Source organism: Rhipicephalus microplus, chromosome 6 (assembly GCF_043290135.1).
Source record: "Rhipicephalus microplus isolate Deutch F79 chromosome 6, USDA_Rmic, whole genome shotgun sequence".
NCBI lineage: Eukaryota > Metazoa > Arthropoda > Arachnida > Ixodida > Ixodidae > Rhipicephalus > Rhipicephalus microplus.
Window position 1 is genome coordinate 47285315 of NC_134705.1, and position 72089 is coordinate 47357403.

Consider the following 72089-nt stretch of genomic DNA (forward strand, 5'->3'; position numbering starts at 1 on the left):
CTATTGCTTTATTTGTTGTCAATCATTAACTTCCAAAAACTGGTCAACCTTCATTGACTTGTTGCTAACATATGCTGCAACTGCCATCTGCTTAGGTGGGAACACCTCTATGCAACTTTATTATTTGCAAGCACACGTAAACTTTTTACACTCGCTAATTCACACGTAGTATGAAACACTTTTGCATGTATAGATTTTCTCAACAAAAAGGAATCTGCAAAATGGGGAAAGGGACGATGTAATGTGAACTTAGCACGGGTAAATTTTTGGCCTTGTTGTTGTAGCATTTTCATAAAGTTCAGCGTAGCACTTCAAATTCCAAGAATGGGACAGGCTTATGTATGTTCGGCCTGTCCCATCTTTGTCATTTCAGTGCCGCAATTAGCTCTATAAATATGTCATGTGCTCTTTAACCTCTGTTCGTTGCACACTGCATTCTTGTGTTCTTTGTGTAGCGTTCAGTTCAACTTGACTCTTGTTCAATTTGGCGTTGTGTACATAACAAACAGGTATTTTAGGGGGCTAGCCATGAATGACTGCATTCATTCCCAAAATTATGCTACTTGTAAAAAACATATAGTAAATTGTAATTATTCTCTGAACCCTGTGTTTCTTTGCAGAAGAAGGTGTGCCAAGAAACTAAATTAACAGCGTGTCCAGCCGGCAAACTCTCCATCAAACAACGCAAATAACTCACATTCACAGGCACGAAGAACATAAATGAAATCCTCCATTACTATAATTTGCAAGCAGGCTGCATGGCACAGCTGTGGTGCGGCGTGCTGTTGGGCGGAACAATACAGCAAACTGTTGTGCAGAACAATACAACAGACTGTTGTTGTGTGGAAGAACACAAACATTTTTGTATTAGTTGCAATGGCTTATGGAATACGTAAGAATGCTTTGTTCGAAGGAAATTGTCGTATTGTGATCACAGAATAATATCTGTTGCCTTAATAGAGTGACGGGTTCTGTGGTAACTGTGCTGAAGCATGACTTCCGCGAAGAGGCTACGTCCTAAGGAGATAGTTGTATTTTTGCTCACAGTGTTGCTCGGCACCGCTATACCACCAGCATTCACCGTGAAGAAGGGTCTTCATTTTTTTACAGTGTATACAACGAACCTCGATTTCGTAGTGTTCAACCCGTGGTGATTTAGCCCACAGCATGCAGGTCCAGGAAATGCCGTATATTATACTGTATTCGATTGTTGTAATGGCATGTAACATGCACAATGTGTACGATGTCGCAAATGACTTCTGACCGAGCTTGTCTCCGCGTGTTATTAGTAAAATTGACAATTATGACTGAATTAAAATTATTTTGTGGAAACTGAAAGCAAAAGTGGAAATGTCGAAACTGGAAGTGGTTACAGTTGGGCAGGGGTGAAGCTTGTAGAGGAAGGTATTACAGCTCCTCTGTGATACCTGCGGAGGGGTGAGGACGTCGGTGTTTATTTAGCGCGCACGCTTCGAATCTTCGGTGTTTGACAACGCACAAATTTCCCTCCGGTATTACAGTGTTTGTCAAAGTCAAGTGCCAGTGAGTGGTTGCGCAGCGCAAGAAGTCAGCTATTTTCAGTGCGCTTTAATATACTCTTGTTCACTATAATTTCGATTAAGAAACTCGCTAGGAGACGCTGCCTGCATTGGATTTATCTCTCGCAGGAAAGGAAACGTTCTCGTTCTCCGGGAGCTGGCAGTTTAGCGTTCATCACAGAAATAGCGTTCCCATGCACGGCCAACGGGCACTGTTCGCTCAGTGCTCGCGCTGGGGCGGTGACTTTCTTTCTTGCGCCAAAGAAATACACCGTCAAAACAGGAGACGATTCACGCCGTTAGGCCGAGAACGCAATGTGCTTCACTCCCAAAATTAAAGATAGGTGCGGGAAGAGAAAGCAAGGCCCTAAGTCCTCTGGCCAAGAAAGCAAGGATGTTCACAAGCAGCTGCAGATGAAGACACGGTTTACAAAACTTGAACTACACTCGGCAATGACGGCGGGAGCTACTACGAATTGCCCATCCGGAAATTCAGATGGCAAGCGGCCAACCTGGAGAAACACGAGGGGTGGTTCCTACTTCGCCTGGGGACCGGCAGGACCTGGCCGACAGTATGCCTGTATGTTTCACGGGTCGCTACTGATCACCTGAGTGCCGAAAATGTGGTGACGAAGAAATACTGGAGCCCATTATTGACTCCTGCTCTGCACTTGCTAATGGATGACGGGTGATTGCTAGCCGCTATCGCCGGCTCGGTGTCCCTGCGAAAACTGCAGACGACTTGCGTCTCTCCGCATGGTCGAAAACACAAGGCCTGTAAGCGGACCGAGAGTTTGCGGTTCCTGCAGACCTCGTCACCTTGTAGCTGAAAGCTTAGCCTTCGTGCTCCCATCAGCACTGACAAGATATTATCTTGATGTGCCTCTCACTCCTCTCTATCTTCTCTTTTTCTTCCTTTCAACTTTGTTTCCCCATTACCAACGCCGCTGAAATTGAATCACACACAACTTTATTACGCTTAAGCCAGCAGACATTAACGTTTTAAAAGGGGCTCGTGACTCCATTCAATGTGGTACATATACAACGAAAGCAGATGTGTTAAGTCGTCCTTCTATATAAATTGGTGGAACGGGTAACCTGGAAGCAAACGATGAAAAAATCTGTAAACAAGGGTGGTTCAAGCCGAACTTTTGATAAACAGACTTGTCGTTTCCCATTGTGTATCCGAACTTCTGCTCTATCTTTGCGGTAGAAAAGTCTGCTTGTCCAATCCTCGGCTTTTCGAAACCCCTGTTAACAGATTTCTGTAGTCCTCCTTCTAAGAACGTTTACCTTACTATTGTTAAGTGGTGGTTTTGGTCACCACGCTATAATGACAGGTGTTCGTCACCTCGCCCCATCCTCAATTCTCTTTTTTAGTTTTCTTTTCTCCGAATAACTTCTTTCTTTTGAATCAACCAGTGCGCGACGGCAGCCTGTCATTGGCCCTCCCATTGCCTTGTCTTCCTCCTTTGTTTGGACTGGGCGAGAGGATACGAGTCATGCACAGATATAGTTAAGAAAATCGGTTGCAGCTTTGAAGTAAAGAAGTATACTTGTCGAAATTTCGGTTCAAGCACTCTATGTTTTGACTTTCTTATAATTGATACCTGTTACATTGTCAAACTTCATCTATCCGCATTACAGAAGATCAACGCGAGAACAGTCGCATATAAGCCACGATTGAAAAGAACTGTTTATATGCTTTTGCTTGATACTAAGTTATAAATACATGACGCTGCAAATTTAATCTGGAAATAGGCCTAATTGTCTAAATTGACTATACAGTTAAGCCTTGTTCATTTATAATAACGAAAAAAGCAGAAATTTTCGAAGGACTAGATTATCTAGTTATCAAAATTATCCAGAAAAGGATAACGAAGTATCTATAACGCCAATGATAACCAATCGAACGATGTGGTATAAGCCCTTAGATACACATGTGCAAAATCCTATGACAATTTCCTTTCCCTTTTGCTATCCTATATAATCCTGAGTGTGAATAAACCTCTAGCTTTTTCTTGGGATGATGCAACCGTTTAGCGCTGGAGCGTCGTTGCTATGTTCCATCTACCAGTTGCGACGAGAATGGCCATCGACACGCGTGTGCTGCTGGGCGCCAGCAATAACACCGAGACGTAGACACCACCAGCTTCCAAGTTTTCCAGTGGAGACACGAAGTGGCAAGCGTATCTTGTTATCAATGACGCCTACTTAGAAGCGAATGAGGTGAACGACTACGCGACGAAAAAGGATTTGCCGTTGGCAGGGTCAGGATCGAAGACCGCTGTAATACTTTGCGGCGAAATCGCACAGCGCAAACAGAGCTCACTGGGCTATCGAGAAGTTGTTTGAACCTTGAATGAGCACTACAATTCGTGGTGTAACAAGATACCAGTAAGCTTCAACGTCTTTCAAAAAAAGCTCTTTCGAGATTCGCAGGCTAGCTCATAACAGCAACTTCAGCTCAATGTTGGAGCGAATGCTGGGGGATCACTTTGTTTGTAGGGTGCGTTCTAAAAGCTGCAGAAATAACTATTAGCCAAAAAGGACTTGACGCTGCCAGAAGCAGAAGCACTAGGTCCAGCAGCCGAAAGCGTGGAGTTGGGGTCGCAACAGATGACCTGTCAAGGTGACGTCGTCGGTGTGTGTGTAAGAAGCATAACAGGCAACGTACTTTATGCATCGTCATTTAACACTGTGAACTCTGGTACCCACAAGAGTAAGTTTCAGGCCTTCTTCATTCCCTTATTTATATTAACAACTTACCGAACGCTGTTTCCTCTAACGTTTATCTTTCCGCAGATGACTACATTTTCCTCCACGAAATGGCAGGTAACAACAATAAAAAGTCTTTACGAGACAATATTATCGCTCGCTCTCTAACCGGTGTGACATAAGGTTATTGGAATTTACAGCGTCTAAATGTAAAACAATGGTTGTAACTGATAACGATATTGTTAAAAAGATGAACTAAAAAGGAGAAAGGACAGAATCAGCTGACAGGCGCGTGAGTGCGCCAATTAGCCATTGTGACTCTTGCCTGTGGTTTTTCCTTTTAAATGCATTTTCTACAGAAGTCACCGACCCCGTCACACATTGGTGGAGGTGCAGGGCGTTCGATGTATCTCTCCGAAGATCATCGTATCTGGGACACGACGTTGTCGTAAGTGACTTTCACATATAATTCATCTCGACATGGCACCACGGGATTCTCACCTTTTATCTTTTGTATGGTCGCGACCACATATTGCCATTTGAAACCACCTTACGTCTCAAGCCATCTGCTTCCGAGTACGCTCGTGAAGCCATTAATTGGGCTCACATGGCTCGTGAAATTTCCCAGTCTCATCTCACCAGGTCACAGGATATACAAAAAGCCCGCTACGACCATCAGCATCGTAATATAACATTTGGCCGAGGTGACCGCATGCTCCTCTGGTCACCGTGTTGCCGTGTAGGTCTCTCCGAAACCCTTTTGTCCCGATACGCAGGACCCTACCTAGTCTTACGTCAAGCTAGTGGCGTCAACTGCAAGATTGCGCCATGGCACTCCAATACACCACCAGGTATGTCACTTGTTGACATTGTTCATGTTTCGCGCATGAAACCCTAGTTCTGTCTGACTTCTCCAGACTCGCGCCGAGACGTCCCTCAAACACCTGTGGGTCCTCTTACGAAGATAAAAAAAGAGAAAGGACAGAATCAGATGACAGGCACAAGGGTTTGCAAATCAGCCATTGTGACTCTTGCCTGTGCTTTTTCCTGTGTAAATGCATTTTGTACAAAAGTCACCGACCCTGTAACAATATTCTTTTGCCAAGCTATTATCTTAATAGCATTCTACACGTACCTTAGCGTCTTTGTAATGACCAGTATTTCCTGGATTTTATACATTCATAAGCAAATGAGCAATACTAGCCGCATGTTAGAATATATCCCGCCAGTTTTCTCTTTTTCGCCTTCCACGTTAAAATTCAACCTATATAAAACACTGATTACAAGGAAAATGGATTACACATCATTCATCTGGGACGCTGACTCCACAAGCCATATTCAATCGCTTGCACTAATTGAAGATACTGCATCTTGTTACAATTATAGCTATTGCAGCTGAACATCAAGCGTAACCATCATAAAAGTTTCCTTAATAATGCAACAGAGGAAAGCACTTGTCCTCTCTTCCTATCTGTTTTTCGTGCGCTTTAACTGATAGTTATTCCTTAATACTGCCTGCCCTCTCAAACTTAAAAAGGTGCTTTCACCTAGCTTTATTCCCCAATTTATATTTTTAATTATACAGTTTAATTAAGCAATAATCATGTCTATAAGGTTGGCATAACGCACTGCCAAGCCAGATCCTGTCACGAATAATTTATTACCAGGACACCTTAAGAATAGAACTACCTTCCCGGCACAATTTTTTCTATCAAGGACCAATCAAACCTTCGCTTGGAAATTTCACACATCATCACTCCCAGACCTAAGTGACGAATTATTATTTGTTACCAAGTCACTTTTTCTCTTTGCTTTTACTTCACTTTGGTATGTACTGTTATCAAATCCCTTCTGTGATACTTCGGTCTTGAGGGTAAAATAAAATGGAATGAAATGAAACCGCTAATAATTAGGAGTGAACAAAGTACCTGGTTGCAGGAAAGCAGCTGTTGTGGCAAATAGGGACATCAAGCCAAGGAATGCTCATTACGACGGTGCAGGTGCTACAAATGCGGGCAACAACGTCACTAGACCGAAGTCTGCCCCCGGACGGCCACCACAAACAGAGTGTTCAACGGAAAGTGATGAAAACGACTGTAATGCATTACTAATATGGTAGGGGAAAAGTAACGATTGCCCGCTTCTGTCTCTGCACAAACAGGTTACATAGAACTGAGTGTCACTGAATATAATAATTGACACAGGTTTACCTGTGTGAGTAGTGCGAAAGCGATATACAAAACCCATCGTTATGGGTTGCCACAACTTTGTAAAACTGCGTTATCTCTGTGATGCTGTCATGAGAAGTTACTAGTGTGGGTCGTTGTAAAGATTTGAGCTTCCTACAAGTCACCAACAGCTGACTGCAATTTTGTTCTGTTAGACTGAGAAGGCCCTAGCCATTGCGGTCATAAGCTATTCCAAATGCTCGAGACATAAGAAGACCACTTCTTCACATCGCGTTGCTCTTATTTGGCGGGAAGCTGGAGAGTCTGGCAGTGGCACCCGTGATGAAACAGTACCGTGACCTTTTCGCGGAGAGACTGGGAGTCATTAAGGGACCACCGGCATGGCTTCAAATAAAGGACAGAGCAACGAAAAAGTTCAGTAAGCCAAGCGAAATTTCATTTTCTTTGCGATACAGTGTCTGCCTAGGTAGATCGATTCGTGGCCGAAGGCATTATTTTGCCAGTTTTGTATCTAGAATGAACAACCCTCGTTGTTAAGGTGCTGAAACGCTATGGGAAACTTCGCATATCTGGTGATTTCAAAGTTACTAAAACCCAAGTATGTGAAATGGAGATATATCCTACCCGTAGGGAATGACATTTTCACTACGCTGCGTGGAGGGCAGAAATTAGGCATCTAGAATGTACATGATGCCTACAACAAAGTTCTTCTAGCGAGAATTCATGCAAGCTAGTAGTTTCAAACACTAACAAATGACTTTTTTATAATAGTCTACCGTTCTGAATTGCCTCGGCACCTGTGATTTCGCAAAGAATAATTGATCATGATCTGCAAGGTCTTCCAGTGGTTCAAACCCATTTAGAGGACGTCCTGAAAGCACGTGCGTATTGATGACCCAACTGCGAACCTTCAAGCAGTATTGCATAGTTCAGGCAATATATTGTCAAGCTCCGCTTGGATAAATGCCGAATAGGTGAGGCATCAGCTGCGTATCTAAAACACGGAACTGACGAGGCTGGATCGCACCTTTCAGAGAAGAATATCGAAGCAGTTAAGCTGGCTCCAACCCATCGCAATGTCATGAAGCTGCTGTCCTTTCTCGGCGTGCTACCTTTCTACAATAAATTCTTGCTCAATCTGTCCACGCCCTGGAGTTCCCTACACTTCCTTCTGGAAAAGAAAACTGAAATAATTATCGGGTGAGCGCACAAACAACTTATTCCAGAAATTAAAAGCTGCTTTGTAGTTCGACCACGTGCTAACTCTATTCGATTCGGCAAGAGAGCTCTTTCTTGAGTGCAGTGCATCATCCTATGGTGTGAGCGCGGCCTTATGCCACCGAATTGAAGGACACTATCAGCACGTTGGATTTCAAACTTGGACGCTTACTGCCGCCGAAGAGAATCGTTCACAGATTGAACGTGAGGCGTTCGCTCTGGTATGTGTTTTCACGTGCTTCCTAGGGTATCTTCTGGGCAGACAGTTCACACTCATAACCGACCACGAAGCATTGTTTGGTCAGACGCTGGCTATGGTGCTGCCCGCATGCAGCGTCGGTCCATCGTACTTGGGTCCTCCAATATCGGTCACAACATCGACCGCATAAACTCTTGTGCAATACCGATGCTTTAAGCCGTCTACCGCAATCATTAGGGGAGAAAGTGGAGCAGGATGAAAAAGCCCAAGTCGTTCTGATTGGTTCTGAGCCTGGAACAGCGGTATCAGCTGGCCCTGACATTAACGAAACCTCAGGCGCTCGCCATCTTGGATGAGGTACTTTTCCAGGTATGCAAATACACTAGAGAGCGTTGGTCAAAAAGCTTGATTCGGAAACTTTATAAACAAATCTACGACTCGTACAAAAAGTGGCATGAGCTGTTTGTCAGTGAAGAACTTCTTTACTGGGGCCAACAGCAGCGAAGAGGAATCTGCTAGGTCTTCTGCATGAGGCCCACCAAAGAGTGCCCACCATGAAGGCCAAGGCCAGATATTTATTTTACTGGCCGGGCGTGGAGCAAGACTTCGAGCGCATTGCAGGAACATGCCAAAATGGCGTGCAGGCGTTACTGATGCTTTGGGCAAAAAAAAACATTGAATTGGCCTGAGACTCGCCAATGGTTGTCGCATTTGCATGTGAGCTATGTGGGACCAAAGAAAGTTAAAGTGGTACTCATAGATGTCGACTCTTACACAAAGTAGATTGAGGTAGTTTCCATGTCGCAAGCCAACTACCGTGGCACACTCGATGCCCTCCGAACGATATTTAGCCGTTCGGGGGACGTCACTCACGACACCGTAGTTCGAGCAGTGTAAGCAGTGTAATGGCATTGCAAATATTCAAACACGTCCCTATCAGCCCCAGAGTAACCGACCGGTATAGCGAGCCGTATGCACCATCAAAGAAGGCGTGAAGAAGATAAATGGCACTTGCTGTCAGATGTAGTAGACGACAACAAAGAATGGGTAATGATGGGCTGCTGTCTCCTCAGCGAGCGCCAAGTACTGCGTGCAGCACCATCACCATCAGGTACAGTTTAGTGTTCGTTTGTCGCCATAAAAGTGTTCTGCTGTTTGTCTCGCAGCTCCGTCTTTCTAGCGGCGCTTCATCTATGGAAGAACGAATTTCCGTGAAACTTGCCATGTCACATCAGTGGCACGTGCCTTGTGTATTTATTGGAGCACAGCAGACCAAAAGGGCGCTTCTCCCCATCAAAGACTATAAGGACACCATCTGTTCAAAAGACTAAACATGTATCTTCCTTCCAGTCTGTCCCGCCGGCGCTGTAAGGAACCCAGGCTAGAAGTAGGTCTCAGGGAACCATGTGTGTGGGAGAAATTACAGCACTGGTGATAAATAGTCCCAAGGCAGAGGGAAGTCTACGCGTGACACTCCCTTCCTGAATTTAATGACTGCGGATGGGCTTGTCCTCCGCTACGTGGGTCAGGCTTGTAAGCAGAGCACAGCCCAAACCCTTGCAGCCGAAAACCTGTCGAGGCCTTCTACAACAGGTTCGCCAGGCGGGTACAACCAGAAACAACGGCGCCTGCTACTTCCCAGAATGCACTGCAAGCGCAACCACAACAACTACGTCACTCCACACGGGCAAAGAAACCGGTCGCGCGTTATCGCTACTAAGGGGGGAAGAAATGTGACAACCTATTGAGAGATGAAGCCGAAGCTCTTGAGTGCGCATTTGCGCAATTCTTCTCTTTTTTGCTGTCCTATACATTCATAAGCGCCGATTATTGCATTTTCGTTGTCATGACCAACCTTTTTGTTTACTGCTTAAGCGGCGTTGCCGTATCCTATCTAACAATGTCAGTACCCTTTGATTATATCTATGACTTTACAAATAATCTCCTATTGCTGATGAAGCCAGTGTAAAGGTCGCAAATTTTTCATTCAACGACGTTGTTCGAAATGAGACCATGGCTCCCTGTGAGCGTGTCCAGCACTCCTACCGTAATAAACAACATACCTGTAGGACCGCGGTAAGAATCGGTAGCGCGGCAATTTTTGTGTGCTTTTATTTGCTTTGCGGTGTAAGCGTGGGAGGGCATGCCAGCCACGGGCAGCCAGCGTTGCCTGAGTGACAAGCGGTCAAAGCGCGACCGACCGGTTTTGCCGCGAGCGCAGACACACGGCGCCAGCATATTACACTGCTTTGTTCAACGCCAGCGATGGTCGAGCGTTTCCAGTTACTACTAACTCAAGGAAAAGGAAACCAACCGGGGCAACGAAAGGGGTGAGATTATAAACGTCGGTGTGACGGCCCCCTAATTGCCTCTCGGAACGAGCAGTCGGCGCATCAACGGGCCTCTTCCGAGACCCCGCGCACCGTGGTGACTCCTCGCATCGGTTTGGCGTATGGCCCGGCCACGTACTGTTTGCGCGCCTGCAGAATCGGCGGCGCGCCTTGCGAAAACTCTGAAGTCACCGAAGACCTTTTCTGCAGGACCGGCTTTGGTCCAGTAACTCTCAGAAGCGGGCTCGCGACACGGGAAATGGTGACGGCCGCCCGTTCGACGCCTGGGTTGCCTATGGTTGAATCGGGCATGTCTTCGTCTGCGTCCCCGTTTATCTGGGCAAAGGAACTCGTAAGCAGAAATATGCGCGGTCAGCGAGCGGTTCCTCGTACGGCGCACAGAGGCAAGAGGATTATAGCCCCGTCGTCAAGAAATTGACGTGGTGGAGGGAAATCGCCCCACGGCCGCAATACCAAGTACGGCTAGCTCTGTCTAGATAATTGTGCGCCGCGAAGCTGGCCCTGGCCTCTATGCTTTTTCTAGTTTTGTTTTATTTACGTTTGGTTGTTGTGTTGTTTGGGGAGAGTGCATGAGTCGCACGTGCACGAAGGCGGGATCCTCGTGGCGTTTTTTTAATCTACCCATTGTACTGTCCAATCAAAGGACAAGCAAGTGATTATGTGCCGAGAGTGTGGTAAGGGCGGAGAGCCAGGAAGGAATAAGAAGAGGCCCCGTGGCTCCGCCGAGTGTTCTGAACCGAGCTTGCGGTGTTAGGCACCATCGGCTCCGCCGAACCCCGTAGGGTCGCCCTACAGAAGTCGGTTCATTTCCAAGTTGTTTTTCTTTTCTTTTTTTTTGTAACCTTGATGTCCATTGTTTTGTAAAATCTGCAAATACAAGTTTTTCTCAGCCACCTAGAACTTCTTCAGCGTTGCTTCTGCTTCATCGTCAAGCGACCAGCAGGCCAATAGCCGCTATTGGGATAGCGGCGTACGGTTCTTTTCCCACTTTGCTACACCACCTAGGGTGGTGCGCCTCGGGCGCCGAGTGGGGAGAAGTGGTTTCTTCTACAAGGAGAAGAGAAACTGATTTTACTGGCGCAGTCGAGCAGGATTGGCTTGCTGTGGACGGAGAGGAAAAAGGAAGAAGCTGGCTGAGAGGAAAGACGAAGTACAGATGAAGACGCCAATCGGCACCAGACCAACGGACAGACACTGCAGCAAGTAGCTGCGGCAGCTGGAAGCTGCAGATAGCCTGGTGTTCCCGGAAGACACCGAGGGAGTGACTGGGTCAAAGCGGTCCTCGAACGAGTTCTCAACACCCAAAAGGCGCGTCCACGACGAGGTGGGGCATCGACCAGAAGCCTGCAGCAGCAAGCCAGAGCGACGCCACGACAACGGGACCGAACTAACGTGAGTTCCCTTTCTCATTGCTGTATTGTTGTTGCGGGGCAAACAGGCTAGCATTACATTTAGCAGGATGGAGGGTGGCGATGGGGCGAGTGAGGATGGGAGTGGTGACGTCCCTCCCATCCTCACTCGGTAAGGGCGGAGCGCCAGGAAGGAATAAGAAGAGGCCCCGTGGCTCCGCCGAGTGTTCTGAACCGAGCTTGCGGTGTTAGGCACCATCGGCTCCGCCGAACCCCGTAGGGTCGCCCTACAGAAGTCGGTTCATTTCCAAGTTGTTTTTCTTTTCTTTTTTTTGTAACCTTGATGTCCATTGTTTTGTAAAATCTGCAAATACAAGTTTTTCTCAGCCACCTAGAACTTCTTCAGCGTTGCTTCTGCTTCATCGTCAAGCGACCAGCAGGCCAATAGCCGCTATTGGGATAGCGGCGTACGTTTCTTTTCCCACTTTGCTACACCACCTAGGGTGGTGCGCCTCGGGCGCCGAGTGGGGAGAAGTGGTTTCTTCTACAAGGAGAAGAGAAACTGATTTTACTGGCGCAGTCGAGCAGGATTGGCTTGCTGTGGACGGAGAGGAAAAAGGAAGAAGCTGGCTGAGAGGAAAGACGAAGTACAGATGAAGACGCCAATCGGCACCAGACCAACGGACAGACACTGCAGCAAGTAGCTGCGGCAGCTGGAAGCTGCAGATAGCCTGGTGTTCCCGGAAGACACCGAGGGAGTGACTGGGTCAAAGCGGTCCTCGAACGAGTTCTCAACACCCAAAAGGCGCGTCCACGACGAGGTGGGGCATCGACCAGAAGCCTGCAGCAGCAAGCCAGAGCGACGCCACGACAACGGGACCGAACTAACGTGAGTTCCCTTTCTCATTGCTGTATTGTTGTTGCGGGGCAAACAGGCTAGCATTACATTTAGCAGGATGGAGGGTGGCGATGGGGCGAGTGAGGATGGGAGTGGTGACGTCCCTTGGACGGCACGAGACCAAGCAGAGCATGATTTTAAGATGGCTCGGGAACGAAGCCGGCAAATGGAGTTGGAGTTAGAGCTCGCTAAATTACGTCCGGCAAGCCCATCAGGTAGCGTGAGTGATGCTGGCGGAACATTTGAGCGCTGCTCCAACACTGAGTGGCGCAAATACGCCAAATTGTTAGTGGGCGCTTTCCCAAAATTTCCCGCAGACGCGGAGGTCCCAATTTGGTTCGAGTCAGTGGAGCACACTCTGGAGGCATATGAGGTACCTCGAAGTTATTGGGGACAAATAGTCTTTCCACTCGTGGCTGAGCGCATAGAGTATTTATCAACTCGGCTCACACCCGCCCAACATCGGGACTATGAGACCGTAAAGGAAGTAGTGCTTGAAGAACTGAAGCTGTCTCCCTTAGAATACCAAAAGAAATTCACAGGGGCACGTAAGCAAAAAACAGAGACGTGGAAAAGTTTTACAACAAGGTTGGGCAGCTACTTAAATTTTTATGTGGCTTCAAGAGACGTGTCCACCTTCGTGGAGCTTTTGGAACTACTGGTAGTGGACCAATTGAAAACCGTGTTGTCTGAAGAGGCATTAAAATACTTGAGGTTACGTGAGGGGGCAGCATGGTACAAAAGCACAGAAATTACAAGGCTCTTGCACACCTTTGAAGACGCGAACGGCAGTGCGGAAGCGCAGAAAGGACAGCCGCGTAACGCCAGCAGTAAAGGGGTAGACAAGACGACCGACCACCAGAGTAGCAGCCCATCGGGTCCGAGTCAGGGTTCGAACACGAGACCGAAGGGTTCGTATAATTCAGGTAGGCAACCGAGGAAAACGGGATGTTTTGAGTGTGGATCGAACACTCATATCAGACTCAACTGCCTGCACTATCTTGAAAGGGTGGCGCCGAATCCTAGCGCTTCGGAGGGAAATGACAAACTCACTGCCCTAGATAAGGTAACGCCTGCCGACCGCTTGTGGAAGGTAACTCTGAATTGTAAAGATAAAACTTTGAATGCAATAGTAGACACGGGCGCCGAGATTACGGTAGTGCAGGAAAGCGTGGTTCCTGAAGAGTTTATCCAGGCCCATGGCCGTGTAAGCCTCCGGGCAGCATTTGGTGAACGAGTCGAGGCCAAACTAGTAGAGCTCCCGCTAACGCTGAAACAGGGGCAACCGGTGTTCGCCGAAGTTTCACAGGCCACACCGGTCTTGTGTGCGGTCACAGATAAACTAAGCGTGAGTGAATGCCTGCTCTCGGCGAGCGACTGGACCGCGTTGCAACAGAGCCAGTGTGAATACAACGAACAGGACACGACACTATCCCCCCAAAACTTCTCCGACGAACGAGAGGCGGCCGCAAAGCTAGATGGGAGAGTAGTAGAGCAGAGTAGACCAACTCCGGATTATCCGCGGTCAGCGCAGGGAAGCGTACTACAGCCCAGCGAGGTCGAACGCACCCGGGAGGAATAGGTGGTTACAGCCGTGGAGGTAGAGGAGGGAGAATTAGGGCCGGTTCGGATGGAGACAGAAGGAGAGCGTAACGCTAGAGAGAAAACACCACACACCGTCGAGAACGAGGCAAGTTGCGTGTCGCAAGGTGGCGCAAGTGGCGAGAGGGGCGATTTCGAGGCGTTGCGTGAGGAACAAAAGAGTGACGAAACGTTGGGCCGGGCATGGAGAGACGCCGCGGAAGGGCGAGGTGGAATGCTGGTGATTGACGGGTTGCTGTATCACCGAGAACAGGTATTGGGTCAACCGATCAAGCAGTTAGTTTTGCCGACCACCCGGCGGGCTGATGTGCTCAGCCTGGTGCATGAGTCGTATTAGGGCGGACACCTGGGGTTTCGTAAGACGAAAGCGAGAATTAAACTTAGTTTTTTGGCCAGGTATAGAAAAGGACGTCCGAGACTACTGCAGTTGTTGTCACGCGTGCCAGATCAGGGCTGACAGGAGGCGGACAGACAGAGTTCCCATAGCGCCCCTCGTAAGGCCCCGATACCCCTTTCAGAAAGTCAATATCGACGTCATAAGACAATTGAGCCGCCGACAACTTGCGGCCACCGCTACGCGTTGTGCATGATAGATCTCTGCACCCGCTGGCCCGAGGTCATATGTCTCAAGTCATTGACAGCTAAAGCTACCTGTGACGCAATGTTGGAAATTTTCAGCCGCAGCGGGATACCAGAGGTAGTATGTTCAGATTGCGGGACCAATTTCACCGCCGCGCTGACCCGCGAATTCCTGACGCGCCTCGGCTGTTCCCCTCGGTTTTCGACACCGGACCACCCGGAAAGCAACGGAGCGGTCGAACGGTGGAACAGAGCATTCAAAAACATGCTATTTCATGTGATATCTGAACAGGGGCGACAATGGGACAAGTTCGTGCCACTTCTACAGTGGGCATATAGAGAAGTTCCTCGCGACACTACGGGCGTGTCCCCGTTCCAGATGATGTACGGCAAAAAACCCGTCGGTCCGCTCGCGATCCTACAGAGGGCTTGGACGGGAGAACAGGAAATGCCCGCGACAGTGGCAGACAAGCCGGCGGAGTATATGCGAAAACTGAAGCAACAGTTGGAGATAGCCGCGGTAGCTGCTAACGTGACCGCAACTAAACAGCAGAGGGCGTACGCAACGCAATACAACCTTCGTGCGAAAGAAAAGGAGTTTCAACTTGGGGAGCAGGTGCTTGTTTTTGATAGCAACCGTTCCCGTAAGATGCAACCGAAATGGGTAGGTACGTGCAAGATCACAGGAAAGTACCGCCAACACTCCTATTACTTAGAGACGCCGGCGGGTAAGTGTATGCTAGTGCATGCCAACCACCTGCGCCCGTACACGTGCCGTGTCGCTGGCATTGGTGTCATATTCCATGACGACCACGAGTTCGGGGAGGTAGAATACGTGCCGCGTCCTGTCACCTCGCACGACAGAGCATCTATCCTACCGGTGGGTAGCTTGGCTCATTTGCAGCCCCCTGAGATAGTGTTAGTACGGGAGGTGTTTGAACGCCATGCGGCCTTATTTAGCAGAGAAGTGGGGATCGCGCAAGTCGGCGAACATAAGATAAGGCTTATGCAAGGGGCCACGCCGAAACGTAGCCGCCCTTACCGCTTGCCAGTGGCCTTGAAGGACGAGGTTTCAAAACAGATAGCGGAACTGCTCGAGCTTGGTTTAATATACTGGTGCGCAAGTCCTTTTGCTCACCCCCTTGTGTGCGTCCCAAAGAAAGATGGCACGGTGCGCCTGTGTGTCGATTACAGAAGCCTAAATGCCAAAACCGAACCAGACGCATTCCCGATGGGATTCCCGCAAGAATTGATTATGAATGTAGGTCAGGCTAGTTATATAACTCTCATTGATCTCCGACGAGGCTACTGGCAAGTTCCCTTAGCGGAGGGGTCACAGCGCGTGACCGCGTTCGTGTCGCACCTTGGTCAGTTTGCTTGGAGGGTAATGCCGTTTGGGCTCAGGAACGCAGCAGCCCGCTTTCAGCGGAGTATGAACCAGCTGTTAGCACCCCATGAGGCGTATGCCTGTGCCTACTTGGATGACATTGCGGTTTTCAGTGGTTCCCTACAGTAGCACGTCCGGCACCTCCACGCTGTGTTCTCCGCCCTAACATCGTAGGTCTAGTAGCTAACATGAAAAAATGTCAGGTGGCGTGAGCGTCTATCCGCTACCTCGGACTTCTTGGGGGATCGGGAAAGCACGGTCCAGACCCCAGCAAGCTCGCGGCTATTGAGGGGCTGCAAGTACCCCAGAATAAAAAAAGAGTTAAGAAGTGTTCTAGGTCTGTGCGGGTATTACCGGGGTTACGTACCCAATTTTGCTGGCATTGCCAAGCCCCTTACCCAATTGACGGCTAAACATGTTCCTAACCACATCCCTTGGACGCCCGAGGCCGACGAGGCATTTGCAAAACTCAAGGGTGCCCTGTGCACCGCTGTTGAATTAACCACTCCAGACATTCACAAGCCGTTTTGGCTTTTTACGGACGCTTCCGCTATCCCTGTGGGAGCTTGTTTGGCCCAAATGGCCGATCACGGTACCGAGTGCCCGATTGCTTTTGCCAGTCATCGCTTCACGCCTGCCCAGATGAAATGGTCTACGATAGAGCGCGAGGCGTTTGGTGTCATTTGGGGACTCAGAAAGTTCGACACCTGGGTATCGGGGCCAAAATCTTTGTCGTCTCCGACCACAATCCACTCGCGTACCTCACTCAAGCTTCGCCACAAGGGGCCAAATTGATACGTTGGGCATTGGCTTTGCAGCGCTACGACGTGGTAGTGCAACACAGAAAGGGTACAGCACATGCTAATGCCGGCGCGCTTTCCCGGCTGACAAACCAATGTTGGGAGGAGGTGCAGTAGCCTGAGAGCCCCGCAGCGGCGATCAGTGAAGGAGGGGGAACGAGTGTTATGTGCCACGGGACTAAGTGATGGATTTATGGTGCAAGCATGGCAATAACACTTCAGAATGGTGATGGAACTTTTGAACATCATACAACAGTGTGTGACAATTACCAAGTGTAGTGGTGTGAACTGCGTGTGGTGTCTGTTTGCTTTTACGTGCCAATATTTTTTGTTGCGTTTTTTTATTATGCTGGGTGGGGCAAGAGCGCCCAAATGTTCTGGGGCATGTGTCGCAGTGTGTGTCATGTTAATGAAAACTCTTGCAGAGTGTTCAAAAAAATTGCCCACGGCAGGGAATGTCAGATGTTGCATGCATCATAAGCGTTTGGTGGAAAGGCGTGCGGAGCGAGCGGCTCTGGCATGTTTGGTCGGGGCTACTAGATACCGTGTTTCAGCCGCATGATGTTTGGAATAGGCTCGCTATATTAAGAGAGCAGGGCAGCTCACTAAGTAGCTTTGTCATGTCAGCTGGCGCTGGAGACTGTTTTGTTTCATTGTTTTTTTTTCAGCACCGAGACCAAGTGGGGCTCTTGGCGCGCTTCCTTGGCAGGAGAGAATTCGCGCATGCTGCTGCCGGCCAGGTGCAGCGTGACCACTGCGTAGTGGGTGGGACACCCCAGCCGTTGGCAGTAGCTGTTAACCCGCCGTACACCCACTGGTTGAGCGCGGTCCGTTTTTTTTGTGGGTTTACTTCTGCAACACTGTAGGCAAGTTGTTGCGAAGTCTTGGATGGGGGGTGTAGGACCGCGGTAAGAATCGGTAACGCGGCAATTTTTGTGTGCTTTTATTTGCTTTGCGGTGTAAGCGTGGGAGGGCATGCCAGCCGTGGGCAGCCAGCGTTGCCTGAGTGACAAGCGGTCAAAGCGCGACCGACCGGTTTTGCCGCGAGCGCAGACACACGGCGCCAGCATATTACACTGCTTTGTTCAACGCCAGCGATGGTCGAGCGTTTCCAGTTACTACTAACTCAAGGAAAAGGAAACCAACCGGGGCAACGAAAGGGGTGAGATTATAAACGTCGGTGTGACGGCCCCCTTATTGCCTCTCGGAACGGGCAGTCGGCGCATCAACGGGCCTCTTCCGAGACCCCGCGCACCGCGGTGACTCCTCGCATCGGTTCGGCGTATGGCCCGGCCACGTACTGTTTGCGCGCCTGCAGAATCGGCGGCGCGCGTTGCGAAATCTCTGAAGTCACCGAAGACCTTTTCTGCAGGACCGGCTTTGGTCCAGTAACTCTCAGAAGCGGGCTCGCGACACGGGAAATGGTGACGGCCGCCCGTTCGACGCCTGGGTTGCCTATGGTTGAATCGGGCATGTCTTCGTCTGCGTCCCCGTTTATCTGGGCAAAGGAACTCGTAAGCAGAAATATGCGCGGTCAGCGAGCGGTTCCTCGTACGGCGCACAGAGGCAAGAGGATTATAGCCCCGTCGTCAAGAAATTGACGTGGTAGAGGGAAATCGCCCCACGGCCGCAATAACGAGTACGGCTAGCTCTGTCTAGATAATTGTGCGCCGCGAAGCTGGCCCTGGCCTCTATGCTTTTTCTAGTTTTGTTTTATTTACGTTTTGGTTGTTGTGTTGTTTGGGGAGAGTGCATGAGTCGCACGTGCACGAAGGCGGGATCCTCGTGGCGTTTTTTTTATCTACCCAATGTACTGTCCAATCAAAGGACAAGCAAGTGATTATGTGCCGAGAGTGTGGTAAGGGCGGAGCGCCAGGAAGGGATAAGAAGAGGCCCCGTGGCTCCGCCGAGTGTTCTGAACCGAGCTTGCGGTGTTAGGCACCATCGGCTCCGCCGAACCCCGTAGGGTCGCCCTACAGAAGTCGGTTCATTTCCAAGTTGTTTTTCTTTTCTTTTTTTTGTAACCTTGATGTCCATTGTTTTGTAAAATCTGTAAATACAAGTTTTTCTCAGCCACCTAGAACTTCTTCAGCGTTGCTTCTGCTTCATCGTCAAGCGACCAGCAGGCCAATAGCCGCTATTGGGATAGCGGCGTACGTTTCTTCTCCCACTTTGCTACACCACCTAGGGTGGTGCGCCTCGGGCGCCGAGTGGGGAGAAGTGGTTTCTTCTACAAGGAGAAGAGAAACTGATTTTACTATACCGTTAATGCCACCTTGCACATGTAATCACTCTTTGCCTATAAAATGATCGGCTGTTGATTGTTCGTCCATTCCAAAGTACATGCGAGATTTATGACTGCATGCTTACCAAGGCTGAAAGCTTCTCACTTTCAAGAGATTCTGCGATGTTTGAGTTTTGTGGAAATTTACGCACGTTTCATCACGCCAAAATAAAGCAACTGGGTGTCACATCTACTGTTGGCGCAACCGTGGCCTCTAACGCATCGATAACAGGCAACGTCCCCTCAGTTCTAGAGGCATGCGTGTGGCCTACGCAAAGAGAGTGAGAAAGAAACCGCTCGCATACCCAGTGCTTTTGCGCAAAAAAAGGGCTCGCTCGAGGATGGTGACTACGCAACTTGTAATGTAAATGGTAAAAGCGTCACTGCTGCTTGTCGCAGCCACTGTATATGATACTGCAGTTGTGAAAAGCATTATCATATACCTATCGCCCACAACTCACGTGCGTCAACCGAAGATGAAAAGCAAGCTTGCTGTCGAATTCTCGGAGTGCAATGTGGCTACACGTTCTTTGACCGAAAGGACTACAATGATATGAGGAAATGAAACAATGCAAAAAGTCAGAAGGAAGGCAGTGGTCAGGCAGAACGCGACACAATTTCATAGTCTACTGAGAACCATATAACGAACGGTAAATGTCTACTGCGCAAGCATGACAAGGGTGACAGACAGGCGGGAATCAGTGCAGACTCTCAGCTGAACTCATAATGAAGGAATATAAAATAATGCTACTGAATATCCGTGGAGGCGGCAATGTTTCTGAATGCATAAAATATAATAACGTGATCATGAATGGATGGATGAAAAATTTTATTGGGGTCCCGAAGGATGCCACCCCCGTTTTTAGGGGTAGGATCGCGGGCTGCTCCCAAGTTGGGACGGGGAGGTCCAGCCTCACCGCCACATCGTGGGCCTTCTGGACAGCCTTGAGTTGTTGTATGAGAACCAGACTCGTGAGCATTGAATGTAAGGAGTTCTCAGAAAATTCTTCATTTTTTCATTGTAAAGCGGGGCACCTCCAGAGCATGTGGTTAAAATTACTGCGATTCTGGCAGTCCGAACAAAGTTCTTAAATATCGAAGTAATTGCTATAGGTTACGAGGCTAGGGTATGTTCCCTTCTGAAGCATGCGATGAAAGATTACCTGTGGCCTAGACAACTTTTCGTGTGGCAATGGAAAGGACCTACAGCCTATCTGATAATGCTTCATGATCTCGTTGAAGGTAGTCAAAATGTCCCTAAAATGAAGGCTGGGGCCTGATTCCTTTGTCTGAAAAGCACAAGTTCCGGCGTGGTAAGTGAAGCCTCGCGCCTTGGAGTCGGCTAGCTTGTTAACATTGGGAAGGCTTCCGACCCTCAAATCAAGGTGAGCAGGGAACCAAATAATAGTGTGGTGGGCGAGTTCCTTGTGAGCGAGAGTTCTCAAAACTTCCTTGCACACGGAACCAGACGCGAAGGCCCTAGCAGCGAATTTAGAGTCTGTATAAATATCAGTCCTTTGTGGAACAAGGAGTGCTAGTGCAATGGCCATCTGTTCGGCTTTGTAAGAAGAAGTGGTTCGAACCGCCACCGAGGATAAAATCTGACCCTTAGTATCTACGGACACTACCGCAAAGCGAGCGGAAATGCCAAACTGGGCGGCATCAACAAAGCATGAAACAGACGAGTGTTTGTGAGCTTGAGCTAAAAAAGAAGAGGCTCGAGCAACACGCCTGCCCACGTTGTACTGTGGATGCATATTTCCTGGAAGGGGCACACTTCAATGCGAGAGCGTATATAATCATCGAGTGGCGTATTTTGCACTTCGAGCGTCAAGGGGTTGACTCCAATATCAACCATAATCTTTCTCCCCGCTGGTGTGATCGAAAGCCTGGCAACCTGTGCCGTTTGTGGAGCCTCGATAACTTTTTAAAGCGTGTTGTGGACTCCAAGTTTCATAAGGTTCTCAGTGTTTGTGCGCATAGGAATGCCAAGAACTTTCTTGATGCTTTTCCTTATGACGATGTTCAATTTATTTCTTTCATGGAGTTGCCACCTGTGCATAGATGCTACATAGGTTATGTTGCTCATCAAGAATGCATGGAATAGTCTGAGGAGGTTGTACTCTCGAAGACCACCCCGACTGCTGGAAATGCGTGAGATTAGTCGAATGACCCTTTCCGCCTTAGAAGTCAGACGGTCGATCGTGTGGCCGTTCTGTCCATTAGACTCGATAATCATGCCCAGAACGCGTATGAAGTACACCTTCGAATACGCTGCCCCGATGCCGTGTGCAGCCTAATGTCGATCTCGGCCAGTGGTTCCTAGTTTTTGGGTTTGGGTCCCCGTCTCGTGGGTGAATATGAGAAGTTTGCACTTTGCTGGTGAGAGATTGAGGCCCATTTCATTTATGTAGAATTCAACACAGTATACGGCATCTTGAAGAGAGCTCTCCACAGAGCCCTCCAAGCCACCGACACTCCATATGGTGACGTCCGCGTAGATAGCGAACTTGATGCCTTCTTGGTTTGAGAGCTTTGCAGCAAGGCCGAACATTGCAATGTTAAAAAGCAGTGGGGAGACGACTGAGCCCTGTGGTGTGCCAGGGGAACCGAGATCGTAGGGCTCAGGCTTGAGATCCCCAAGCTGTATAGTGGCTTTTCTATTCCTGAGGAACAAGCTAGGCAACTTGTGAAAGTTGGCTCCTAAGTTGAGAGAAGAGATGGAGGCAAGTATGTGGGAGCGGGAGGCATTGTCAAAGGCCTTTTCAAGATCCAGACCGGGAATAGCTCTAAAGTTTTTTGTCCCCTGATCTATGATGTGATGCTTCGGCATTTTCATGACGTCCTGAGTAGATTTGTGTGGTCTAAAACCTACCATGTTGTACGGGAACAGGTTAGTCTTCTCTATGTGTTTGATATTCATCGTTGATGACATGCTCGATGACCTTGCCTATACAGGACGTCAGTGACATGGGTCATAAGTTGTTAAAACTGGGACTTCGGCCAGGTTTAGTTGTGAGAATAATCGACGCCCTTTTCCATTGCTCAGGAAAAGTCCCCGTCTCCCAAATACGATTTATTTCTTTGGAGAGGTAGGTGACAGAGTCATTGCCTAAATTGCGTAGTGTCTTGTTTGTACTGACATCCGGGCCCGGGCTGGAGTTCCCATTAGGATTGTTTAAGATGGTCCACACCTCTGCTTCCTGGAAGGGCTTGTCCAATTCGAAGGCCGGTTATTCCGTGTATTGCGCGTAGCCACAAGGAGGCCGGGTTGCGTCTAAAGGGAGGTAACTCTGTGCCAGACACTTCGTTATTTCCGTGTCCGATTTAACCTTCCTTTCTGAGTGCAGTATTCGGTCTACCAAGCGCGTCTGGTTGGATTTAGATTCGGTATCCGGCAGCAGGTGTTTGAGAAGGTTCCATTGTCTCCCAACTTTCATCTGACTATTCACCTTGTTGCAAATCTCGTCCCAATGCTGTTTTTTCAGCGCCTGACAGTAAGTCGTTATTTCCTGGTTAAGACTTGCGATGCGTTTTCACCGTCTTCGATTCATACGGTGTGCTTTCCACCTGGACAGGAGGGCGCTTTTGGCCTAAAGAAGATGAGCAAGCCTACTATCCATTTTGTTGACCGAAGGATCAGTCTCTATTGTATTGGTGGCAGACTTGACGTCTTTAACCAGCTGAGACAGCCACTTGTCGAAATTCGATGAGTCATTATTCTCCTCTGCACTCTCCGCTCTGATCTTACAGAAGAGGTCCCAGTCTGTGAATTTGAAAGCTTAAGGGGGCTTTGCTTGCATTTGCGATGTCGTACTCAAAATACAACGGTCGCTCCCCAAGTTTTCTCCCAAGTTTAACCATGATACATGATGATTTCTGCCTCTCTAACTACGTGATATACAAGTCATCTCGTCGAAGTGGTCCTAGCAGAGTACATTTGTGCGTCAGAAAGGGCCTACCTACCCACCAAGTTCACTCAACTGATTCGGACTTCCCGGAGTTCGTCGCTTGCAAAGTATCCTCTGGTGAGCAGTGCATAACAATGATAAATTTTTACCTACAACCTTCAAGCCACAATTCAGTAGAAGAGCTAAAAAGTATATTTAATATTTCAAATTCATATACGTATAAATGGAGGCTTTAATGCGCACAACATAATCTGGGGTAGTAATCGATGTGATGCACGTGGGAACATTGTTGATTGTGCGGCAGACAAATGCAATTTGACAATTTTAAATGAGTGCTCCCTAACCTTTCTCCGAGGGCATAATTACTCGAGTTGCATCGATGCAACTGTGTATTCCCAAGATATAGTGATTGGTGTGGGATGGACAACGGACGAAGAAACACGTGGGAGTAAGCATTTTCCCATTCTTATAAATCACCCCTACTTGTGAAATAACATTAGACCCTACAGCAAACTGACGAATTGGAAAGCTTTTCAGTACTGCCTAATAAACCTAATAAGTGAACTCACGACAGTTGAAAATTTTACTGAATTTCTGCAAGATAATGCGAATAAATGTACAAAGAAAGTCCCGATTACAAAAAACTATGCTGCAGTCGACGAAGAGTATGAACATCTAAGAGCCATCAGACGACGTTCAGAAAGGGCATATCGACGCAGCGGAAGTTTAGAAGCATACAAAAATTCACAGAAAATTCACAGTGTAATGCGCAGACGACTTGAAAATTTAGGTAAACGACGCTGCCGTGATTTTTGTGGCACGCTCCTTCCCCACACACATGTTCCAAACATTTAGCTTGTAATTCGAGCATTTAGTTGCCGTGTATCACAGAGCTTCCCATTGTGTGCTCTTTCTGTAGCCTTGGACAAACGGGAAGTTGTGGTAGCTGATGGATTTTGTCAACTTATCAGTAGGCCTGCCGCATCACAATGGGCCTTATTTCATAATTCTGTCGCGTTAGCCAGCCAGAAAATCAATGTTTGTTTCGGGCCCAGCATCCTCAACTTCACCTTGTATTTACTTTAGGCGAGCTGCATTGTGCTATAGCATCATGTCGTCAAAAATTGGCCTCTGTATCGGATGGCATGACGTACAGTATGCTATATGGATGCAAGAAATTGTACACAAGTCTTGGAAGTTTTCACGTATCATTCCAATCTTAACACCGACTAAGATGCCCTTGAACCTTGAATCCTTCCGCCCAATTAGTTTGACAAGTTGCCAAAGTAAGGTAATGGAAAAAATGATTGATGCACGACTCCAATAGTAGTGCAACAGAACTGGTGTATTCTTCAACTACTTAACAGGTTTTAGAAAACAGAGATGCACAATGGGTGCAATACTGAACATAGTAACGTATGTGGAGCATGAACGCGCTTGTGGTAGTTCGACGGTCGCAGTGTTCTTAGACTTCAAAAGGGCATTCGGCGCAGTCAGTCACACTCATGTTATGCTGAGTATGTTGGGATTCGGACTGCCCGGCAGGTCCTTGCGGTGGATATATAAATTTTTATCAGGTCACAAAATACTTATTCAACCGACCGAAGAAAAGAGTGCGGGACACGACGTCCAACAGAGATTGCCACAAGGAAGCGTACTCAGCCTTTATCTTTTCAACTTGTTTATGGCTGATTTAGCTAAAAGACTGCGTCCCACGTTGAAATACTCGTTATATGCAGATGATGTGTGCATTTGGACATGTGGCACAGACATGTGGCTCATTACGATCGCATTGCAAGTCGGCATAAATATTATCAACAACTTTTTATTAGAAAGCGAAATGATTCTATTGCACGCAAAGACAGCTGTAATGCCCTTCACCCGTAAGAAGTTAAAAGACTTCAATCGCAGTTTAGAAGAAGAACCACTAATGATTGTTACACAGCATCGGTTTCTTGGAGTAATACTTGATAGGTAGCTATCATGGGCACCTCACATAAAGAAACTCGAAAATGAGGTGAATATGCTAGTGAAAATGCTCCGCGGTATTGCTGGGACATCATGGGGCGGATCTCTATCATCCATGCTCGCTGTTCGCAATGCTTTAATACGACAAAAAGTTCCATATTCTGCAACAGTCTCACAGGGCCTATCCCGCACTTCAGAGGAGCGACTTCAAAGACTATTAACTAGAGGACTGCGTGTCTGCATAGGCGTTCTACTAGTGACTTCTAGCAGCCTTGTCATAGCAGAGACTCGACAACCACCTTTTCTGGTCATGATAACAATCGAAGCACACCACCAACTTTTTCGCTTACAGACACAACACAAGGACCACCCATTGGCACTAGAGATTTTACGAAGGTATGAAAGCAATGTTCATAAAGAAATGCCTAGTAATGTGCATATATTACCAAAAATGAATTTTGGAGCTCTGAAGTGGACTATTCTGCATGGCTGCTTGCAACACCAAGCATTGAATTCTAAGTGAATGGCAATATCAGAAAGAGAGACGTGTTCATCCAAGCTGCTTAACAACTATCGCTTTATCAGATACACATGCGGTATCCAGAGTACATACACATTTACAAAGATGGATCAAGTATTACAACGTCTTCAACATCAGCATCTATTATACCAAAGCGCAATCTTCACGAATCATTTAAATTATGTCGCATGACGTCATCTACTACAGCTGAGCTCTTCGCTATTTTGTATGCTATAAAGTATAGAAACCCGGCAGCAGACACGAGAAAATGGGTGCTTTTCAGGGGCTCACAGGCCGCATTACGATCACTCTTCAGTACAAACACGACAGTAATAAGCGATAGTATGAAATACGAAACGCTGAAAGAGCTCACCAAAGCCAACAAGGTGCAACATGAGATCAAATTCCACTGGATACTTGGCCATTGCAACATTCCTGGAAACACAGCTGCCGATGAAGCAGCACGACAAGCTTATCGTAAATACGTTGCTTTTTCTTTACCAATTTTGAAAAATGAATTGCGTAGTATTATAAAAATACAACTTTCAGAATGAGCTAAACTGCTTGGTTTGACCAAAGTACGATGAGCTGCGATTTATATCACGTAAATCTATTTATTGAATTCAAAATTACGCTGGCATTAGATAGAAGTCTGGAAACTCTAATTTACCAATTGAGGCTAGGCACCGCATACACAAAACATTTTTTGCACAGAGTTGGCAAAGCTGAAACTCGCGAATGCGAATGTGGATTTTTAGATAAAGACGTATGTCACCTTCTCATTGACTTTCCACATCAAGGCACGCCAAGAAGCCGTCTTAAATCGGAATTGTTGGCGTTAAACCGCAGGCTGTTTAGCATGCAGAAACTTCTGGGGCCGTAGCCAACTATAGTTTATTTATTTATTTATTTTCAATACTGTCAGTCTCTTAAGAGACCAAAGCAGAAGGGCATTGGTTCTTGGATACACAATACAGCTTTCAGTTTCACATTTGTACAGCGGCATAATTGTCAGAACATCTAAGAGTGGCTGGAGGTATAAATGCCTGAAGATGCCTTTACAAAGTTCAGTGTGTACATTTTGAAATGAAAAAAGTGGCGTTAATTGCATACAAACACTGAACAATTGGTACATACTTGAAGACGGCATACAAGACAGTTCTTATCTAGTAGACAATACAACACTAGTTGCACGCAAACACAAGAGCACTGAGAACAATACAGCAGAAAAATACACACCTAGTTAACTTTGAACCAGTTACTGCACCAAGCAAAACAAATTTGTTTAAGGACAATTGAACGCGAACATTTATTTCACAAAAATACCTTTTAGAAAAAACCATCACAAGGCTCATCAAAAGAGAAAAAGATAACAATAAATTTATTTGCAGAACAAGTCTAATTTTTTAGCTGAACTCTGACAATGAGTGTATAGTGGTAATCGAGGATTCTAGACTATTCCATTCTCTTATTGACAGGGGAAAGAATCAATGCTTGAAGCAATTGTGTTTCAAGGTGTATTCCGTAATAGTGAACGCATGTTTGGGTTTTAGGTCTCTGGAATCTGCTAGGGAGATTTATTTTGATGCATCGATGCGGCGGCGGTTATGAAGCAGGTTGTGTAGAAATTTTAATCGCGCCAGTTTTGCTTTTGTCGCTAGCGTAGGAAGACGGCAACATTGTAAAAGGTTAGTGGGCGAGTCGGTGCGTTTATACTTATTATAAATAAACTTTAAGGCCTTTCTTTGTACCCGTTCTAACCTTGCGATATGAGTGGCATATTGAGGTAACCGAACAGTGTTGGCGTACTATAAAACTGGACGAACGAATATTGTGTAGGTTAAGAGCTTAGTTTGTGTCGGTGCAAGTCGGAGACGCTTTCTTAAGAAAAACAGCTTGCGCAAAGCGGCAGCTGTAAGTTATTTATGAGCGCTTCCCATTTCAGATCAGAAGATAATGTGACACCGAGATATTTCTTCACTGTGACTCTTTGTAAAGATGTGCTGCTTTTTGTGTAAGTAAACTCAGTGGGTGCCTTTTTCTGGTCACCGTCATACAGACTATTTTTGCTAAGTTTATCGACATTTGCCATTCTGCACGTCAGTGAGAAATTTTTTTCAATGAACAATTTAGTGCCTTGTGGTCAACGCTGTCTTTAATTTCCCTGTAAATAACGCAGTCGTCAGCTAAAAGCTTAATTCTGCAGTCTATGTCGGCTGTATTGACATTTATCTAGATAAGAAATAATAATGGCCCAAGAACGGAGTCTTGGGGCACACCTGACTCTACAGAAGCCGTCCCTGACAATGCGCCTTCGTGAACCACAAACTGTTGGTGGTCGCTATTCAAATATTTTACCCTCTTCATGATCTCTTCACCCCCTATTATGTTTTGCAGTTTTAAAATCAGTTTGGTATGAGAGACACAATCGAACGCTTTCGATTAATCAAGCAGTATTATATCTGTTTCGGAACGGTTATTTATGCCAAGGGCAAGATCGTTTACAACTACAGTAAGCTGGGTTGCAGTTGATAACCCTTTCCGAAATCCGTGCTGGTGGGGAGACAGAAGGATGTTATTTTCAAGAAAGACAGTTCAATGATTTAGGATTATATGTTCAAGTATTGTGCGTGACGTACTGGTGAGTGATATTGGTCTGAAATTAGAGGAAATAGCTGTATATCCAGTTTCGTGTATTGGAATAACCTTGGCTACTTTCCATTCGGATGGAAGTTTAGCAGTTTCAACAGATTTGCGATATATAATGTCTAGGTATTTACTGCACCACTCTGCATACCGTAAAAAAAATTGTTGGCGATATCATCAGGACCGCATGCTTTTTTGGGGTCTAAGTTCAGAAGAAGGTTAAAAATACCCTCATCACTTATATTTATTGGCTAAATTGGCTTTGCTATAAGCGGGATACTTGTAGGAGTAATACGGTTGTCATCAGTAAAAACAGTTTTACAGTCGCATGCTTTGAAAGCAATAACGCGTTTTTACACGACAGCGGAATCGCTGACAAGTACTAAGAAATAAAGACTTTTCATTTGTATAACACATGTACTTATTGTGTGCAGTATCATGTGACACCCTTTATGTGTGTGTAGTGAAGTGAATGACATGTCGACTATTATGTACACACAAGCGAATACATCTTCATGGGAACCAGACATGTGCTCTGCTGTTTTGTGCTGGTTTTACCGAACTATAACGAGGAACATTATCAAAGACTTCATTCGTTGACTTTCGAGCATTTCCTTATAATTTTCTTGTGATATGTGCGTATGAGTGTGTCTTTGCATATCTGTGCCCGAGTGCTCTATTTTCCATGTACTGCTTTGTATGCTTTACTTCAAGATACGTGTTCAAGTTTCACTCAAGGGCTAAGGAGTAGCCGGTGCCATAATTGTGCGCCAACATCTTCATATATATCATATCAACAAAAAAAATATTCAGTGTGGTTCTATATAAATTTCATAAGTGTTTTCATTTATAATTTTGTTTGTTTTTCTACTCATGCATAAGTATTAAATTGATGTCGGTGAATGTGTTTAACTTTCATGTGTAGTTTATATTACTCGCTGTTTCTTTTTTCTTTTCTTGTTTTTGTAATAGGAAATATCTTTTCTATTGATGTTGTTTTCAATGTATGTGTTAACCTAAAATCCGCACGTAGGATGCAAATTTGGACCTAACTTTATTGCAATAAAGTAAATAAATAAATAAATGATATACTTTACCGGAACATTATTAATGTCCAAATATACAATTTCGCCAACGAACAAGGGCATAGTTAATGAGATTTCGCTCTTAGCATTCGTCGCAATGACAACTCCTTTCTGTAATCAAATAAACTGCTTTGCAGAGACGCTCATACGGTATTATAGTGCAAACTTTTGGCTCTTTCGTTACGCCGCCTTTTCAAATCGATCACCGGCGAAGGACGCTAAAGGTCGTCAACTTCGGCATGCTAAACTTGTTTCTGGTGCAACCGGCACTTTTTTTTTTGTATATAGTCTTGCCACTCAACTTTCATAATCAAGTTAAATGTGCCAGTTTTGACGACACAGTGATTTTTGACAGGCCCCTGTGCAAAACAATATGCGTGTGTTCTTGAGAAAATGCACTTGGTTGGCGAACATGACAAAAGTGTGTGTCCATCATGGTTATACCACAGTAACACCAAAGTTCTGTTATCAAAAGAAGCTCTGTAAGTCAAATATGAAATCAAGGTGCCAGCTTTGCTATGTAAAAGTGAGGAGCAGTAATGATTGCTAGAAATTTATGCCAGCTACTCAGTAGAGAGCTGTTGCTAAGAGTGAGAAAATTATAGCCTACAAAAAGTATTAGCGAAAGTCTGCTTTATGTATATAGTGTGGAGGTGGCCTTCTCTCCCAGTTTCCAGCAGCTTTAGTTTCTCTTGTATCGTTATATCAGACAGAGGACCACACCTAGTGTAACTAGTCACAAGATGGCGTCGTCGTAACGCCCGCACAAGCGCGCACTTGCACAGCCAAAAATACGCGACTCTCGAAACTTTTTCGCAACAACACCAGAAAGTGAATGAGGATGATCTTAAGAGTCCAACGATGACAACACACTCAGCTTCAAGTTTTAAGGCAACGATTTTTGGCGTCAGCCTGAGGCATCCGCAGCCATGTATGAGTTTGTTTTGTTTACGGCCTCAAATTTTCTTTTCCGCCGCAAGTAGGCAGGCGGTGACGTTTCGGCCCAGTTTTTTGGCTACTCTGGTTGCGTGTGAGGTCCAGATTTCGTGGAAGTGCGTTGTTTTGGCACCGGCTGCATAGGTTTTGCTCGTGACAAGAAGGCCACCGAGAAACATTTTAGCCCTGACTAGGCAGCGGCGCGATACGTTTCATACTGCGTGCGATATTGTTTTAGGGTTGAAGCTCCTTATAGCTGTCGGTTTGTCCTTCCTAGCTGATCGTGGTTCGTCACCACCTAGTTTGATGACTCACTGAGCAGGTGCGGACGGGCGGGCGGACAGGCAGGCAGACAGACAGACAGACAGACAGGCAGACAGACAGACAGACAGACAGACAGACAGACAGACAGACAGAGAGACAGACGGTCGGACGGACGGAAGGACGGACGGAAGGACAGACAGACAGACAGACAGACAGACAGACAGACAGACAGACAGACAGACAGACAGACAGACAGACAGATGGGCAGGCGGATGGACGTACAGGCAGGCAGACAGACGGACGGATGATTGGGCAGATTCTCGGATGTGCGCACGGGTGGATGGACGTATGGACAAATGTAAACAAGAATGAATGGATAGACGGAAACACAGGCGGACGGACAGGCCGACGCACGGACGGATAGACGGGTGCTTCGCACCACTCATGATCATTCACTCCGTGGATATGCTGTGATTTGTCTTTATTATGGTGCGCGAAAATGCGAGGAAATGTGCTCAAATGCATACACTGGAACGCCTAACTATGTGGAGTGACGTGACTCATCCATGGAGACAGGTGACGCTAGAAGAAATAGTGAAGTTCACAGCACATCTGAGTTATACAGGGATTATTCACAGTACGGCCATCCGTCTTATATTGGAACGCCTTCAGGCTCTTATTGCAAAAATGAAAACAAAAATTGACTGTGAAGAGTGCAAGAGCTCACTTGTGTCACACGAAAAACCAAGCAATGCTTCACCGCAGGGCCAGAGCAACGAAGCAGCACTTTTGTTCCAATGTTTTTTGTCTATGTGAATAGAAACAATTTTGACAACACTTAATGTTTTATATACCTTTGCTGGTTCATTTATTTAAAAAATGTTACTTCTAAATTTTCTTCTAATTATTGTTGCAGATATAGTGAGTTCTTTGCACTGTTTCATTTCTGGCAACCTAATATTTCACACTTTTCACATTTGTAATAATTTCAAAAAATTTGTTGCTTGAAAACATATATTTTTTGGAGAGGGCACTTTATTGTAGAAAGTTTGATATGCTGCAGTAAGTCCTGAAGTACTTTTCAAACTTAAAAAACTGTTTTCGCTATACATATATGAAAGAGCAATTTTAGCATGGTAACAAACGATTTATTGCGTTTTTGTGCAAGACATCAATATTATGAATGGTGCCACGGGATTGTAACTTTTTCTGTAATAAAGGTACTCGATAACCTAAGATACACGATTAGGAAGTGTCACAAAAATTCCGAGGAAACAAAGGATACAAGATGATTCGGGTTATTACTTGGAAACCATTTCAACTTTTTTGTCACCGCCGATGCAGCAACACATAGCGAGTATATTGCCGAGCGAACACTGAGTGATTTACGGCATCGTTTCGTGACATAACATTACCGATGTATGGTGCGTTGGCCCAAATCCCAGTGGCGCTTAGCTCGGTCATGAACGTAAACAAAACAATGCATTGGCAAAGTACACCAAAACCTATTTTTTACGACGACAATAGAAAGAAGCGCTTCCGCATCGTCTAAGGCAGCCTAGAACTTTATCGTATGCAGAAAGCCGCAACTCTCGTGACCTTCAGTCAGCGCGAGCGCGCACGAGGCTTATTGCTTTTGCTGTTAAAGCTTCGAATCCCCGACGCACCCGGATGCGAACAGAAAAACTTAATGTCCTCCTGGGAGTACTGAAGTTATGAAGGGCCCTGCACTGCCGCCCCTATCGTAGCACGCCTCGTAGAAAATGACACCCACAACACCACCACCATTCCTGTTCGTAAACGTGTGCAGGCAATTCATTTTCATTTTGCACAGGAAGATTGTTTCGGTACTTGGTGTCTGGGAATATATACGAAAATGTATTTGCTGCATTTCCTTAGAAGCGAAAAAAAAAACGTGGATGCGCATTGCTTGTAATTCCCACTGTTCGCATAGCAAGTACGTGTAGCGAGCAGATTTCAAAAAAAAATGAAAAACGCCAGGCCTGCGCGGAAGGCTCAGGACCGTCACAGCGAAAGTGAGAAGAGCGGTATTTCAGAGTTTTTTTCTAATTTTATTCGTGTTGTTTTTCACCTTCGCTTGTGGCTTACACTCCTCTTGGCAGATAGGTCGATAATTGAGTGGTCGTATAAAATATTATTGAGTTTTAGGGTAAAGTAAGCTATAAAATAAAAATGTTATAAAATTTTGAACTGTTTGGGTTACTGCTAAAAGTACACTAAGTGGGTACCCCCTGCGCCATATATAAGGAAGGAAGGAAAATAACTTTATCTTCGTCATGCAGGACGCGAATTACAATTTTTGTGCAGTTATCCAGCACTAAGTTATTCGTCATTCTTCGGAGAAGCGTGGTATTGTCTACACTCCTATTATGCATGAAGACGTATGCCTGAAGTGGGTAAGCACCACAGTTAATAAGTGATAAAGAACAAGCTTTTCTAATGGGTTGGAGCATTAGACAACTCACTCGTTACGCGATTCACATTGTGTGACGTCTTGTTCTGCCTTGGATGTTCTTAAACAATTTATTACTCTTTATCGCGATTCCCGACATCAACCCTGCCTAAGGCCTGCTCGGAAACAACTTTAAAGCAACGGTGTGGCTCAGTGGGAGCGTACAGGGCTGGCATGTGGGGTACCTGGTTTCAAATCTCATTGTGTCATTGGCATTTCTTAATTGCTGAGTTTATTTTTTAATTCGTGCGATTGTGGTTACGAACACTGGCGGCGGCGGAAAACTACGGCGCCGCAAGTGAGCCGTGCTGCTAACTCATAACAGCTTTTGCTCTAAAATAGTGCCTTTTTTATAGGATGTGTCCCATTCTTTCGAAAATAACTTTCGAAAGTAAATCGGCGCTCATAATCCAAGCTTAATTTTTTTTTCGAGGTTTGCGAAGGCCGTTTTGCGCACACAACACATTCTTTTTTTTTGTATAGGCATCACTTCGCCAAGCGTAGAGACACCAAGTGTATTGACTGCGCAAGCCTGGCAGAATCGTGGACATGCGCTGTCGATGAGGAAACACACGAAATAATGCTACCCAAAACATAGGATTACAAACATAGTTAAGCAGGACTTGTATTACTTTTAGCATCAAGCCATAAAATAAACCCACCTTTTCTCTAAATACGTGATGTTCAACAAGCAGTGGCTATTTGTATTGGCAAATCTTTCGACTTTTTTCGAAGAAAACCCCAATTCAAATATTTCAACGAATATAAAGTAATGTTACATTACAACAAAATTATTAGGGGACCTAAACTTTCCCATTTGAGAGCTGGACGGAATAGCGATATCTGGTCCCTATTGTTTACTTCAAACAATTAGTCCATGAAATCGTTTCGAGCTTGCTACACACCCACTACGTGACGTGTGCGCCTTTTGTAGGCGCAGTGACGTGTGCGCCTTTTGTAGCGGGTGACCGACTTTAAACCATGGCGTCATGATAAGAATGCACGTTGTGAAATCCGATGTGAATGTATTTAACCACGCAATATTACAACATTATATCATCTTCTAATGGAATGAATCTATACAGGACGTGTATACATTTCCGAGCAACGGGAGCTATTTCTCATTACGCGTAAGCATGCGAGTGGCTGTGTAATAGAACCCTCGCTTGCCATGGAAGCAACCCTGCTTTGATCCCACTCTCGGACTTAGAATTGTTATAATTTTTTATTTGCGTCTTTCTTTATTTTTTGGCCACGCACAAGGCGATGATTTTCCGCTCACAACTAACGAAACCGACGGCTGGATTTCTCCGAAACGAGCTCTTTATCGCTATTGCGTGAAAATTTTGGTTGCATATAAATGGATTGGACAATTCTATATTTACACTTCTAGTAAATAATATAGGGGCACCTAATTTTATGCTGCATCTTCTGTTAGTGCTTTTTGCTTTAATTACTTTTATCAATTTTACGACTGTTGCTCGGCTCTATGTGCCACGAATGGTTTCGCTGGGTCCAAAATTATCTTGACTATTGCAACACTTTTTTTTATGTTTAGCTTTGATTGAAGAATTCATTTTGTAGGTAGGCGCAGAAAGCGCTAACAAAGACACGGAAATAAAGTTTTTTTGGCAAAAAAAAGACACTGCTCTGAAAATAAGCAAAGAGCATAGGTGGCTTAAATATAGAGTTATCAAGAAAGCTTATTTTCACTCTTGCTTTGTCGCTTTAGATATGAGCCACCCTTGCAAAGGCCAAACTTGTAGGCTGATTTGACATTTTGACGACGGCTGTTATTCAGAATTAGATTTGTACTTACACACAATGAAGCATCGTCTTTGGTCTGACATTATAAAAAAACTTGTTGTTGGGCTAGTTGGTAGAGCATTTCAAAACATTGATTTGAGTTCAAACGCATGACAGATTCACGCACACTAAAACCCAGGTGTGTTTGATGCCTGGGTGTGTGTGTGGGTGATAGTGTCGTGTGTTCACATTCAAATTAATTTTTTTGAACTTTGCTATTACATAGTTGTGAATTATTGGCTCAATAACTTATGGTTGACACAGACTTAGGCCCGTATTCACAAACGCTCCTTCACTCAAGGGCTCCCCTCGACTTGACGAAGTCAAGGTGGAGCGTGCTCCTCCACTCAAGGGGCCGCTGCGTTTCATGAACGCTCCTCCACACTTCCTTCGCCAAGGAAGGCCTTGGCAAAGCTCCCTTCACTTGAGTGAACTGCATGCGCCGAGAAAAGCGCCTGATAACAAGAGTATTCGCAATTGTGGTTAAAAATTGCCCATCTCTGTACAATAAAAGAACGCTTTTTCTAGTTATTCTTTTTTCTAAATTGACATTACAGCAAAATACGTCCATTTAGAGTGGTAGTGTTGTTTCCCTAAGCCTTGTGCTGATAAAGTTAGCGAAACCCTGCTTCAAATCTGGCAACAGTCGCACCCAGGCAGCTGATCGAACAGCTGAGGGCATTTCGTCTGCTGCTGAACGTGTCTACCTGCTTAGTTTATTTTGTCTTGTATGCGTCTATTAATTGCAGTTTATATTTACGATGGTGTTTGCGTGTGTGTCGTTTGAGAGCCTACTTTCGCCGGGGTGCCTAACGAAGTACGTGAGTGATGACAGGAAGCGCAATAGATGGTTTGTTGCTTTGTTTACTTTCGCTTTACTGAGAGCCTTCTGATCACTAATGTAGCCACCGAATGTATAACGCGGTGGAATGAGTATTTTTTACTATATATCACAGTATGTTGGCGTGCTTTTAGCATTCACCACCGCATTATGTATAAGGATTACTCGTACGTAAATTCGTTCTTGCTACGGGAGTACGTGCACAGTTCCTAATTTCAGGGGCCTGTGCAATGTTTACTTTTCTCAATTACTGCGAATTTCACCGTGGCGCTTTCGTAGTTGTTCCTCTGCGTATAATAGGAAATTTGAGAGACATTGCTCGCAACTGATATGCAAGGTTATGCCAGGGTAGCGTTAAAAACTTGGCATGTTATACTCGTGGCTGAGTGTTCGAATTAGACTGCTACGCAAGCTAAGAAAAGCAATCGTGTGCCTTTCTTTCACTATTGGCGAAAAATACATTTTAATGTTGTTTTCTTCATTTAGTAACATATATAGTCGGTTAACAGGGACTGGTGTGTGTGTGTCAACTTTAACATTTCAAACTTCGAAGGAAGAAGTTATTGTTTTTGCATTGATTTTCTATTTGCCCTGCATTTGTGGATGCGTCTAATTTGACATATTCGCATGGAAGTAACCTTTAAATTTGTGTAGCTTCCGTCTCCAAGTTCACACAGCGGCAACGTCTTAAATTTTTTTCCCGTCTCCATCTGCATGCTCAGAAGCACAATCGTTAGTGCATGAATGACCTTCGCACTAATGTTTTGGATTTTATTTGCAATATAACTACTGGAAATACCTGTTGAAAAGGATAGTGGTGTCTGTGCTGCATTCCAAAGCCCCGGCACAACATAAATTATAGGGGATGTTTTATTTTTTTGGAAATCATAAAATTGAAGCCGCGTCTGACTTTTGGCGCTGTTCTGTTTTAAAAACTATCCTGTGGGTTCTCTCAACCTTCCAGAAAGTGTCGTCAAGAGCAGCGTATAATATTCTGCTGATTTATTGAAGACCAGTGCGAACAAAGCGGTGAAAAATGCTCAAGAGTATTGCAGTCATCGCGGATACATCTGGTCAGAACCCTGTAAATAAAATATCCGCTATTGCTGAATCATTAGCAAATCTACCAGTTAGAACCACGCCATCTCAGTTCTGTGGAAGAGGAGTGGTGCTGCTTTATATAAAACAAGTTTAATTTTTCTAGAACTGCTTTCCTGTAGAATCGGAGAAGTGGTTTTTGCAGTCCTGTCTCATCATGAAAAGACAAACACGACGATAATTATGTATTCATAAATGAACAAAAGAGAAGTTGTGAATGGCAAATGGACCTTTATTACATGTGGCTGATGAGGAGCAACGTGGCAAACATAAGTATGCAAATAAAAAGTGTTCATCAATCAAACATATGCAACCTACACACTGTAAAATAAAGTACGAGCTCGGAGGACATCATAAATAAGATTAAGGAAGTAGACACCATAGCGCGCCTAATGCAGTGTAGCTGCACGCATTCACTGCTGTTTTTGTGCTTTTGTATACAGTCGTGAAAACTGTGCAATGCATTGATAATACGGCAGATTCTAGGAGGCTTTTTCTCTGTGTTCTTCTGTCGGCAGCTGGTCCCCTGCACAAAAGAGGCAAGAAATAATATTAGAAAAACGTAATACCTTGGATACAAAAGCCGCATTTTTCTTTAATTCTAGCTGTGCACACATTCATTAGTATGTCTCGCGTTCAAGAACAGACATGGTTGAAGTATTGAGATTTGACTATTTTGACACATGTTTGGCTCCGGCACTTGGGCAGCTGACCAGGCATATGAGTATATAATTTCATTATCTAATTGCACGAATCAGTGCCATAGCCAGCAATTCTTCTTCCGGGGGATAGGAATGGTGTTAAATTAAAAAAACAATCTCATTATGTATCTGCTGTATTTATATTTCATATGTTTGCGTTTTCATACGACACTCGACGCACTTTTCCGTACATGCAGGTTTCACAGAGCCTGATCATCTGCTTGATCCCCTAAATGTGTACTTGGTTGTTCATTGGTATTGTGAGCTGCATAGACACTGTATAAAGAAGCTATGTCTCACGCGTAGTAGCTACAGCAGCACACTCATTGCGCCCAATGTATTGTGTTGTGCTTTTCTTAAACTGTCTTTAATAGTAATCTGACCGAAGCAGGAAAAAAAATAAAAAACACAGGAGAACTTACCTTCTCATTGGTACAGATGGTCGTCTAACGGAGGTGTGCTTCGTCGTGTCGTAAATTTCGGTTAGGGCAGCAAAGGTTCACCGGAGAGGAAGCCACTCTAAAGTACGGTGAACCCAGCGCATCAAAAGTTTGCTATGCCGCTTGCTTGTCAAGCTTTCGCACCACGCTTGAACTGATGCGGTGTGCGAGCTTCATCGAAACACTTCAAAGCACTGGAATCCGCAGTAAGTCATGGAGCACTCGCACGAAGAGTATACGCACACCCGAAGGCAGGTAATCCACTGGCTCATGCACGGAACGCAACACATCACGGCACTGGAGAGTGCTCCTTTTGACACCACGCCCGCTTGTCCCGGTGCCACAGTAGCCGTTGCTGAACCGTTCGAAGACAGCTCCGTAGTAAACACGCACCGTCATTGTCGAAAGAACGTGGCGGTGGCAGCCTACTTGATCGAGAAACGCCGTCAAAGTGAGACGGGCTCCGCCATGGACGCGATGCTGGCGCAAATATTTCACTAGAAGGACGATTCAAGGTAGCTCGATCGCTTCCTTGACAATCTCGAGGAAACGCTCAAGATTTTTTCAAGTGAAGGAAGCGTTTCAAGTGAAGGGCGGTTTGTGAATGGGAAAACGCCACTTGAGGAGCGTTTCGAGTGAAGGGTCGAGTGGAGGAGCGTTTGTGAATACGGGCCTTACACTAAGAAAGGTACCGATGAAAAGCAGAAGCATTTTATTTTGCGAGTACAAACGAAATATCACAACTATGCCGCAATGAAAAAGCAATAAACGTGAAAAAAACTCGAAGCTTTGCCGCAAAGGCGAAGCAAAATCATAACTACATTGCAATAGAAAAGCAATAAATGCGAAAAATTTCGCCGCGTTGCCGCAAAAGCGAAGCAATGACCGTGATAGCAACAAATCGGAAGGCCACGCGCAGAATGGCTAGCAGATCCACACGTGCCCCACGTTTCTTCGTTTCATACGCACAAATGACGCACCAAACGTGCTCACAGGTACTGATGAATGCGAATGAGCTCTCAGTTGTTACTTCGACGCACGGTCCACCGCATCGACCACTCCTGGCCCTCATGCAAGAAACAGAACTTTTCCTTTTATTTAACTGATGCCGTAGGTCATGCCAGCACAACTAAAAAAAGGGTCTGAAAAGCGTGCCCTTTTCGCAAACGGAAATTGTGCTACGAGTGAAGTGGCCCATTTACGCACTGTAACAACAACATAATCGTTCCGGTGAAAGCCATAAGCGTACAATTCTCCCCACCACAAAATAAACGAGTGCTCGCCAGAGCATCCCTACTCTGCGGGGCAGAGTACAGCGTTGGAGATGTGAGCGTGCGCCGCTGCGTCGTGACATTCTGGCTACGCTAAGGAGCCTGCATGACATCTAGGCTCCATACGCAACGCGCGCTCATTACGTCTTCTTGCTGGTAATGCAGAAAACACGATAGAAGTTCTCCCGAGACGCCCGTCACCACCGATAAGTGGAGATTTAAATAGTTGGTCGTTTTAACGCTGCTGCTCCTTACCGGCTTAGCGATTAACGCCTTGCACTCACGACTCATGTCCCACGTTCGATTGCGTTCGCCGGAGTCTTTTTCTGAGTTATTTTTCTTTCCTGCATCTTCATGTATATAGATACGTAAATATATACGGTGAGTGAAGGTGACGCCGAGGCAGGCGGCAAAATCCAACCGAGTGTCTATATAATTTCTATCGCAATAAAAATGCAATATTTTATGAAGACTGCAAACTCTTTTTGGTCCGATCTTCCCTATCTACAAAACGTTGTTTTAAGAGGCCATGCCACTCCAGAGAGATAAGCAATTTTTACACAGGCTTGGCGTTCAGGGCGCTGCACTTTGTCTGTACAAGTCGTATGTGATGCCTGCCGAGATAGTGCGCATGCCAATGGTTGCAACCATGACGGTGCCTGTAATGTCTAAGCCCACAGTTTATGTTCTAATGACACATTCCTCCCCACCATATGATGTTTTTTAACTCTCCTTGACGACGGCCGGCCAGTGTCTTCTGTTCTCTAGCCATTTACGCAAGGCTTTGCACACGAAGTTATGTAACCACGTGCACTCGCCGAGCATCAGATATTTATTAGTCTCTGCTTCAGCCGCATTTGTCGCCACCAATCACCGACTTCTTACCAGCGAGTGAAACATGCGAGGCACGGGAGGACGTTATCAATTTGGGCTTGATGCGAAACTTCAAAATGGCCACCAATACCCATCGAGAATGTCCATATATTCGCTGTTGCTATAAAAAAAATCCTGACGTTTCTCGTCCCCCTCCTGTTCCATCTTCGACTGTGAGTGAGGGTGACCGGACAACAGCGTTTAGACAGCCTTCTTTTTTTCAGGCCTTGGTTTCGAGCCTGTTCCTCTAATATGTGTCATATCGCCTTGAAGCAGACAGCTGGCAGAACACCTGTAGACTGGCTTACAGCGCAGGATATCTCCTAGATGTGCACGATTACCCTCAATAGATGCAACTGTCATGACTGGACTTGACGTGAAAATTGTCAAAAGCAATGCTGTGGTCTACCATCTTATTCAGCTCACATAGGGTGCTCCTCTGTTTTTCTAACACTCATACACCGTTCTAGTGCCACCGCAGTGTCTTGAGTGAAGTTTCTTACAGCAGAGCTGATCAAGCTTGAGGGTCGCCAAAAAGTGCCAGTAATAACCACCCTCATCATGGACGGCCCGACATAGCTTCGCCAAGCGCGTGCTAAGAACTGACTCGGCCAGCACCCAAAAATGTGCGCCATGCGCGTGCTTCCGCACTGCGCAAGGTTTTTTGGCGTGGAACGGAATAACATACAGATACCTGAAGGATAAAGTAAACAAAAATGGCAATAAGGAGATAAATACTTGTAAAAACTGGTTTGAACGAGAATGAGTACCAAAGGAAGAATTGGAAGTGCAGAAAGGCACACAACCATGCAGACAAACCAAGTCGTAAAAGAGCAAGACATCTCTCCCTCCCCCTCCCCCCCCCCCGAAATATGAGGAAATCAGCGAACGAGTCGCAAAGTAAAACATAAACATGAACAAGCATATGCACCTATACTCAACCATGAGTCCCAGTTTCGAGGGGACGCGTGGCTATAATGGTTCCTACTCATAATGCGGTCAACGAGTCGCTAACTTGTGCACAGCTAGGCACGCCTACTGACGTTGTATCCCACCCGACCCACAACATATCAAACTAGGAATCGTACGAGCAGAAGTAAAATCTAAACGTCACAATGCGACTCCGACTCGATGATGTGCATACGCGCCACGTGCGGTTTTTGGACCCCGTGGAAAACACTAACTTTACCCGTTGGGGCTTTCCACTATTCAACCAAGCTTCACTTTCGGCGCGTTGGTAGTAAGCAAGTCGAACAAGGACGAACCCGACAGTACCAAAATTTTCCAAGACATTGCCACCTTTTTGAAATTCACAGCCAATTGGTGGTTCATTCTGACGTAGACACCATACTTGCCAACAGCGTAACTGTGCCGTCCAGTGTGGCACCCTACTTGCGTCACACCACCAAGAACATCAACGCAAGTTACAACAGCCTCACCGGTCCCGGGCATCCAGTCAACCAAGCTCGCACGTATTCCGAGGTGGTTGAACACAAGGCGTAGAGCTCCAAACATTACCCAAGCGCAACTAGATTCGCTGAGCTCGAGAAGCCAACAATCGGTGCATTTTTTTCACAACCAAAACAAGATAAAGAAGGCAGTTTTTTTAGTTTTGTTTGCATAACTACACTGGAAAGTCACTGCAACTGTCATCGAAGACTAAAAAGAAATATGCTTATATATATATATATATATATATATATATATATATATATATACATATATATATATATATATATATATATATATATATATATATATATATAAGGGAAAGAAGTGTATACCTAAGGGCTCGTATTTCCGTGTTTTAACACAATATGAATGAGATATAACAGACAGTAATGCCAAGGAATGTACAGGGGAAGTTATTAGAACCAATGGAATGTAAATAAGAAGAAAGAAGAAAGAAAAGTGGATGAAAAAATTACCAGCTGTGAGCAGGAATCGAACCTACGATCTTCGAATAACGCGTTTGATGCTCTAACCACTGAGCTATCACAGCGGCCGTCCCTCCATCCACATTCTGGGGTTTATATGTGAATTTAGAAGTAGGAGTGACAGTCAGCGCCATCTATAAGCCAAACAACGAGTGTGAAAACACTCTTATTCGCATTTTGGCGTCACGTAGCACGTGAACTTATTATGACCGGGCAGCTGATTAATTGCCCCTCTTATACAACCTAAACACACCACGTCTGCCAGTACGAGACCCTCGTTCAATGAAATAAGGGAGAGAAGTGTATACCTAAGGGCTCGTATTTCCGTGTTTTAACACAATATGAATGAGATATAACAGACAGTAATGCCAAGGAATGTACAGGGGAAGTTATTAGAACCAATGGAATGTAAATAAGAAGAAAGAAGAAAGAAAAGTGAATGAAAAAATTACCAGCTGTGAGCAGGAATCGAACCTACGATCTTCGAATAACGCGTTTGATGCTCTAACCACTGAGCTATCACAGCGGCCGTCCCTCCATCCACTTTTTGGGGTATATATGTGAATTTAGAAGTAGGAGTGACAGTCAGCGCCATCTATAAGCCAAACAACGAGTGTGAAAACACTCTTATTCGCATTTTGGCGTCACGTAGCACGTGAACCTATTATGAGCGGGCAGCTGATTAATTGTCCCTCTTATACAACCTAAACACACCACGTCTGCCAGTACAAGACCCTCGTTCAATGAAATAAGGGAGAGAAGTGTATACCTAAGGGCTCGTATTTCCGTGTTTTAACACAATAATTATGAAATATAACAGAGAGTAATGCCAAGGAATGTACAGGGGAAGTTATCAGAACCAATGGAATGTAAATAAGAAGAAAGAAGAAAGAAAAGTGGATGAAAAAATTACCAGCTGTGAGCACGAATTGAACCTACGACCCTACGACCTTCGAATAACGCGTTCGATGCTCTAACCACTGAGCTATCACAGCGGCCGTCGCTCCATCCACTATTTGGGGTTTATATGTGAATGTAGAAGTAGGAGTGACAGTGATATATATATATATATATATATATATATATATATATATATATATATATATATATATATATATTGTGGCGAAGCCTTCGAACAGTGGGTCACCCTGTTCGTTAAAAGAAGAGCAGCTTGTGCAGAGAGTCGGTCCCCACATTGACTGTCGCTGTTGTGCATCATCGCCGAGTGCCCGCCAATAAACGTCTTAACAATTTGGTGGAGAGTGCTGTGCCCTTCAAACACCTTCGGTTCGCATTCGATGCACTTGTTGCTTCGATCTCGTACCGTACCTTCCACCATGCACCAAGACGCCGCTCAGGAAACGCTTCCACCTGCGCCGACGCCATGTTCTGGTGTCCCCCGCATCAACGACCCTCCTGTCTTCCCTGTGCGGATGGCACCGGCGTCGATGATTGGCTCGCCATGTACGAACGCGTCAGCGTCCCCAATCACTGGGACGAGGAAGGAAAACTCGGCAACCTGTTTTTCTACCTCGCAGGTGTGGCCGGCATGCGGTACAACAACTACGTGTCCGATTTCTCGACTTGGTCCGACTTTGAAACCACCGTCGTCGACGTGGTCGGCCGTCCTGCCGTTCGTAAGCTGCAAGGTGAACAGTGGTTACGCGAGCGAGCACAGCAGACTGGTGAGTCCTTCACAAGTTACATCGAGGGCATCCTTGACTTGTGCAAGAAAGTGGACGTGAACATGTCAGAGGCTGACAGAATCACGCATGTTCTAAAAGGCATCGTCGACGATGCCTTCACCATTCACCATACTCCTTGCCAAGAACCCTCCTACTGTGGCAGAGATCATTACACTATGCCAAAGTTACGAGGAGCTGCGGCGGCAGCGCTTGATGTCCAATCGACCACCCTCACGTGACGCTGATCTCTCGACCTTGTCAACAGTTCCTCACCACACAACCTTGCTCGTCGAAATCAAGTCATTCGTGCGTGAGGAAGTTGCCCGCCAGGTCGCTTTACTGGCTTTTGCTTCTCCACAACATGCTAAACCGCCGTCAAGCACACTTCTGCCTCTCCTCCGCCGAGCCATTCAGCAGAAAATCGCGGAGGTCGTTCCTGAATACCACCAGCCACCTCCCGTATCTGCGCCATCAGCTAGGCCCAAGTTGTCGCCAAGCCACCCCCACCGATTCCTGTGACTGGCCGCTTTTGTTACACCGAAACCATTGCTAGGCCCCAGGCCTTCGGAGAAATTGTGCCGCCTACATATGCCGACGTCACCAACGTGTCCAGAGTGCCGCCCACAATGCAGTCATATCAGCAGCCGGCTCGCCCATCACGTTTTGCGACATGAATGGGACCCGCGAACCGATTACGCACTTCTAACAATCGCCCCATCTGCCGTGCTTGTGGTTGCGTCGGTCACCTATCACGCTATTGCAATTGTGTGCAGCAACCGCAGGGCGCCACCAACTTTCCCAGGCAATGAAGCTGCTTTTATGACCAACCACCGCCTATGTCAACGTCGTCCCGCCCCGCTCCGTCTACCCACCGTTCACCATCTCCGCGACGTCGCTCACGGTCGCCGATGCGTCCACGTTCACTGGAGGCTGACCAGGAAAACTAATCGTCACAGTCCACGAGGCAAGGGCTGTGACGCTGTCGAACGGCGGAAGCCCTCAGGAAAGCCCATCGAACGTGATAGACGTGCTTGTGGATGGTGTTCGTGTTTCTGCCCTTGTAGATACTGGAGCCGCCATATCCTTCATGGCAGCAAAACTTAACCGATTACTGCGCAAACCGACCATGCCACTTTCCGGGCTCTCCCTACGTACAGCCAGCGCCCAAAGCATTCACCATACAGCGATATGCGCAGCCCGACTCATGATTCCGGACGTGATGTATGCCGTCAAAATCATCATAATTCCTTCATGCTTTCACGACGTCATCCTACGATGGGATTTTATCTCCCGCCACGACGCCGTCATTCATTGTGCACCAGCAGAAATAGAGCTCACACAGTTCTTTTCTTTGACGCCGGCCGACAGTTCATCTGCTCCAAGCAAGTTACTCGTCAGCGACGACAGGCAAGTGCCTGCAAACTCGTCCGTGGTGGTGTCGATCTACTGCGCAAGCTTTTCCGACACCGCTACACTCCTCTCGCCATCTCGTCGTCTTTGCACTAGAAAAAGCTTGCTGGTTCCTTTCACGGCCGTGCAATTCACTCACGGCAGCACCACTATTTTTGTTCTGAACTCATTCCCGTACAGTGTTACGTTGGTGCGAGGGGAATGTCTCGGCAGCGCGGAACCCATCGAAGACGGACACGCCATGAATCAACCCGAAGACACGCACTCCCGAAGTTCCAGTACGCTTAGTGCTGTTTCTACATCTGCTTCATTATCCACTGATGTATACGGTCGCTCCATTTCCGACAACCTCACGCCACTCCAGTGTTTCAGCTTCTGGGCCTTTTGGAAGGATTCCGCTCTTTTTTCGACGTCGCTCAACTTTCTCTCGGTCACACATCCACCGTTACGCATCGCATCGACACAAGCGCACAACCACTACTACAGCAACTTACATATCACGTATTCCCCACAGAACGCCGTGTAATCAGTGAGCAAGTCGACGACATGCTTCGCCGCGATGCTATTCGACCCTCTAACAGCTCCTGGGCGTCTCCTGTCGTTCTCGTATCGAAGAAGGACGGTTCTGTGCGGTTCTGTGTGGATCCACTACCGACGCCTCAACAGGATCACCCGTAAGGACGTGTACCCACTACCGCGTGTAGATGACGCGATTGACAGCCTGCAAGGAACCGAAATCTTTTCATCCATCGATTTGCGCTCAGGGTACTGGCAAGTACCTATGATTCAGGATGCTCGACCGAAGACCGCTTTTGTCACCCTCGACGGCTTGTACAAATTCCACGTCATGATGTTTGGGCTGTGCAATGCGCCCACCACCTTTTAGCGCACGATAGATACCGTCCTGAGTGACCTAAAATGGCACACGTGCCTGTGCTACCTCGATAACGTCGTCGTTTTCGCTAAGGACTTCTCCACGCATTTTCAACGCCTGCGTCATGTTTTAACGCGTCTGAGTGACGCCAGTCTGCAACTGAACCTAAAGAAGTGCCGATTTGCCGCTCGGCCGCTGACAATACTTGGCTACGTCGTGTTCATGGGCGGAATTCTCCCCGATCCAGCCAAGCTTCGGGCCGTGACCGAGTTCCCAAAGCCGACATCCGTCAAGGAACTGTGCAGTTTCGTAGGACTGTGTTCCTACTTTTGGTGCTTCATTCGAAACTTCGCGACTATCATATCGCCGCTGACCAAGCTCCTCAAAAGTAACGGGCCTCTCCATTTGTGGTCATCACAGTGCGACGACGCATTCACAACGCTCCGTCGTTTGTTGACGTCGCCTCCTATACTCCGCCACTATGACCCCACGGCCTCTACAGAGGTACACACGGACGCCAGTGGTCTCGGCCTCGGCGTCGTCCTTGCGTAGCGCAAACCAGGGTTCCCGGAATATGTCGTGGCGTATGCAAGCCGTACGCCTAAAAAAGCCGAGACTAATTACACCGTCACCGAGAAAGAACTGGCAATTGTCTGGGCCCTTACAAAGTTCCGACCTTATTTGTATGGTCACCCATTTGATGTCGTCACCGACCATCATGCACTATGCTGGTTGTCGTCATTGAAAGAACCCTCAGGCCGTCTCGCCCAGTGGGCACTTCGCCTGCAAGACTACGGCATCCGCGTGCTATACCGCAACGGAAGGCAACATGCTGACGCCGACGCCTTGTCGCGCTGTCCCTTCCCTGACGACAATGCCCAAAACACAGCGTCTCACCTTGCCATTTCTTCCATTAGCATTCATGCCGTTACTACTGAACAGCGCAAAGATCAATGGATTGCCTGACTGATAGGCTTGCTGACTGATCCATGCACTTCTTCCACTCGCGCGTTGCGTTGTCAAGCCCACCATTTCGCCGTTCGCGACGACCTCCTCCACCGACGCGATTACAACGGTGACGGCCACCAGTGGCTATTTGTCATACCCCGCAGCCTGCGCTCTGACATATGCGAATTCTCTCATTCTGATCCGCAATGTGCGCATTTCACCTTATCGAAGACTTATCACCGCATTCACCAACGGTACTTTTGGCGCGGGATGTACCGCTACGTCCAGGAATTCGTTCGCTCCTGCATAGATTGTCAGCGCCGCAAAACTTCAACGCACCTGTCGCCGGTAGGTCTGCAACCTCTACCTTGCCCTGCCAGGCCGCTTGAGCGCGTCGGCATCAATTTATATGAGCTACTTTCACTAACGTCGGCTGGTAACCGCCGGGCCATTGTCACTATGAACCACCTCACGCGATACGCCGAACTTGCCGCTCTCTCCGCGGCTACAGCGAGCGATGTGGCCTGCTTCCTGCTCCAACGATTCATGCTGCAACACGGTCCACCTCAGAAACTGCTCAGTGATCGAGGCCACGTCTTCCTGTCTGAAGTCCTCGAAGCCATTCTTAAAGAGTACTGCGTTGTTCACCGCAAAACTGCTGCTTATCACCCGCAGACGAAGGGTCTCACCGAACGCTTCAACCGTACGCTCGGCGACATGCTCTCTAAGTACGTCACCGTCGATCACACAAATCGGGATGCCATTCTACCCTTCGTGACCTACGCATATAATACCGCCCCTCAGAGAACTACTGGCTTTGTTATTATATGAAAGGCACCCATCGCACACCATCTACACGATACCTCCGTACAAGCCAGATCCGTCTTAGTGGGCGCCTATTTCTGCTAGAGCCAAGCTTGCAGAATAGTGTCAAGAGCCTGCGAAGACCTTTACTGCGCAAAATCAAGAGCGGCAAAAAGGCATTAGCGCTGACACCAGCACTACTGCGCCCACGTTCCTCTCTGGAGCGCTCGTCTGGCTCTCAATCCCTACCGCTGCAACTGGCCTATCTTCAAAACTATTGCCCAAGTACGAAGGCCCCTACTGTGTTATCAAACGCGCTTCCCCTGTAAATTACTTGATCAAAGCCATCGAACCATCTTCGGACATACGCCGTTGAGGGCGCGACATTGTCAACGTGGAGCGCCTAAAAACCTACCACGACCCGCTCATACTAACCAGCTGTTAGGTCGCCAGGCAGCTTTCTCTTCGTACCCGGGGTAGTTGTGGCGAAGCCTTCGAACAGTGGGTTGTTTTCTGCAGCGCCTTCTAGTCGGTCGCGTTTTGGTAAAAAGAAGAGCAGCTTGTGCAGAGAGTCGGTCCCCGCATTGACTGTCGCCGTTGTGCATGATCGTCGAGTGCCCGCCAGTGAACGTCTTAAATATATATATATATATATATATATATATATATATATATATAAATATATATATATATATATATATATATATATATATATATATATATATATTGTGGTACGTCATGAATTGACTAAATATGCGTACAAATGTTGCACGCCCGGACATGTTGAAGAGTTGCAGATGTTTATATAACCAGTTGTTTGCACTTGCGCAAAAATAGCAACTAGAACATGCGTAACAGCCACACCAGAAGCTAATATGAAGTGCTTATTCTCTCGAGAGAATCAACACTTCAATAAAACAACTTTAGCGCATGGCAAGCAACTGCAATTGACGTTGTAGCGGCGCGAGAAGAGAGACGTGAGACGGCGTCGAAGGCGGCAGACGGGGCCGTGCTTATCTCGCCACTTTATTCCACGCCTGAAGCGGAGCCGCGGTGGCTGTCCACGTCCGACGCGCTAGGTGCGTGAGCTCGTTCTCTTCCTCGCGCAGCTCGAGCTACCATCAGCTGCGCGAGAGGCGCGGCGCGGTGATGGAGAAATGATGATGGTGATGATGGCACTACAGGGCTCCCCCCCTAGCGCTTTGCGCGATTTGAAGGCATATGAAAAAAAAAGAAAGATAGTAACAAAAGCTATATACATGAACGACAATCCATAAAGTGTTCATTTGGAAAGTCTAGGTTGTCAATGTTGATGGGCCATCGGTAAGCAGCGGGTCTCTGGCGGGCGACACTGGGAATGGCGCAGCGGACGAGGGTGGCTACGCAGGCACGCTGTTGGAAGGAGCGGGCGAGGGTCGTGATGAAGGGACACTTTTGTCGATAGCGAGTACCAACGACAAGGCGAAAAATGGTCAAGGGCCGAGAACACACACGGGCCGTTTCGGTGCGGTCGATTGTCGCGCGCACTCGGACACTGATGCTTAAAAGATGGACTGTAGCATGAGTGTAGTACGGCCAGTCCAGAAGGTCTAGTGTTAATTCTTTGTTGGAGCTGGTGGAAACGTCGACGGGGAGTGCGGTCAACCCTGGTAGTGTGTTTACCGTGCTGGTACCGTCGCTTCCGGTGGCACATTACCGGCTGCGGCAGCCGCCTGGTCGGCCGAGTAGGGTGCAGATAAGTTGGAAACGGTGCGCTTTGGACCGATGAAGTGCGACATGGTTTACAATGATAATGAGCCGGCTCAGAGGGCACTGATAGATTGCTTTTTCCGAACTTTGACGATGTGTAACGCGCAGGCGTACGCCGATGAGTCGTTGCGTTGTTCGAGCTAGAACCGACGTTTGGTGATGCGAGATCGAGCGGTGGGTATGTGGCGTCACAGTTGTCATGGGCCGTCGACGGCGTTGAAATGCTCAAGCACGCGTACGTAGTGGTAGGCGGATGGTTTAACTGCGCATCTGTTGGGGCATGCACGGTGTGCTCCACCTGTGGTGAGCCAGGCGTGCGGCCCTCGGGATTTCCTGACATGGTCACAGCATCATGCACGTTCAGCCGTGCATGCTCAGGGGCTTGAACTTCTGTAGGACACATCGAGGATTATGTTAATAGGTGCTGGCAGTCCACGAGGTTTTGAGCAGCAGGCACCGGTGTGCAGGGGAAACTGATGGCGTGCAGCGTCACAGCGGGCTCTGGGTCCATAGTGTGAGTGGTGTCGCGAGCCTCCACAGGTGCCGGGACAGGCGGGGAGTCGGCAGGAAGGTCAGCTGGCCCAGATGAGGTCGTCAAATCGCCCTGGACAGACAGTTCAGCCGACCAAGTCTCTGCAGCGAATGCGACGGTGCACGGGGCAGCGGCCGGTGTCGAATCTATGTGGCCAGTTGCCGGCAGGGGAATGGTCTGGACTGGCTGTGGGGCGAGAGGCGTCCTGGAAGGTGATGAGCCAGGTGCAGTTGTGTCATTTTCGGGAGGAGGAGCATGTTTAAGGCCGTAAAACTTGAGCATGGAATCTCGCAAGTGATCGTACGGGCGAGGGCTCCAGGAGAAGTATGTGAGGTGGTGTTTGAGGTCATGTGGAAGATGGTATTCCAATACCTCGTACATGAGCTCTTGGATCCAGATGCCGTTGTGATACAAGGCCGCCGCAAACTCCTCGAACCACGACTCTAGGCGAGAGGTCCGGAACGGGGGCAGTGGCGGGTCGAATTGAGGCTGCCAGGTTTGTGCTGACTGGAACATGGCCGCGTAGCTCGGTGGGAAAAGGTCACCTGTGCCAGACTCCGATGTGGGCGGCAAGGTGGTCGTCATGGAGTCTGGTGGGGCCACGGTGTCGCGTGCCGTCGCTTTCGTGGAAAACATGGAGGTAGCAAGCATGCCAGAAGGACCATAGGCCGAGGACTTCGAAAAAACGCACTTCGTGGTGGACAGGTTGTCGGCAGCAGGAATGACTTCAAGAACCTCGTCGGATATGTGACTGGGTGCGAGACTCACTGCGCGCTAGTGGCCGGACCCAAGGTGGAGGGAGACGTTGTCTGGGAAGTTAAGTTGCGGTCAGATGAGACTTCGGGCTGGAGGGTCCAGCACGCTGCGACGCAGGGAAAACCTGAGAGTCGCGGGTAAATGGCAGCGGGTGGTAGGTAAGGCCATAGCTGGCAAGCACCGCAGAGCAGAGGTCATCGTAAGGCTGCTGGCTGGAGGTTGAAGTGGCAGAGAGATGACGCAACTCTACCGGAAGGGCGTCATGAAGAATGGTGTGCATCAGCGGCTGGTCCGTGACGCCATTCAACTCAAGAACGGCGTCGAGCTGCATGAACCATACCTTGGGGTAGGTAGATTGGAACGGCGGCACTGACGGGCAGAGTTGCGGGAACGTGGCAGCGGGCCGCTCGGCGAAGGGCGTGTTCTCCGGGTCACCAATGTAGCGGCGCGAGAAGAGAGACGTGAGACGGCGTCGAAGGTGGCAGACGGGGCCGTGCTTATCTGGCCACTTTATTCCACGCCTGAAGCGGAGCCGCGGTGGCTGTCCACGTCCGACGCGCCAGGTGCGTGAGCTCGTTCTCTTCCTCGCGCAGCTCGAGCTAGCATCAGCTGCGCGAGAGGCGCGGCGCGGTGATTGAGAAATGATGATGGTGATGATGGCACTACAACGTTAACCCGACGTGAAGGCTGTATCAAAGGAGTACATATGTATTGTTTATAAAATTAGATAGGCAGCACTGCAATCACTACCAACGTTTCCCGAAGGACTGGCGTAGCTCTAAGGCAAAATGCTTTATTGCCACACAGAATCCTTGGGTTTGATTTCAGCTGGGACCCTGACGTTTAATCTGCATTCATCGGGGTGACGCTACCAATGTCGGGTATTTCCTTACGCTTGTGCGTTAAATTTGCCCATGTGTGTTTTTGTCGTTCCTTGGTAGATACTAAGTGTCACACACCTGCGGCACATACCCGCATACCAGCGGCACGTACCCGCCCGTGGGTATGTGCCACTGTCTTGCGGGGAGTGTTTGACGACGAACACGGTGGTATTGTGACAATATTCATGTCTTGATCAACGCGTCATACTCGTCAAACTATGTTACGCTCTCATGCTAATATTGGTTCACGCCAAGAGTTATAGTATGACGCACCAATTACCAGCATGTGGGGTACCGCGCAATTAATGCGGCTGATGTAGAGCGCGTAGCCAGTTCCCGACCCGTCCACCAGGAAGCTGATCTGTTCCTCGAAAGCGAACGCGGCAGACCCGAGCACGGGAAAGAAAAGAGGCTTCTTCGTTCTCACGGTTCACAAGCAGAGCAGTCAAGGTCGCCCCCGTTCGGGATTAGAAGGGGAAAGCTTACTTGGAAAAGCGTCTGGCAAGAGGCAGGTCAGGCGCCACCGACTGAGTTTAAGCCATTGTTGGCAGGCACACGTGTCATTGAGAATGACGCGGGAAAGCGACCACTTGGCTGACCAAGACAAACTGGCGGCAGGGAAACGACCATAATCTCCCCCGCTGTTGTTATTATGTCGGGGCGACTCGCTGTCGCATGCACACCTGGTAAGCGCACGGAGCCCAACGGTGTACCCACCGCTGTTAAGGAGGCTTCTATGAAGCAACAATTAATGAGAGAACTGAGGGGACTCGAGCGTGAGAACGGCTACCGACGGAAGTCGGCCGACAAGGGCAGCACGGCCTGGCATGGGAGAGAGTGTCACACGCGCAGAACCTATCTTTTTGCGTGTTTCATTTGGTAACGTGGTTTTAACCAATGTAGTACCTGTTATGAAGGTGCTTCTGTGATTGGTTGTGATGATGCGAGTCCCAACATGTGATTGGTGTTTGTAAAGACTCTTTGTTCAACCGAGGGTTGAAAAGAAGATGTTTGAATTTGAAATGGGAGCGGAGGTTCAGGCTTGGACTCGGGCTGTCACCTGAGGCTGCAATAAAGCGTCTCTTCACCGGACTACGGCTCTTCCTTCACGCTGCCACCGTGCACTCGAGTCATCGAGGGGACTCATTCCGAACCTCAAACATCTTCCCTCCTTAGCTAGTGTTGAAGCTAGTCGAGGAGGAGGAAAATAACTGGCGCAGTCGACGTGGAGTGGAGAGCCCGCAGCGAGGAAGGTGCTAAAGTCCGGGAAGCTGACAAGACGCACGCTGCTTCAGGACCTGCTGGTGTGCGGCGAGAAGCAGCATTGACAGTCGGTACGAGCCTGCCGGTCAACATTGGAGCCTTGAGTTTGGCTGCACATCAGTGAAGGAGAGCAGAGCCAAACTTCGTTGTTGAGCGACGGACTTGCCAGAGAGGCGCTGCAGAGTGCTGCTTCAGGAGCACAGCAGCAGAGACAGTCAATGTGAGTCAGTGACAGAGGTGATCGGGCGGAGACCTCCTGCATTGCAAGTGGTCATCGCACATAGCGTTGGCGACGAGACGGACGCAGTTCCAACTGTCAAGTGCATCGGGCGACGCATCACTGCAAGGTGAGACCTGCTTTGTGCTTTCTCGGGGCCCCCAATTTTTTTTTATTGAATGCACTTGCGTTCAGGCACACTCTGAGAGATGGCGGATTCAGAGCGAGGTGTCATGGAAGGTGAAAGTGTGAATCAATAGGATCGCACCTACGAGTTGCAGCTTGAGATTGAAGTGTTAAAGCTCAAGCTTGAGCTTGAAAAATTGAAGTCATCGCGTGTCTTGTCAGAGGAGTCAGAAAACCGGGACCGGCATGCTAGTATCGCACGGTACGCGAAAGAGCTGAAAGCAGCCCTAGTGTCCATGCCCAGTAGTGAGCCGATGATTCCTGCTTGGTTCAAGAACGTGGACCCTCTTTTTGCGGCATTGAGCATTCCTGAGGAAATTCAGGGCACGATTCTGTTGCCATTCTTAACCGATAAGATGCGTACGTTCGTTGCCAATCAGGCAGAAGCAGGGGTTATGCCGTACTCGGATTTAAAATCTAGAGTGTTAAAGGAGCTGCGTATGACTCCGAGCGAGTACCATCGCATGTTTGCGGAAATCAAAAGAGAAGCAGGTGAGTCTTGGAGCCAAGTGACGGCGCGCCTGGAGACTATGTTCACCTACTACTTGATAAGTAGAGAGGTGGAGTCATTCGAAGATCTTCGGGAGTTGCTAATTACTGGTAGGCTAAAGCAGTTAACGCCAAATGAACTCCGCGCACTGGTGCTTCAAGGAAGTGAAGGGCTGGTGGGAGGCCAAGAATGTTGCGGAGTTAGCCGCGAATTTGGAAGAAAGCTTTGACAGCAGCAGGCAGGGTAGTTACTGCAGTGCGGAACACGAGAATTTAAACTATGGGCCGCAAGCCAAACTATTTACTAGGGCAAATCTGAGCCGTAATTCAGGAGCGTGTTTCGGCTGCGGAAAATGGGGCTACTTTCAGAGAGATTGCGGGCTTTCACGTGACACTGCTGCTAATACAGCAGAAGTTTTATGCGTAGCTTGCCATAATAAGCGACCATTTGAAAGCCGAGTCGCAACGTCGCGACACTCCTCCATTGTGCAAAACTCGCTCATGAGGGATCCGCAGATTGAGATTCTCGTGGTAGGCAAGTCCTGTTTGGCACGCGTTGACACATGAGCGGATGTGCGGGCTTCGACTCAGGCAGTAGCCTGACGCCGCAATAAAGCGTCTCTTTACCTGACTACGGCTCTTCCTTCGCGCTGCCACCGTGCACTCGAGTCATCGATGGGACCCATTCCGAACCTCAAACATCTTCCCTCCTTAGCTAGTGTTGAAGCTAGTCAAGGAGGAGAAAATTAACTCCAAGTTAAGGGGGTGACCTCGAGAGCACTAAAACGTAAGGTGCTAGATAGATAGATAGATAGATAGATAGATAGATAGATAGATAGATAGATAGATAGATAGATACATACATAGATAGATAGATAGATAGATAGATAGATAGATAGATAGATAGATAGATAGATAGATACGCTTCAAGACGCTGAAGTTTGCTAAGAAATGCTTCGCATTTAAGAAGACGAAGCTGGTCTTTTCGGCATACCTTATTACCGAGCGGCATACTAACTAGTAGTCACGCAAGCGTTACTGCTGGGTTTTACATTACTTTTTTATAACTGATTGCCAAGGCCGCCACAAGGTGTATATAAAGCGGTCTTGAGCAGCTCAGAACTAACGTTCTACAATAGGCTGTACATTCATGGAGACCTCAAGCGGGCACTAAAGACGCTCTCGTTAAAGCTCTGCACGTTTTTTGTGTTTTCTTCTTCAGTCATATTTGCTATACCAACCTAGGAGTTTACTAGTAGTTTACTGTAGTTTACTATTTATTGCAACCATGTTGACACTTGCGGAACCTATTTGAAATGTGGAAAAAGTATCAGTCCAATGTGTTCAAGCCAGAACCTGGAGGAGATGAAAAAGTTTGCACTCACCTTCACGCTGGGCACTGCAGTTACACTCACTTCCAAAGAGAAGAAGCTTGTACATGATGTGTTTTCCACTCGAGACAATTTGTCAAGACATTGTCAGAAGATTCAAACAAAGCCCCTCCCTCCCCCCCCCCCCCCCGCCCAGTACGGAATCGCTGCCGTCTCACGAGGAACCACTCTGCTACACGTCTGCGTCCTACACGGCTTCAGCTGCAGCAACGGCACATGCCGATGTGTTATCGCATCTGGCTTCGTAAGGGTCGGTTTACGGTAGCGGCAAGCATTCGTCGCCGTTTGACGTTCGCAAGCAGGCATGGGCAGCTGTTCCATTCACGCACGTCTTCCGTTTTCGTCATTCGAAAATGGGTTTGAGACCCACTTTTGCACCGTTTTTTGTTTGCCGGACAGTGACGTAGCAGATCAGCGACGAAGAAGCGACATGCCTGAGCCGTGTCGTCTGCTTTCGCCTCTCGGCCTCGTCTGCGTTTGCCGCGGGACACTTCCAGGTGCTCGTTTCATGCTCCGTGGCTCTCCCGCTAAGCCGTGCGTGTTGTTCCTAGACTATGTTCCAGCAGTGAATAGAGCACTTTAGCATGTTCAGTATTCAAACAAGCACACAGCAAATCAAAATGACGTATCCAAAAGCAGGCATTTGGACAAGTCGTGCCAAGTCTCCAGCGTTAGCAACAACCAACAAACGTGTATTGTTGGCCGTCCGAAATTCGGGAAGGCTTGCTTAAGCCTAGAACATCAATTATTTGAGTATGAGTCTCAAAAACGGTTCCAAATCAATTCCAGTACTGTGTTGTTGAAGCTCAAGGACGTGAGAATAAAGCCAATGGAAGCATTAGTTCTGAGCATACGAGCTACAGAGCGCACTGCAGCCGCTTGATAGATTCGAGGTGGTCGATAACAGCATTGGGAAGGGTAGCCATGTTTGTTAGAGGCTGAAATGCAGTCGCCGGCGAAGCTTGTCGTGCACTTTGAACAGCCATCCCACGGACGGCGGTGGCCGGCGGTGTTCGGCGCTGCGTCTTTACGGCAGGCTTGCCGCTTGTGTAAACCGGCCCTAAGACGACCCGAGGTCTCGTCAGGGTAACTTACCCCAGCGCATGGGACCTCTACGATCTGCTCAAGTATTTTATTCGTTAGTCCCGACTACTGCAATACATTAGGATGGTTGGAAATTATTGGGGTCACGACACTAGAGATAGTGTTTAAGGACAACCCGAAAGTTCTGGGCGTGAGCCCAGCCGAGGTTTGGAAATGCTGTGCCTGAAACGTCCGCATTCAGTTGCGTGTCACGACGTCCGTGGAGGTTAGACGAGTGGTGAAAAGGCTGACAATGCATGCGCACGAGAAGGTGGAAAGTGCCAAAAACGTGCGAAAAGAGCGTCGGAATAACCCATTTACAAGTGGCTACGAGAAAACCCCGTATCGCCGCTGAACAACATTGTGCGCCTTCCCAAGTGGTTAGCGAACGCAATGTCTCGGTTTATTCACCTGAACGACAAGCCCCTTGAACTAGCCATCCAAGTGTTTAATGATGAAATGTGCTCTTACTCATTGTTTGGCTTTATTGAAATGTACAAGAACAGCAAGCCACCCACCGTAGTGGTCTGGTGGCTAAGTTACTTGGCTGCTTACCCGCAGGTCTTGGGATCAAATCCCGGCTACGGCATTGGCTTCTTCGATGGAGGCTAAATTGCTGTTGGCTTTTGTACTCAGATTTGCATGCACGTTAAGGAACCCTAGGTGGCTGAAATTGATGGAGTTCTCGACCATGGCATCTCTCATAATCATATGGTGGTTTGTGGACGTTAAACCTCACATCAATCAAGAACACGCAGCCACTTGTTGAAGCTCCACATGGTGACGTCGCTGCCTTTTACTTGAATGTGCCCGCATTGTTTGAACCATGATTGAACTATTAAATTTCCAGTTTCCCGGCTTACACGAAAAAATATCGGTCTTTGTAAATAACTTGTATAGCCTGGTCGAGAAAGCTGTCCCCAAGAAGAAATGCATGAAGATTGGGTCTCCTTTCAGTGCAGGCAAAAACTTTTTTTTATTACGTTCTTTTCATTTAGAATAACTACGGTATGTTTCGTAACTTTAACCGCTACACTGGCTCCCAACTACAGGACACCGTGGGCCGTCACATCCTCACCAAGCTGGCACGCGTCAACTTGATCAATAAAAAGTTTTTGAACCTAACATCCCGAGTACTTGGTCAATGCTTTGTGTTTTACGACTATGTCAACAACGACAAGCGGGACAGTTGTCTGTCTGTCTGTCTGTCGGTCGGTCGGTCGGTCGGCCGGTCGGTTTGATGTTTATGCGCTGGTTGCAGAGTATGATAAGGGCAATTTAGGTAAAATAAGACACACATCTTTCTACCGAACGTTTCTCTGCAGCGTTCAGGCAGCGATATGCTCTGAACATGAATTAGGACTGAAATACAACAGGCGTCATTTCATCAATCGAAGAAATAACAATACTGAAACACATTCAACGCTCAAACGATGATAAATAACAATAAACACTCAATCAAAAAATAACAATACTAATTGTAAACGCCCGCAGCATAGTAAATGAGACTTCATGCCTCGAACAATTACTGCTAGATCAAGAACCACACATCGTAGCTATCACCGAAACGTGGCTGACGCTGGATATCTTAAATGATGAAATCGCTCCTCCTGACTACGCAATAATCCGGAAAGATTGGCCCACGCGCGGTGGTGGCGTAGCCCTACTGATAAGCAAGTCTATTCCTTTTGTCGCTATTCCTGAAGTTTTGGGCACTGAAGTGGTATTCTGTAAAATCATTTGCGATGGCATTAACATAGTTACAGGGTGTGTCTACAGAAACCCCTCTTCTGGGAATGGTTCTACTATAGTGGTTCAAGAATTTCATCAAAGTTATGCTCACAACTCTCGCCTGGTTATCTTGGGGGACTTCAACCTTCCTGATATAGACTTGAACACCATGCTGTATACGTCACAGTCATCAGAGACATTTATTTAATTCTAAATTTCGGTCTAGAGCAGATAGTTTTAGAACCAACAAGAATAACAGCGGAAACAAACACAATTCGTGACTAATTCGTGGCCAATTTCCGCCAAATGAAGAAGTCGTTAATGTCGTCCCCGGGATTTCTGATCACCATATACCAATATGTAAATTGAAGCTAGGATTTATAATAACATCGTGATCAACAGTAACAACTATCCGAAACTTTCATAAAGCTGATGATGCTAGCATTCTCGCCTTCTTTGCTCACGAATTCGATAAGTTTTCAAACTTGGCTGTCAATCTATTGACTGATGTGAATCGCATTTGGTTGAATGTTAAGCCTATTGTCACATTTTGTATTACCAATTTTATGCCCCTAAAGGCTAAAAGGCAACGCAAACATAATCCATGGGTGACACGCAAAGTATTGCAGGCCAAGCGCAAAGTGAAAAGGCTACATTATGTCATCAAAAAAAAGGCAAAATTCAGTGCGCGTGTCTCACCTGGCAAGTGCTCTGGTAGACTTGAAGAGAAAGGCAAAACTTGCTAAAGAACAATATTTCGCCCCGTGGTAACAGACTACATCAAGAGCAACCCTTATCAATTCTGGAAACACTCTTGGCCTGGCACAGAAACAACTTCATATGATAAAATTTGAATTGATAACGAAACGTGTGAATGGGACAGTATCCACATGAAGAGGGTTCCTATTAGTCGACGCAGTAGCAGGCTGCGAGATGAGAAGTGACATAAAAGCAAGGAAACTAAGCAGTTTTGTTATCCTAACATAAATGCCCAAAGTTTGATTATCAAGGTCGTTGAATAAGAAAGTGTATTAATAGCCCACAACCCGCATATGTTAATAATTACAGAATTGTGGCTACATCGAGACATAGGTGATGATGAAATAACGCCACCAGGCTACAAAATATACCGCAAAGATGGAGATTCCAGTGGTGGCGGCGTTGTCATCATGATTTTAGAATCGCTATATGTAAACGACTACACAGTATTAAGGGAATTGAATGTGTTGTCGTTAAAGTGTTATTCGATGAGCTGCATATTGTCGTTGGGGGATTTTACCGTCCGCCCAATTGTGGTGATGAGTTTGTGGAACAATAAAAATGAGTTTTTTGTGTCAGTATAAAACGAGTAGTTGCAACGTCTTAAATGGTGGCGACTTTAATTTTCCTATGATAAAATGGTTGGATAAATTTCCACATGCCATCTCTGCTGCATCTGTATCTTTCTTTGATGTTTTGCTGTTGCATGACTTGACGCAGCTTGTGAAAACGCCCACTCGCATTCAAAACAAATCTAGCACAATTTTAGACCTGTTTCTTGTTAGTAGAGGTATATCTAACCGCAGTCCGGTAATAGATATTTACGATGGCATTTCGGACCACAAAATTGTGTCATTAAGCTTTCAACTGTACTATGCTAAAACGCCTGATAAAAAGACCGCTTTTGTACCCGTATTCTCGCGTGCTAGTGATTTGGACATAGTAGACGCTCTTGATGATTCTTATTGAGATTTCCTAACGCTTTCCAAAGAAAGTGAATGTTCTGTTGACCGATTGTGGTGCTTTTTCAAAGACCTAGTCATTAATGTATCCAAAACTTTCTTCCTCACAAACGCAAGGTATTAAACTGGTCTAGACCCTGGATTACTAAAGAAATCGTATGCCTAGGGCGCAAGCTAAAGAAGGCAAGAAAGCGGCAAATAGAACGACCATCATTGTCTGGACTAGATAATATATCATAGATGCGTCACACACTGAAAGCTAAATTGAAAAGTGCAAAGGAAAAATATCGAAGCGAGGCTTTGACAAACTTTATCTTGACGTCACCAAATAAGTTTTGGCAATATCTTTCACCGAAAAAAGTCTAGTATCAAGCTTATCTATTAACAGTGATGTTTTAACCGACAAGAGGAAAATATCAGGCGCGATGATTGATTACTTCTGTTCGGTGTACACGCGTGATAATGACGTTACCCCTGATTTCATCACCTATGACACCATGCCACGTATTGATGACGTCTGTAGCACTGTATCACTGAGGGTCTTACCACTTCTGCTTAATCTCGATCCAAAAAAGTCGACGAGCATTGACTCTGTACCCAATGCCTTTCTGATAAGGTATGCTGAATGGAATGCCAAATACCTATGCTTGATCTTTAAATCATCTCTCCTGTGCTCTGAATTTCCGAGTAATTGGAAGCACGCTAATATCACTCCAGTACCAAAAACTGATGACCATTCGCTTGTGTCCTCGTTTAGGCCTATCTCCTTGCTATGCACTAATGTCAAAATTCTAGAGCATATAATATTCAAACATTTGTCTTTGTCGAAATAAATAACCTAATCACGCCCCTTCAGCATGGCGTTCACAAAGGGTATTCTACGGTAACTCAGCTTACTGAGACGTTTCATGATCTAGCAGCAGCGATCAATATGAATGGTCAAGTAGATGTTATATAATTGGATTTTGAGAAAGCTTTCGATCGTGTGAGTCACCAGAAATTACTAATTAAGCTCAAACCAATTCTGAAAAACGAGAAGTTACTTGCATGGATAACTGCTTATCTTTCAATGAGGAGCCAATATGTTGGCATTGATGGTGTCACCTCGAGTTCCGCCCCCGTGAAATCGGGCGTGCATCAAGGGTCAAATTAGGGGTCGTTGTTTTTCCTGTTATTTATTAATATTATTGTGCTAAACTCACACGTAAAAAATAAAGCTTTTCATGGACGATAGTATACTATATCAGGAAATTTATATTTACAGTGATCAAGAATCTTTCAATACTGCACTAGCAACGCTACAAACGTGGTGTGAAAATTGGCAGATGACAATTAATTATGAAAACAGTAGCAATGCGAGTTACGCGTAAGAAACAGCCGATTCTGTTTACCTATCACGTCAATGGTCATGCGTTATCTGAAGTCACTAAACACAAATATTTAGGACTCCTACTCATTTCAGACTCAAAATGGAATGAACACATAAAATAGATTGAAAGAAAGCAATGAAAAAGCTTGGCTAATTGCGAAGGAGGCTTGTGATTGCCACACCACACATCAAACTTCTCGCGTACAAAACTTTCATTAAACCAGTATTAGAATATGGAGCTGCAGTGCGGGATGCCTTTACTGAGTCCAATATTAAAAATTAGAAATGGTCCAAAGAAAATCTGTCCGATTTGTTTTTAATTGTTATAGTTGGCGTACTTCCCCTTCACTTCTACTAATTAAAGCGGATCTCGAAAAACTAGAGGAGAGAAGAAGAATGGAGAGGCTGAAGCTTTTTTACCTTGTTTTTCACAACAAAATTGGTATCAACAAAACAGTGCACATTGGACAAGTAGGTGAGTATGCTGTGCCCTCACATCATTCAAAGAAAGGTTTAGATTACGTAAACTGCACAGACACATTCAGGTATTCATTTTTTTCCATGAACTACCCATGAGTGAAATTGCCTCTCACCCGATGCTGTACAGTGTCCAACAGTTGATTTATTTCTACATGCTCTTAATAACCACTAACAGTTTTTTGTACAGTCATGCAGCCCAGAGTTACGCAATCCTTCCATTATTTTAGTACGTTTCAGTCAGCAAAGCCATGCCATTGTTGTAATGTTTTTCTTTAGTATTTTTGTAAATAAATACAAAAGTGATGAATTGTAACCACTGTCACTATGCTGTCAGATGTCAATTATGTTTTTTGTAGTAAACTTTTCAGTGTGCGCATTCCTGCTTAAGACCTGGTGAACAAGTCAGAAGCGTGTAGTAAATAAATAAAATAAATAAAAATACTTTATCTCAAACCGATATCGAAAGAACGAGTCAGGCCAATATGTTCAACATTTATTTTCAATCTGTTTTCCCTGATGACAACCGTATAACTCCTACAATTATTCCGATTGTCGCGAAGCCAATTGAACCATTAGTTATAAGTGATGAGGGTATTCTTAACCTTCTTCTGAACTTGGACCCCAAAAAAGCATGCGGCTCTAATCATATCGCCAACAAGTTTCTGTTACAATATGCAGAGTAGTGCAGTAAAAACCTGGGCAATATATATCACAAATCTCTTCAAACTGCTTAGTTTCCATCCGAATGGAAAGTAGCAAAGGTTATTCCAATACACGAAACTGGATATACAGCTATTTCCTCTAATTTCAGACCAATATCCCTCACCAGTACGTCACGCACAATACTTGAACATATAATCCTAAATCATTGAACTGTCTTTCTTGAAAATAACATCCTTCTGTCTCCCCACCAGCACGGATTTCGGAAAGGGTTATCAACTGCAACCCAGCTTACTGTAGTTGTACACGATCTTGCCCTTGGCATAAATAACCGTTCCGAAACAGATATAGTACTGCTTGATTAATCGAAAGCGTTCGATTGTGTCTCTCATACCAAACTGATTTTAAAACTTCAAAACATAATAGGGGGTGAAGAGATCATGAAGAGGGTAAAAGATTTCATTAGCGACCACCAACAGTTTGCAGTTTACGCAGGCGCATTGTCAGGGACGGCTTCTGTAGAGTCAGGTGTGCCCCAAGACTCCGTCCTTGGGCCATTATTATTTCTTATCTAGATAAATGTCATTACAGCCGACATAGACTGCAGAATTAAGCTTTTAGCTGACGACTGCGTTATTTACAGGGAAATTAAAGACAGCGTTGACCACAAGGCACTAAATTGTTCATTGAAAAAAATTTCTCACTGACGTGCAGAATGGCAAATGTCGATAAACTTAGCAAAAATAGTCTGTATGACGGTGACCAGAAAAAGGCACCCACTGAGTTTACTTACACAATAAGCAGCACATCTTTACACAGAGTCACAGTGCAGAAATATCTTGGTGTCACATTAACTTCCAATTTGAGATAGAAAGCGCTCAAAGGTGCCGTCACAGCTCCCGCTTTGCGCAAGCTGTTTTTCTTAAGAAGGCGTCTCCCACTTGCACCGACACAAACTAAGCTCGTAACATACACAACATTCGTTCGTCCATTTTTATAGTACGCCAACACTGTTCGGTTACTACATCGTGCCACTCATATCGCAAGGTTAGAACGAGTACAAAGGAAGGCCTTAAGGTTTATCTATAACAAGTATAAACGCACCGACTCGGCCACTAAACTTTTAGAAACTTGCCGTCTTCCTATGCTAGCGACAAAAGCAATACTGGCACAATTAAAATTTCTACACAACCTGCTTCATAACCGCAGCCGCATTGATGCATCAAAATACATCTCCCTGGCAGATTCCAGACAACTAAAACACAAATACGCGTTCACTATTACAGAATACACCTTGAACAACGATTGCTTCAAACATTCATTCTTTCCCCTGTCAATAAAAGAATGGTATAGTCTAGATTCCTTGATTAGCACTATACAATCATTGTCAGAGTTCACCTCAAAAATGAGTCATGTTCTGCAAATAATTTTCCTGTTATCGTTTTTTCTGTTTTGATGAGCCGTGTTATCGTTTTTTTCTAGTGGTTATTTTTGTGGAATAAATGCTCGCGTTCAATTGCGCGTAAACAAATTTGTTTTGCTGGGTGCAGTAACTGGTTCAAAGTTACCGAAGTTTGTATTTTTCTGGTGTATTGTTTCCAGTGCTCGAGTGTTTTTGTACAACTAGTGTTGTTTTGTCGTTTTACTAGCGAAAAATTTTTTGTAATAAATGTTCACGTCCAATTGCGCGTAAACGAATTTGTTTTGCTGGGAGCACTAACTGGTTCAAAGTTACCTAAGTGTGTATTTTTCTGCTGTATTGTTTCCCGTGCTCTTGTGTTTGTGTACAACTAGTGTTGTATTGTCTATTAGATAAGATATGTCTTCTATGCCGTATTTAGGTATGTACCGATTGCTCAGTGTTTGTATACAATTAACGGTATTTTTTCAGAATTTACTTAGTAAATTTTGCCTCGAAACTGCTACAGGTATTTCTGACTCTAGCCGTTCTTTGACGTTCTGACAAATATGCCGCTGTATAAACGTGAAACTGAAAACTGTATTGTTTGTCCAATAACTGATGCCTTTGTGCTTTGGTTTCGTAGGAGACTGGCAGTATCAAAATTAAACAAATAAACAAATAACACTGGGCGAATCAGCTGCACTGCAATATCTCAGATGGTTTACAGAAAGTATACATGGAGTTACACTTGCTTGCTTCCAGCGTGATTTTTTAGAAAACGCTTGGTAGCCTCCCATGTCTGTAGAATCTTGACAGAAAACAAGTGACACTGCTTCTCCACCTCGAGTAAGTCAAAATTACCCGAAAAAAGGAGTAACGGAGCCCAGTAGCCTTGTGCGATATACGGATAAACCATTGAGGAGTAATTACAGAGGGATGCCTAGCTCGTGCAAACCAATTACTTCCCGAAGGCATGAACCGCACTGGAGATGCGGACCGTACTGTCACGGATCGTAGCCGTCCTCCTTTCTGCGTGCTTAGTTTTGCCCCTATTATGTTGGTGACGGCTGGAGTTTTTTCGCGCTCGGAGAGCTCGACGATGTAAGGATCACGCCTTGTTGCTTTGTGTGTACGCTTAGATGAGCGTGCACTACTGCTGCTTTCAAGTTTCACCTTACCGATGAAATCTCGAGCAGGTCTCGACGCGTTGCCATGCCGCGCTGTATATCTCTGTATTGGTCAAAATGGTCACGACCTACTCGCGGTACCACCGGTTGGAAACGAAGGCTAACCTGGCGACCGAAAATACAGTAGGCCAATATAATACACTATTTCAGTCTGACTAAAGGCAGAAATTAGCGCTCAATTTTTGCACAAGTAGGTGATCATTCTTCAATTTGCAGTACTTGTCACGTGTACGATACGGATCGCACTTGCCGGCAACATTCTTGGTCGTGTTGTAGGTCTCAGCACGACATACACAGCGAATTTCGGCTTCGGCTTCCGTAGTTCGCCTGTGCTTTTTGACCACCCGGAAATTGGTCGCCATTTTCAGGTCTCTGCACAGCCGTAATAAACACTGTCTTCGCAAACAATGGTCACCGCCAACACCAAGTTAAATAGATGGCACTTTTTGGCCACTAAAGACCTTGGCGTCCCAAAACTCAATTAATCATCACCACCATCACTAACTATTGAAAGCAACGATGACCACAGCACAACCTCGTTAGGTTGTCTGTGAATGCCGTCTTCACCGTGTTAAAATATGGTTTTCCACGTCTTTTGCGTCACACTTTGCGGTGAAATAAGGTCGCTTCGCTTCGAGGGTTGGCCACGTTGCCCGGGCTGCGGCCGAATATTACCACCACAACGAGAGCTTGATGTGAGGGGGCAATGCTTACACTGGCCGGGACTAGAAAACACGTCCGAGCTATCCAATTTCCTGAATAAACAACCATGGAATTACAAAGGTTTTACTCTAACTGCCAAAATTGGCACAGGAACACATAGCAAAACAGCAAGACGATTTGAAGGTCACGACATGAACACCTCCGCTTTTACGCTGTCTAAATATCCAAAAGGTCTACACCTGTTACGTGTGGAACGTACCACGCATAATTCCACATCACGGCCAATACCACGTGCAGCACGTGATATAGAGTCTATGCCAGTGACAGCTGGGACACAGCTTCAAAACAGCTTTCGTCTCGAAAGTTTTCATGAGCCAGCGTCACTAAAAATCTGTGCTGACGTTGACGCCGTTGTCGGTGAGTGAAAAAGCCAGACGAAAGCAAACAAATTCAGCTCGAATAAGCATTTAACATCGACAAACTGTATGGTACCACAGAGTCTTACAAGCCCTTCAAAGTGCTTTGGCAAAGACCCTAGAGAAGCATCAACAGCAGTTGTGGTTGCGGTTTTATCAGAACTATCTGCTATTTTAACAAAGTGATACAATGCACAATTGTGCTTGTGTGACTAAAGAAGGTATCGTTAAGTTATGTTCGAATGTGGCTACAACCATTTTTCGTAATATGCAGATCGTCGCACCGGGCGTCACATCGCTTCAACACCAATGTTATGTCGAACCATGAACTACCATCTACTGCCGTTGTAGTAGACGTACCTTAAGCGCACGTTGTGTGCACAACTACCCAGTTTGCACAGAGTGAGAAACAGCGTGCCTACATGGGACCAAACGTTACACGAAGCACGACGCAGCGAGAAGCATGCCTCGTGTGACTTTTTGTCCCATGTAGGCACGCTGTTTCTCGCTCAGTATGTACCAACTGGCCTACCAACAGCCTGTGGTACGCAAACAGGTGGCTCCCTTTTGTAATGCTTGCCTCTGCCAAATATTACCGCTAGGCTGCTACCTATTCACTGCATCAAACAAAATGGACTTCCACAATGCGCTGGACCTACTGATATTTTGCCTAACACATAGGTGTTGTCAGAAGGGTTCCTCCAAGACCTCACCGAGTTCGTTTCAATCACAGATGTGACGCCTGCAAAATAGACACGAAAAGATGACGAAATAAACCAACAGAAAATGTTAGGTTGATTTGATTGACCGAAAAATCTAACTTTAGTCCTCATGATCCGTGACGATACTGGTCTCCCACCACAGCGCTTTCACACCTCCTCCTTTCACCCTAACAATGCTTGGTGAGAGGCAGTGTCGCACCTTGGAGGTGAAGTGCAGTGCTTCATCGTTACACTAACTAGCGCTTACCCGACACGCTTTCCTTATGAAGCGGAGGCTAGTTTCCGAGTTCAAATCAAATTTGTTTCAATACAGTTTGACCGAGTGCTCTGTAGCAGTGAAGTACAAGCCAGTTGGCAGCGGAATGTTTTCATGAGTTCGCGGCAGAGGATATGAGCTCTGCCTCTCACGTTGTGAAAGACAGAGAGAGAATTTATTTACAGAAAGGTAGAGGTCGGCCTGAGCTATAATTTGCTCTGGCCTGCTACTCGACACTGGGGAAGGGTGACTGGGGAGTGAAAGATTGATGAATTACGATGTAAGGTAGAGAGAGATATGTTCTTATTGGGCTGGGTAGCTCTACAACCGTGCATTCAGTCCTGTGGCTTCTAGGAAAGCGATGGCGGCTCCTATAGCCGCATGTGTGCTCCTGGCGTCAGGCCAAGGACCTAACACAACCTCATCGGTTAATGGTCGACTAATATATTGGCCAAGCGAAGATATCAGTTGCTGACGTTCGCTTGCATAGGCTGGACAGTCGCAAAATATTTGTTCGAGCATTTCTGGCAACCGACAGTGACCACAATTAGGACCTGTGTCATTACAGCCAATTAAATGGGTGTAACGTCTCGTGTAAGCCACACCGAGGCGAATGCGGTGGTTAATGCATGAGATGCTTCGTTTAACTTGTGAGGCATACGAAACTTTATTTCCGGGTCCCATTTGTATCTCACGTTCTTGAGACGCTGTGTGGTAGTGCATTCATAAGGCCAATGGTACAATGCCAATTGTTGTAGATCACACGCCGTGCCGTTTAAAATCAGAAACATTTCTTTGCGTACTACAAGCACATGCGGCATCTATCTATCTATCTATCTATCTATCTATCTATCTATCTATCTATCTATCTATCTATCTATCTATCTATCTATCTATCTTTCTATCTAACCAATTACGTATCTGTGCCCTCGTGATCACACTCTTAACTTGGCGTGAGCCAAAATGTGTGTGGGAGGAGAAGGTAGTTTGTCGAATGTAGTTTGGCGAATTCAGTAAAGTGCGCTTCAGCGCGTAAAGTGCGTAAAGTGGATAAAGCTTCAGAGCTAAGTCGAAGCGCACTTTACTGAACTCGGGTAAATCACTCATTGCTCTATTTTGACCTATATCGAAACCTGGCAAAGCTCTTTAGTCATGTATAAGAAAGTATGAGGCTACATTTCAATAAAAAACCACAAATTTTCCCTTATCGCACAGCGGGCAACGCAAAAAGCCCAAAAAAATTTGCTTTTTCTGAACAAAAGTTTGGATTTTCTCCGGTTGGAGATCTCCCCTTACGTATTTAGGAAAGCGGGTGGTGCTATTACAAGAGCGCCTCGTAGAGACAGTAGAGAGTACCGCTTACCATTACGCGTTTTCCCGCTTGATCTCATCGTGGCAAAGCCGGCATTTTGGTGATAATGTGAAAGAGTGGTTCTGTATCTAACCTCCATCTTCACCACCCCGCTTACTTGTCGGCTCGTTGTTGTTAGAGTGATGGATGCCATAAAACAGGTCAAATAAACCTACTGTCTTTTGCACAGCTGGTGATAGTTAATGCGTATGAAAGTTTGAAATAGAAGCCTCATTGCGTTGATGTGTGGAGCAAAACAGCAGACATAATACGACATTTAAAAAAAGGGCTCCCATTAGGAAACAGAAAACTTGACGCTTGCTGCAAGTACGAAGTATGTAATTGGCCCCTGGATATCAATTAAAGTGAAGAATAGCTAACACGGGTTTCACCTCTTGTCAAGATATGAAAGGCTCCCACCGCTGCCCTGGCCGTGTTATCACGGCTTCTGTCCAAAAAATAGTTTATAGCATAAATATAGTAATTTTTCTGTACAACGTGTTCGCCAATGAACGTTTCTCGTGAAATAATAGCGTGATGTTTGGTGACTGGGTAGTACTAGAGTATATGGGCGTGTACAGGGTCCTCATCGAAGGAGGTGAAGGTTCATCGCAGCTTCCCCCTCCCCCTCGCATCATCTGTTTAACTCAACTATAGGGCAGATTTAGTGATCCACTAACAGCCTTCTGACGTGCCCATGCGTATGGTTGAATATTGAGGTCAAACATACGTTTGGCAAACCAACAAGCAACGTTGATCACGTACCGTAAGGGTGTCTGCAACCGAATAGACACACCACCTTGCAGATAATGTAAAGATGTAGCTATGTGCTTTCAGTTGTAGTTTCAAATATTTTCGCTGCCTGAAATATTGAAGTGATATTTCGAACCCTTTCTCGTATTGTAGTGACATTTTATAACTACATTGAAAAGCCCTTTCAAGAATGTGAAAATTCGTCCTGTTTCAGCTTCTCCGAACATTCGCTTATTTGCTTGGTAGCATCTCCCAACGCTCTTGAAGACATCTTTAAGATGTTCTAAACTTGCTGAGACAGCAAAAAGTAAATGGCAATATTCTGAGATCGATTTATTCATAATTGTTTAGAGACTTATGCAGTGAAACTTTTTAACTGGTGTTGCTTGAAAAGTAATACAGTGTTCTGCAAAATATGTTGACATAGTTAGGTGTAATATCATCAATAGGTGGATGTATACCGTGATGCACAACACTTTAATTTTCAATAATTTGTGTTTGGCGGCTTGTACTAGTGTGCAAGGTAATGCATTTTCTACTTGGTTACAAGAAATGTACTTGCGCACGAGATATGCCATCTGCGCAATGTCCTGCTTATTCTATAAGTCATATTTTGCAGTAGCCTTGAATACATGAAAGATGGAAATGAAAAACAGCTACTTTTCTACTGTCAAAAATCTGTAACCAGGCCAATGCTTCCTGTGGACCTGTGCTCAGCTGCAACGCAACGAGAGGATTTCGAGCTCTGGATACTTTAACAATCACACATGTAATAGCCTAACATTAATCAAACACTAATATCATACCTTTTCCCATCATGTAAAGCATACCTTTCGTTCGTCAGAAGAAGGCCTAAAGTAGCGTACATCCGCCAAATTTCACTTATATGACGTGATACGTGAAATAATTTTTTTGTTCGCCGGATAATTTAGCTCTTCATAATCCACAAGCAATTACTCAGGTCATAGCGACTGTATTACTTTCTTCAGAGATTCATATTCACGGCAGAAGAACTGCACCTATATTCGAACGTGATGAAAAGCATAGGTCGAAAAAGTTTTACAACGATCGTCTTTTAATTTTGTCGCGTGCTCAATTTATTGTTTTTGCTTACCTACGACAAAAAGCGTGACCGCGCGTCTATTGTCTTGTGCGGTGTTTTGTTTCAGTACTTGAGCTGTTTCCTCAGTATCTCGTTAGACTTTAGTACACTCGAAGACTTGAGCTGTGGCCACCCATTCTGGAGTTTGTGCTCAACATTGGACATGAAAGAGAATGAACAGAACGCAAAGAAAGCATCGCTCAGACGGCGTTGTTATTCTGTTGAGAACAATGTGACGATTCGACTATTTGCACTTCGGTAAATGAAGTACAAGAACGCCGAAGCTCTCTGGGAAAGCACTGCAGTGCCCTGAAGCCAACAGCGGGCCTACAGAGCACGCTAGCAAGCCACCCATCATGCCGTACAAGAGCAAATATTGGCAACGGAGATGTGGCTACAGCTTGTAACATTATTTCGTGAGCAAACGTCTTGAAACAGTTGTGTGGTTGTAAAACATTAATTTGTTTTCTCTTTTATGGCATACAGACTCATTTTTACCAATATTGTATAAAAAAAGGGGGAAGGGGGGATTAACGTCCCAAAACCACCACAAACGTACGAGAGACGGCATAGTGGAGGGCTCTGGAAATTTCCACCACCTCGGGTTCAACCTGCACCCAAATCTGAATATTTTTGCCTCTGTCGAAAATGCAGCTGCCGCAACTGGGATTTCATTCCCCGACCTGCGGGTCAACAGACGAGTACCTTAATGACTGGACTACCGTGGTAACCTATTCTAACCAAGCCTGGCCTTTCATGTACACCAACATGCAAGAACACCGGGATATGGCATGCACAAACGAATATCGCAGTTAACCTACGAGGCTATAACTTAGCTTAGTACTTACCTGGTTGTTACCCAGATTGTAGATTTGCGAGCTTATTACGCTTGACCTGCTGTTTCAAGGCCTACGTGATTGACCACTTTTAACAGGCGACTATGTTACGAGGTCATCATGTGATGTAGGTTGTGGGACGCCGTGGTGACGTCCCAATAGTGAAATAGAGACGTCAAGCGATTAACCCTTTTGTAATGGCAATATGACTTGATATACTGAAGTGATCTAATAATGATCACTTTTCTCATCACTCATGTTGATACCTACATTCCATTTTCGCGTCTGAAGAGACATCAAAGCTTAGCTTCAAGGAAAGTTCATTTATACATCATTAGTTTGAAACGCTGGATGGCATTCTGTGAATTACGTAAGAAATGCAAGTGATGCATGAAGACAAAAACCAAAGAAAATTCAAAATTTTCATGGTCAAGTGCCTGAAGCCTAAACTGTATTGGAAAGTATGGCATCGCCATGTAAAACTGGCAGTTGGGACTGTTCGTACGCATGCATTATTACGAAATCAGCCTGACAGACTAGAACCACAGTAGACACTTGTGTTTACTTGTTTGCAGTCTTTCCGTATGTTTTTGCGCCAGATTTTAAAAATGTGAGACTCTTTTTTTGTCGCATTCACGGTTCGGGGGTTAGTGTAATAGTAGCTTGTAATAAGGATGAGTACCAGTTGATCCTAAATGCATTCAGATTCTTGAATCCAGGATATACTGCTGTTTAACATTAGCCGTGACGGTGGCATGATAATTTTCACCTATTGTAATTCTGGAAGATGTTAGCATGATTACCACCGCATTGGGACTTTGCTATTTTCAGATGGTTTGACACTCCTGTAATGTTTGGGCTGCTTTAGTTTTAGATTTCACTTATGAATACAAATATGCAACCATAATACAGTGCTTGAAGCAGCTGCGAATAGTGCAGACAGGTGTTTCTGGCACAGCCCTCATGCAGTGAGTGAGAGGTAAAGAAAATGTTTGAGAGACCTGCTTGTATATATGTGCAATGCGCTTCAGAATGGTTCATCATTATCACCTTATTCTATTTTTCACTCTTTTTCTCCTATCTACATTGTGTTTATCTTTCTAATTCTTTGTACTTCTACATTTCATTCCTTCTGCTTCTCTGTCTCTCGTTCTTTACGTCCTATGCTTTAGTTCGTCTCTGCCTCACCTTCATGTGAATCACGTTTGTCGTTTTCTCGCTCACTCTTATTTATAACCCCCTGCTATACGATACGGTACAAAGCTAGGCAATTTTCTGTCCGCATGCACA